The sequence below is a fragment of the Dasypus novemcinctus genome, chromosome X, assembly GCF_030445035.2.
Source record: "Dasypus novemcinctus isolate mDasNov1 chromosome X, mDasNov1.1.hap2, whole genome shotgun sequence".
In the NCBI taxonomy this organism is placed as follows: domain Eukaryota; kingdom Metazoa; phylum Chordata; class Mammalia; order Cingulata; family Dasypodidae; genus Dasypus; species Dasypus novemcinctus.
Genome location: NC_080704.1, coordinates 160,983,865 through 161,055,953, shown reverse-complemented (window position 1 = coordinate 161,055,953; position 72,089 = coordinate 160,983,865). Strand labels below are relative to the sequence as shown.

Genomic DNA, 72,089 nt, shown 5'->3' with positions numbered 1-72,089 from the left:
AGGAGCTTTATGGTTCTCCCTTTTATATTTAGGTCTTTCATCCATTTCAAGTTAAGTTTTGTATAAGGTGTGGGATAGGGGTCGTCTTTCTTTCTTTTGTCTATGGATATCCATTTCTCCCAGCACCATTTGTTCAATATACTGTTCGGCCTGAGCTGGGTGGGTTTAACAGACTTACCAAAAATCAGAAGTGAAGATCTCTTTCTGAACCATCAATTCAGTTCCGCTGGTCTATGTGTCTATCTTTATGCCAGTACCATGCTATTTTAACCACTGTAACTAGGTTGTATGATTTAAAGTCCAGAAATGAGAGTCCTCCAACTTCACTTTTCCTTTTTAAGATGTTTCTGACTATTCGGGGCCCAGTGCCCTTCCAAATAAATTTGCTAATTTAATTGTGTTTTCCATTTCTTTAAAAAATGCTGGTGGAATTTTTATTGGGTTTGCATTGAATCTGTATATCAGTTTGTGTAGACTTGATATCTTAATGATATTTAGTCTTCCAATCCATGAGCATGAATGTTCTTCAGATTACTGAGGACTTTTAAAATTTCTTTTAGCAATTTATTATAGTTTTCTGAATACAAGTACTTTACATCCTTGGTTAAGTTTATTCCTAAATAGTCGATTCTTTTAGTTGCTATTATAAATGGAATTTTTTCCTGACCTCTTCCTCAGATTGTGGGTTACGATTGTATAGAAACACCACTGATTTTTGCATATTGATCTTGTATCCTGAGTACTATAAATTGTTTATTAGCTCTTGCAGCTTTGTTGTGGATTTTTCAGGACTTTCTAGATATAGGATCATATCACCTGCAAATAGCAAAAAAATTACTTCTTCCTTTCCTATTTGGATGCCTTTTATTTCTTTTTTCTTGCCTGATTGCTCTCGCTAGAACCTGCAGTACTATATTGAACAATGGTGACAGTGGACATCCTTGTCTTGTTCCTGATCTCGACAGGAAAGCTTTCAGTTTTTCACCATTGAGTACAATGTTAGCTGTGGGTTTTTCATATATGGTCTTTTTTTTTTTTAAGATTTATTTATTTCTCTCCCCTCCCCCGCCCCCCCCCCCCCCAGTTGTCTGCTCTCTGTGTCCATTCGCTGTGTGTTCTTCTGTGTCTGCTTTAATTCTTCTCAGCAGCACCGGGAAACTGTGTTTCTTTTGTTGCATCATCTTGCTGCATCAGCTCTCCATGTGTGCGGCTCTACTTCTGGGCAGGCTGCACTTTTTTTTTTTTTTTTTTTGCATGAGGCACCTCTCCTTACAGGATGCACTCCTTGTGCGTGGGGCTCCCCTATGTGGGGGACACCCCTGCATGGCATGGCACTCCTTGCAAACATCAGCACTTTGTGTGGGCCAGCTCACCACATGGGTCAGGAGACTCTGGGTTTGAACCCTGGACCTCCCAAGTGGTAGGCGGATGCTCTATCAGTTGAGCCAAATCCACTTCCCTATATATGGCCTTTATCATGTTAAGAAAGTCCTTCAATTCCTAACTTTTATAATATTTTTATCAAGAATGGATGCTGTTATTTGTCGAATGCCTTTTTTGCATCCATCATAAGATCATGTGATTTTTCTCCTTTGATTTATTAATGTGATGTATTACACTGATTTTCTTGTACTGAACCACTCTTGCATGACTGCTATGAAACCCCCTGGATCATGATGAATGAATCTTTTAATATGTTGCTAGATTTGATTAGCAAGTATCTTATTGAGGATTTTTGCATCCATATTCATTAGAGAAATGGGTCTGTAATTTTATTTTTTCATAATATCTTTATCTGGCTTTGGTATTAGGGTGATACTGGCTTCATAGAATGAGTTGGTAGCATTCCTTCTTGGTCGAGTTTTTGACGCGTTCGAGTAAGATTTGTATTAAATCTTCTATGAATGCTTAATAGAACTCTCCTGTGAAACCATCTGGCCCTGGGCTTTTCATTTTGGAGAATTGTTTGATGACCATTTCAATCTCTTGTGACTGGTTTGTTGAGGTCTTCTATTTCTTCTAGGGTCAGCATAGGTTGTTTATACATGCCTAGGAATTTTTCCATTTCATCTACATTTTCTAGCTTTTTGGCTTTAGTTGTTCATAGTGTCCTCACATGATCTCTTTTAGTTCTGTGGGGTCAGTAGCAACATTCACATTTTCATTTTTTATTTCATTTATTTGCAATTTCTCTCTTTTTTCTTTGTCCTGTCTAGCTAAGGGGTTGATAATTTTGTTAATCTTTAAAGAACCAACTTTTGATTTTGTTAATCTATTATTTTTTGGTTCTCAATTTCATTTATTTCTGTTCTGATCTTTATTTTTTCATTCCTTCTACTTGGGTTGGGAATAGTTCCCTGTTCTTTTTCTAGTTCCTCCAGCTTTTTAGCAAGGTCATTGATTTTAGCTCTTTCTTCTTTTTTAACGTAAGCACTGAAGGTTATAAATTTCCCTCTTAGCATTGCCTTCCGTGCCTCCCATGGTTCTGATATGTTGTATTCTCATTTTCATTCATCTTGAGATATTTATTGATACCCTTTGAGATTTCTTTTTGACCCCCTGATTATTTAACAGTGTGTTGTTTAATTTCCATGTATTTGTGAATTTTCCTTTTTCCCAACTCTTACTGATTTCCAACTTTATTCCATTATGATCAGAGAAAGTGTTTTGTATAATTTCCATCTTGTTGAATTTATTGAGATCTGCTTTGTGACCCAACATGTGGTCTATCCTGGAGAAAGCATTTGAAAAGAATATATATCCTGCTGTTTGGTGGTGCAATGTTATGTATATGTCTATTCAGTTTAGTCCATTTATCGTATTATTCAAGCTCTCTGTTTCCTTATTGATCCTCTGCCAAATAATCTATCCAATCCTGAGAGTGGTGTATTGAAGTCTCCAACTATTATTGTAGATATATCTATTTCTCTCTTCAGTTCTGTCTCATATATCTTAGGGCATCCTGGTTAGGTGCATATACATCTATGATTGTTATTTCTTCCTGGTGAATTGCCCTTTTTATTAATATATAATGGCTGCCTTGTCTCTCATAATAGTTTTGTTTTTAAAGTCTATTTCATCCAATGGAAGTATAGCTACTCCAGCTTTTTTTTTTTTGGTTACTTCATGCGTGGAATATCTTTTTCCAACTTTCATTTTCAATCTAATTGGTATCCTTGGGTCTAACATTACTTTTTTGCAGACAGCATATAGATGTCTCATATTTTCTTACCCAGTCTACTAGTCTCTGTCTTTTGATTGGGGAGTTTAATCCATTAACATTCAATGCTATAACTATAAAGGCATTTCTTATTTCATCCAATTTGACCCTTTGGGTTTTATCTGTCATATTCTATTTTCACCACTCTTTTGACACTTTTAGTTACTGTTACTCATATAATCATCATTTCTAGACTCTCTTCCAAGCCTCTCTCTCCTGTATTTTCTCTTCAGGCTGTAACACACCCTTTAGTTCCTACAAAACCGGTTTCTTTGTTATAAACTCTCAGTTTCTGTTTATCTGTGAATATTCTAAACTCACTCCCATTTTTGAGAGACAATCTTGCTAGATATAAGATTCTTGGCTGGAAGTTCTTATTCTTGCAGTATCTTAAATATATCATACCACTGCCTTCTTGCCTCCATGGTTTCTGATGAGAAGTAGGCATTTAATCTTATTGTGTATCCCTTATATGTTATGCATCACTTTTTTTATTGCTGCACTCAGAATTCTCTATTCATCTTTGACATTTGACATTCTGATTTGTATGTGTCTTGGAGTTGGTCTGTTTGGATTTATTTGGATGGGAATATATTGTGCTTCTTGGACATGGATATCTATGTCCTTCAATAGGGTTGGGAAATTTTAAAACATTTTTTCAAATATTACTTCTGCCCCTTTTCCCTTCTCTTTTTCTTCTGAGACACCCATGATATATGTTTGCACATCTCTTGCTGTCATTTAGTTCCCTGAGACCCTGTTCAATTTTTTCCATTCTTTTCTTCATGTGTTCTTTGTATGTTTGCTTTAGGAGGCCATGTCTTCAAGCTCACCAATCATTTCTTCTGCCTCCTCAAATATGTTGCAATATGCCTCCACTGTATTTTAAATTTCATTTATTGTGTCTTTCAGTCCCATAATATCTACTACCTTTCTATGTATGCTTTCGAATTCTCTTTGGGCTCACCCAGGGTCTTCTTAATATCCTTAATCTCTTTAGCCATCTCATTGAATTTATTAAGGAGATTTGTTTTAACATCTATGATTAGTTGTCTCAACTCCTTTATGTCATCTGGAGGCTTATCTTGTTCCTTTAACTGGCACATTGCTTCCTGTTTCTTGGTATGGATTATAATTTTTTGTTGGTGTCTTGGCATCTGGCTTACTGGTCGTATTTATTTTGCATGCAGTTTCTTTCTTTAGTTTAGGGCTTCCTTGCCTTTTCTCCCTTGCTGGTGGTGTAGTCCGTGCTGAAGATGTAGTTGGTGCTGCAAGCTGTGGAAGCTGAAGCTGTCCGTGTTGCCCCAGGAATTAATGAAGCTTTTGCCAACTTTCTCATTTGGCAGGGGTAGGGACGGAGCGACAGCCATGTGTAATAATCCAAATTTGCAGGACAAGACTGTCTGTAGTTGTCCAGAGAGACTGATGAACCTTCACACCACTTCCTCCCTTACCTGGTGTGGGGATGGAGCTGTAGGTGTGGGCAGCAATCTATGCCTTGTGGGTCCAAAATGACATAGCACCAGCCCTTCCCCCCTCCCTGCCAGGGGTGTGGCTGGACCTTCTCTAGTGCCCCAAAATCTAATCTGTGTGGACCGAATATGCCTGCAGTTGTCCTGAGAGGCTGAGGGAGTACTGTCCCTTCTGCCAGTTAGGGGGTAGGAGCAAAACCACCGACGCCCAACAGTTCAATCTGTGTAGTCAGAAAGTGCCTGCTGTTGCCCGGAAAGGCTGAGGAGACCCAGCTCCCCTCCTATCCTACTTGGGGGATGGAGCTACAGGTGTCCAGCTATTCAGTCTGTGTGGACCCAAAGCAGGGGGAAACATGATCCCTTTCTTGTCTTATTAGGGGTGGGGGTGGGAGTCACATGTGCCCCACAGTGGAGTTTGTGCAGGCCAAAAGCACTGGCAGTTTCCTGGAGAGGCTGAGGAAACACAGCTCCTCTCCTATCCTATTGAGGTATGGGGATGCAGCCCCAGGTGTCCGACTATTCAGCCTGTGCCTGCTGAAAGCACCTGCAGTTTCCCAGAAGGGCTGGTGCACATACCCCCAGCTTCCTGCCTGCTGGAGCTTGGGCTGGAGCCTAGGCTGGGGCTGCAATCCGATCTTGATGAAAAGAAGCCAGTTCCTAACTTCATTGTGATTTTCAGTCACTTCCGTTTCCCCTCATGCCAGGGGCAGAGTTAAAATGGTGGCTACCAGTGGTTTCTTTCTGACTTGGAAAGGCTCAAACTTCAGCTGCTTTTAGGGTTATATGTTAGACAGCAGAATTTATTAATCAGTAACTGAAGTCGGTGCCCAATCGTCTCTTCCTCCCCTGTTTTTGGGAAACGGAGCTTCCAACCTCATTTCGAGGCAGTTTGCACTGCCAGTGGAGGAGAGGCACCAGCTTCCATGCCATGGAGTGCTCTACTCAAGAATCTTCTCTGCAGATGGACAGTCTCTTTCCATTCTTTCAAGGATGTTGCAGGATCCTCTTCTGGTCTCCTGGGGCCCCTAAGTACATGCTTTAGATAGCTCTGAAAGATTACTAACTGCCCTGTATCATTAGGTGACTCTAGGAGTGCCTTACTCTGCCATCATCTTGCCTCTCTTCTCTTAGAGTATATTTTTTGAAAGCGTAAGCGAGTGTGTAGAAGGAATACTTCCCTTGAAGAAAAGTTAGGCCAGTGATTATTTTGGATTTAGTCAGAAATCAATCCAGTGTCACTAAAAATGCTTATTATTCGTAGGTATTAAAACAGAAATCTTCTCACAGAGGCAGTAGACTCTCTACAGTGCATTATGAGTCAAGTCTCAAGCAACTCAATGTCAAAGAAGTCTTAATTTTTATTACATCTCAGTATATTTCCCTATATTGAATTAGAATGGTCATTATGTACGTGGTCTTACGGGGCCTGCCCAAGGACAGCAAAATGCTTAGAAGCAACAAGTGTTAAAAACAAAACCTAAACCCTTTATATTGCTCAAAAGGAAATTAAAAATGTCACAAAATTTTAAAAAATTAATTCTTCTTTTAACTCAAAATTATTTTCTCTATTAAAGTTTATGTCATATTCAAGTTCTTTATGCCCTTGGTAAGGTCCAAAATGCCAATATTTGTTGATGACCCCATTTCTGCATATAGGAATAAGTCCATGAAATTCTGAGGAGGTATTCTCAGCAGAAATGGTACCAATAATATGCACTGAGAACAGCCAACAAATTTGGACTTAGTGAGAATATATTTCTTAAGCTAAATGAAACTTTCCTTAAACTCAAACCAAAACAAAATGCTCATTTCAAAGATACATTTCATCTAAGGATTTGTGAGCTAGACTCACTGAGTTGATTATTACCCAAAGCAAAAGATAGGCTAAAGAACATGTTTAAAAATATAGTGGAGCAGAAGAGGAAGGCAGAAGAGAAAGTCAGAGAAATTCAAAGCGTGAGAACTTTATGTGCCTAGGGGCATCATAGTTAATAGTTTGCATAGCAGTTTAATAGCAAATGCACTGTTTTTTCATGGCAAGCAATGAGAAATCAGTTGGAAACAAAGACCACCTTTAAGTCACTAAATCAACTGTAAGTTTGCAACCACAGTATAAATGATTTAAAAGGGGAAAAAATCATAGTGGACATTTTGAAATCTAACATTAGAGGCTAAAACAATCTCTTTACTGACCCCAGTGAGAATATGGGGCTTTACATTTATAACTAGCTTCAAAATACTGGATTCAGTGCAAAGCTGTCATTTTACACATTTGCAGCTTAAAATGCTGCCTGTGTTTCTAAAAATACCAAGAGTTGGGAAGGACATGAAGGCACAAGAACTGTCATAAACTGCTGGTGGGAATGTAAATTGGTACAAGCCCTTTGGTGAGCAATTTGCTAAACCACGTAAAGTTGAGGTGAATATGTTGTGGCCTGGTACTCCTACTCCTAAGTCTATACCCCAGAGAAACACACACATGTGCACTCAAGGAGATATGTGCCAGAATGCTTACAGCAGCATTGTTTGGGAGATTTAAAAATTTGGAACCTGCATGAATGACCACAAAGGGAATAAATAAGTAGATTGTGGAATGTTACGAATAAAATACTAAGTAGAAGTTAAAATAAATGACCTAGAGCTACACATAACAACATCAATGAATTTCACACACACATACACACAAATTGCAGGATAGATACAACATGATAGCATTTATATCCAAGTTTTAAAACACACAACACACAATGTGTACTTTTAATGAGTAAGCTAGAGTAAGAGTATGTGGACAAGTAAGATAAGAATGAACACCAAATTCAGGATGGTAGCTACTTAAGAAGATGGAAAGGGAGCAAGAGATTGACAGAGAGAGGGAGGGAGGAGAATGATGAATGGATGGTTGGAACTTCAGAGCTCACAATATCATTCTCTATACACTTTTATATGTCAGAAACATTTCGCACTGTAAAAAATTCTGCTCCCTTTAATCTGTACTGGAAAAGTTGAAGTCTGCTTCTTGTCCCCTGAGTATTGAAATGTAGTGTAATCCTGCACCAAACTTACCTTCCATACATCCTTGTGGGAAATTGTTTTTTTCTTTTCTTTTTGTTATCTTACATGCTGACTGAAAAGAACTGTCCTGAAATCTTTTCTGCAGTTTTGATAAATACCTGTCAAATTACTGTGAACTAACATACAGGCAGAGAACTACCATATCATAAACCTTCACGGACTTACAATGTGTCAATTTGTTGTACAGAAGAAATATCTGCACTTATGAAATGTTAAGTTTCATTTCACAGCATAAGATTACTTATTTCCATCTGAAAACAACTTTTAAGGCCTGATTTTTCAATATTTACATGAGCATATTGCTTTCATAAACAACCATTGTGTTTAAATTTACAGCATACATCTAGTGCTCAGGCATAACAATAATTGAGTAGCTGAGCTGTGGAGAAAGATGAATTTTCAGTCACATAATTAGATTGTGTCCAATGGCATGTTGGTAAATGTTAAACAACTGGGTCTCTTAAAAACAAAATTAAATCTTTGATCTCTCCATGTGCCAACTGAGCCCAGAATTTCAGCAGAGTTGCAACATCTACTCTCCATTTCATTGGACTTAGCCAGGACAACTAACAAGCAGATGATGTTGGAATGCCCATCCCAAGGAACAGAAAGAGTCTGAAACTGCAAGCAAGATAGTACCATCCATTTTCCCCAAAGGACTTAAACCTGCTTTCAATTAGAAACAGTGGGTATTGCTATCCCCAAATCCTCAAGATTGGGGAATGAACAATGGACTAAAGTAGACTTATTATTATTCTAGCAATGGAAGAACTCTTTATTTATTTATTTATTTTATTTATTTCTCTCCCCTTCCACCCCGCCCCCCCAGTTGTCTGTTCTCTGTGTCTATTTGCTGTGTGTTCTTCTTTGTCCACTTCTGTTGTTGTCAGCGGCACGGGAATCTGTGTTTCTTTTCATTGCATCATCTTGTTGTGTCAGCTCTCCGTGTGTGCGGCACCAGTCCTGGGCAGGCTGCACTTTCTTTCGCACTGGGTGGCTGTCCTTACGGGGCGCACTCCTTGCGCGTGGGGCTCCCCTACGTGGAGGACACCCCTGCGTGGCACGGCACTCCTTTGTGCGCATCAGCACTGCGCACGAGCCAGCTCCACATGGGTCAAGGAGGCCCGGGGTTTGAACCGTGGACCTTCCATGTGGTAGGCAGACGCCCTAACCACTGGGCCAAGTCCACTTCCTGGAAGAACTCTTATCATTGATGTAAAGGCAGTGGCCACCAGAGGTGCTGAAGGATGAGAGAGGGAAGAATAGGTGTAGTATGGGGGCATTTTCAGGACATTAGAATTGTCCTGCATGACACTGTAGTGATGGATACAGGCCACTGTATATTTTGTCATAACCTACAAAAATGTGCAGGACAGAGGGTAAACTATAATGTAAACTATAGTCCACAGTTAGTAGCAATGCTTCAGTATGTGTTCATCAATTGTAGCAAATATACCACACGAATGAGGGATGTCGATATGGGAAAGTGTGTGAAGGGAAGGAAGTGGGGCATATGGGAATCCCTTATATTTTTTATATAACATTTATGTAATCTAAAGCTTCTTTCAAAATAAAAAAAAATTAATTTAAAAATCCTAATTTGGAACATTTGCAGATTTCTGGATATAAATAACCCTACCATGGCAGATTTTAGGGGACCATCAAAGTGACTGAACTTGGGAGCTGGAAAGAGATGTGTGAAATTGGCTTTCATGGTCCCAGCCAGTTGCAGCCTCCTGCTGATCATGTCTTATGAAAGAGATACAGTGCTAGACGCATTGTAAGTGTTGAGTACAATTCTTTGTTAGAGTGTGCTAAGAATTCTGAACCAGCCTTAGGTAACATGTAGTCATTTTAGCACACTTGGTACCCGAATGTACATTTCCAAACTAAGGAAGCAAGGATTCTGCTCTTAAGCCGGATCATCTACCTAGAACTAGAAACAGCATATGGACAACGAAAACTATGCGAGACCTATTGGGAGAAATTCCGTCCCTGTGGCCAAGAGCAACCGTTTGATTCAGAAGTAGAACTTCCTTACAAGGCCATCTGATTGAGCGTAAATCAAGGGAGAAAGAAATCTAAATGAAGGCTGACGCTCTGAAAAATAAGGCACAACAAAATGAGAAAGAAATCCCTGACGAGAGAGGTAAATATAAGCCTCGGGAGATCACAGGCACAAAAGCAATAAATGTTTACTGGATAGGTAAAGGCCAGGGTTATAAGTAGAATCAATATGAACAGCAGCCATTAGCGTGAAGGACTATCTGAACAAGGAATCTCAGTGGTGCAGGCTAATCTGGTTTTGTATTTCCAGGAAATCAGGGATAACCACTTCTTATGTTCTTGGAGGGAAATGAATGTAGGAGGCCCTTCTTTCTGTATTTGCCTGTCTCCCTTTCCAGGGCGCCTTCCCTTCTGAGTTCAGGATGAATATCTCACTCCTACCTTAGATGACTCTAAGTGTCGCAGATTGTTGTGGCTTTTTAGAGTGGTGGTTAGCTCGTTGCCTTCCGTTTCATTCATACATTGGCTCATTCATTCTATAAACATACACTGAGTTTCTCAGAGACTGGCTACATTCTTAATTGGGCCCCTTTTAGAGCTGAGTTTTAATATCATGATAAGGCATGCTTATTTTTGTAATGCAATCCACGAGGGAAATGGACTTTTATATATAGATCTTCACTGTGTCACGCAACATGCAAATCACGGGCCTTCCTGATCTTTGTGAGGTCGGCACTTAAACTACCTCGCGGCGATTCATTCGAAGAAGCTATATACTTAAGTATTTCTACAAATTTCAGAGTGACAGCATCAGGGAGATTTATTTTATCAGTAGGTCTTTGTAGATTAGGACCTCATATGTTAACATTGCAATGAATGAACCTTTTGAATAGAATTCTCTGGAATCAGGACTAGTCTCTTGTTTCTAACCCCAGCCTTCTCTTAACTAGGAGGCACCTCTCCTACCGGAGTAAAATGATCTGGTTTGAAATACTTCTGTGGTACTCTGTGAGGGTGTGGAGAAAATGTCGTGACCCTGTTTCAGAAGCATTTGCCTTTTTGCGCATCTGAGAAAGAGTCAGCCTAGCCTGTTGTTCTTCCTTCTCATACCTTTACCTATTCTGGAGGTTGAGATTAACTTTGGAAATCTCAAGGCAGTGCATAGCCCCAAGGACAAGCTCAAAAAGGTTTGCTTTGCAAGTGCTATTGGAGGAAATTGGGTAGCGCAGGGGTTCTCAACCTTGTTTGTTCTACGGACCCCTTTGTAGGTCAGCTGAAAACCACAGACCTCACTGTACTGTGTATTATTTAATAAATATATCACTCCTGCACCAACACGTTCCCACAAGAATAATGTTTTGTTTTGCTTTGTTTACATTTAAATTCAAGCTCATGGACTCTGGGTTAAGAACCCCTGGTGTAGAGGGGTCTGTGTGCCTGGCTTGCTTGAAAAGAGCAGGGGTCCCATAGTCAGTACTTTGCCTGCTGTGACTCCTTCATAGTCTCCACATGTTGATTTTTTTTAAAGATTTGTTTATTATTATTTTTTTATTTATTGCCCCCCCCCAGCCCTGCAGCCCCAGTTGTCTGCTCTCTGAGTCCATTCGCTGTGTGTACTTCTGTGTCCGCTTATATCCTTGTCAGTGGCACCGGAAATCTGTGTCTCTTTTTTGTTTTTGTTGTTGTGTCATCTTGCTGTGTCAGCTCTCCGTGTGTGTGGTGCCATTCCTGGGCAGGCTGCACTTTCTTTAGCGCTGGGCAGCTCTCCTTATGGGGTGCACCCCTTGCGCGTGGGGCTCCCCTATGCGGGAGACACCCTGCGTGGCACGGCACTCCTGCGTGCATCAGCACTGCACGTGCGCCAGCTCCACACGGGTCAAGGAGGCCTGGGGTTTGAACCACGGACATCCCATGTGGTAGGCAGACACTCTATCTGTTGAGCCAAGTCCGCTTCCCCTCTGCATGTTGATTTTGATGGCTTTAACCCTGAGGCTTGTAGATTTAAAAAGAGGCCTGTAATATGGGGGCGTTTTGGGGACACTGGAATTGTCCTGCATGACATTGCAATGGCAGATACATTTTGTTATAACCTATAAAATTGTGTGGTGCACAGTGTAAAGTACCATGTAAACTATGGACCATGGTTAGTAGCAGTGCTTCCGTATGTGTTCATCAATTGTAACAAATGTACCACACTCATGAAAGATGTGGTTGACGGGGTAAAGTTGGGGAGGGGGAAGTGTGGTGTATATGGGAATCCTCTATATTTTTTATGTAACATTTATGTCATCTAAAGCTTCTTTAAAAATTTAAAAAAAAATTTTTTTTTTTAAAGAGCCCTGATTCCTAAAGTCCCGCAGGCCTGTTGGCCGCTGTAGTCTGGTTCCCTGTCCTCCACAGCTGCACCACATTGTTAGAATCCCAGCTTTAGCAGGGCCTTGGAAACCTTCCTTCAACCCTCAAACAGCAGCTGCTGAAGTAGCCGTGCCGCCTTCCACGTGCTGCGCATGTCCTACCCAGCAGGGCTGTGTAAGGAAGAGGTGACATGCTGCTGTAGTGGCTGTGTGCCAGACGACACAGAGGAGCACGCTCCCGAAGTCAAATGTCACATCTGGAAGGTGCCGTGCTCACAGCTGGGCCAGAAGCCAGCCACCCGCCCCCCTAGACTCATTCCACATGTATCTGCTGAGTGCCTGCTGTGAGTCAGGGGCTGCTGCTTCATGTTTGTTCTTTGACAGCCACCCAGACTTCTAGGTTACAATTAGAGCATCACTCGTCAGAATTCCAGGCAGTTTGCTGAAAGGATTGCTATCAGTCTGAATGCTCCAGCTGCCCTAAAAATTTAGACAGCAGAGTTAACGTGCTTACTTTGGAAGCACTATGGACTGGGGGTGCGGGGGCGGTATGTGGGAGAGACCCAAGTTCAAGTCCTGGTAATGCCATTGTGTCACCTGGCTGTGGCCTCATCTTGGCCTCCATTTCCTCATCCATTGAATGCGAAGTGTGAATTGTTTAATGTCTAAGGACCTTTGCAGCTCTGACAGTCTTAGATTGGACTGGAAGCATTTAGAAGTTGTGTAGAAAGTGTAATTAAGCTATTTTGTGCCCTGGTCTGTCATGGTTCAGGAGAGTAGGGGAGAAATCCCCTTCTTTTTCCCTTGGCAGAAAACACTGTATAGTACTTTGTTCCTGTCACGATAAAGCACGACACATATTCAAAAGAACCGTCCCCCCCAAAATTATAATTAAATAGCAAGTTAAAATGACTGCATTAACACACTTTTTTTTCTCCACTCAGCAAGAGAGCAATTTTAATCTGTCACTTCCAATATTACAGCCGCCTGTTTCAGCCCATTTAGGTTAAGTAGCTACAGCGATTTTGAAAGCACTAATAATTCTTCTATGGAGACTGAAAATGCCCCAGGCAAAATCCAGCAAGGGTCTGGCTCTGAGGTCGCTGGCTCTTAGGCAGGCTTAGGGGCCCCACACATTTAGTGGGTGTATCATAGGTGGCTCTTCTTTTTTTTTTTAAAGATTTTTAAAAAATTTCTCTTCCCGTCCCCCCCCCACGTTGTCTGCTCTCTGTGTCCATTCGCTGTGTGTTCTTCTGTGTCTCCTTGTATTCTTGTCAGCAGCACCCAGTACCCGTGTCTCTTTTTGTTGTGTCATCTTGCTGTGTCAGCTCTCGGTGTGTGCGGAGCCATTCCTGGGCAGGATGCACTTTTTTTGCGCTGGGCAGCTCTACTTACGGGGCTCACTTCTTGCTCGTTGGGCTCCCCTACGTGGGGGACACCCCTGCGTGGCACAGAACTGCTTGCGCGCGTTAGCACTGTGCGTGGGCCAACTTATCATATGGGTCAGGAGGCCCTGGGGTTGAACCTTGGTCCTCCCATGTGGTAGGCAGATGCCCTATCCGTTGGGCCAAATCCGCTTCCCGGCAGGTGGCTCTTGATGAGCGCAGTTATTTTAAGCTCCAGGAAAAATCGATTACTGTGGCTGGGAGATCTACGGACCTAGGAGTTCCCCCCTCTGCCACAGGGAAGGGGGTGGTCACCATGGCAACAAGACAGGAGCATCTCACTTTTACCAAAAGCTGAGCTCTGGGGCTACTGATCTTCAGTCCTTCAAATTTTAGCATCCTCCTTAAACCTAAGGCTAATGATTGTAGGGTCTCCTCTTGCTTTCCCTCTTGTTGCCAACAAAAGAAGAACTGATTTCTTTTGTTTGTTCATGAAAACTGAATCGCAGGCATTATTTTTATTTAAGGACGGTTTCCCTTTATGATACTCAATACGAGACTAGTTGCAACTCTGGTAAAAACATGCATTTGGATTCAGCTAACATTTATTGAGCAACTACTGTGGAGTCAGCACTTAGAAGGCAATTTATATATAACATTTTATTTAAGTTCACAAGATACATGAATGTAGATTCAGATGTAATGACCAGGTATTGCTGCTTGGTGCCCAGTCATCACTCTGTGAATATCTATTGAATGAAAGAATGAAAGAACATGAAATTCCTGACTATCAAGGTTACAAGGGCCTTTGAAGAGAATCTAGTCAAACTCCCTCTTTATACAAACGGAGAAACCAAAGCCCAAAAGGGAGAGTGATTTTATCCAAGTTGATACTCACAGCTGGTTAGACCTAGTTCTGTGCCACGTGGATCTAGACCACTTTCTTCCCCAGGAGAGGGCCCATACAACCTCAGGTAAAGGCTCGGCAATAGAGCAGCAAATCTCTGCTGTATTTATTGCACTTGGACACACTTTTCTGAGTGTAATATTTAGAATCTTTCTCTGCAAATGACTCAACAGGAAACAATTGGAGAAATTTAAAAAACATGTTTATTGATTACTTATGTTTTCAAAGGCTAAATTGCAAATGTATTAACTTGGAGAGATCAGCAAGGGTGAAGCCTGGTTGGGGGTGGGGTGGAGGCAGGGATAAGCATTAACTTGGTGGGGTCAAATTGGCCCATAACATGATTTTGTTGGTAGTCCCACATAGATTCAAATACAAGGTAGACTGATGACCCACAGAAACCAAATTCACAAAAGCCTGAGGTATGGAACCAGAGCACCAATTTACTCATCCAAAAGGGAAATATTACCCCCTAATGGATTGAAGTGCGTATGTTGATTGGTCTACAGATTCTCTCCCTCTAGAAATTTCAATTTAAAAGACCTACATATAATCAAAAATTTGGTTGGTGAGCAGGAAACCAGGAAAGAGGAAGTCAGTTAGTTGATGATAATGGCTCATGCCATTGAGCCCAGTGTACCTATCTCCACTATCGAATTATACTTGTCAAGGAGACATGATGATCAAATTCTCTGGTCTGGGCAATGTTTTCCCTGACCCTGGACAATGCTGGGCACACACTGCTGAATCCTTCCTTGAAGATTCCACTTGCTCTAGGCTGCAGCCTGACTGTTCTTTCTGTTAGCATACATTTTTTTTTCAGATAGAGAACAATACACCTTGGTAGCTGTCAGCTTTCTTAGTTACAACTGTATTCCAGTCTTGCTGTCACAGAAACATCCCGAGACCTCCACGAACCACACAATTACAAGGTCTCAGGGAACATGGCTTCCATTATGTATATGTTTTAATAATTTAACTTTCTGTGAGGAAAAATTTCCCCCAAGACTTCGAGGCCTCTTCCTTCATCTCGATGTTCTGAAAAGCAAGTCTGAGGCCAACCTGAAAGCAAGCCTGGATTTGATGGACAAGCATAACCTTGTACCTCCATAAAACAGTGGACTACTCCCTCTCCCTCCTTTAATGCCTGGGAAAGGGGAAGAGGGAGAGAGAAAGAGAAAGAATGAAGTGGGGATTGGGAGTCAGAAAAGATAAAGGATTCAGAAATAGGGTAAAGATGAGTTTTAATCTGTCAGCGCCTCCTGCTTTCAGGAGATGGGGTTCCTCGTAGGATACCTACAATTCATCCCTCACAATTGTGCTGCCAGCCTTGTGATGGACTAGGCCAAGATGCCTGGATACGGACCTAATAAATACTGATGTTTTGGTGGGAAAGGCAAGAAAGATCTGGAACATGGAAGGCCGTTAAGGAGGGAGACTCAGGAGAACAGTCATAGTGAAGAATCATAATGCCTAATGGATGGGGTGGGGAACTTCACAATTTAGTCAAGGGTTGGACCTGTAGGATTGGTCTTGATTTCCTACCATAGTCTATTTCGCTAGTGATTGCATTTTCTAGTCTATTTATTCTAGTGAAATACAAATTCTAGACAGTATTTTGCCCCTGTATAGAGAAAAAGCAGCAGTATTCTTAGAAGGTAGCTATTCAAATCTAACAGGAGATGGAAAGGTGATTAGTCAGTCAGGGACCCAGTCCAGTTTCAATTCCAAATGATAAGGCAACCTTGGAAATAAATTTTTGCTTAAGTGAGCTTTGTGTTTTCCTTAATCCAGTTGACATACCGGGATACCTTGGTATATATTCCATATTTGCCTTTTATTGCACATTCTTCACCCCAGCTAATAATTCCAGTTAAGAAATTGGTCCCTTCCACTTCAGTGACATGGGGTCCTCCGCTATCTCCTTGACATGAATCTTTACCTCCCTCACTGAAGCCAGCACAGAACATGTTATTATAGATGGTGAACCTTGTGGACCGAAGGCATGTGGCTCGGTCAACAAGTGGAACTCTGAGGTACTGAAGAACTGTGGCCGATCTCCCTCTGTTGAAGATTTTCCCCCAGCCACTCACATATCCAGTTCCAAATCTGAGATAGAGGTTTGTGTATTCTTTGTTGGCAATGCAAATAGGTGTCACGTAGCTGTTCAGCGTTAACGGTTTGTCCAGTTTCAGAAGGGCGATGTCATGGTTGTATTTGTTAATAGTTGCATTGTAGTTGTGGTGAAGAATAGCTTGAACGACATTTCGCGTTTGCTCTGTTTGTTCTTCCTTCTCCGTGTTATGTTCACCTATTGAAAATAAACTTCCTTTTCAGTCACAGTCTGTCCCATAAAGAAATTTTCCAAGTGTCCACTTGGCATCACTTACTTAATGGGCAGCCAAGGGCGAAAGATCTGAATCTTCTATTGTGATGACTTTAGTAAAATGTAATGAGGGCCAAAACACACTTTTCAGACCAAAAAGCCATTGAGACCCAAACAGAGCCCATCCATTCACAGAGATGGTTCCATTCATTCATGCTATGATGTCAACATTGGCCACAGGTGATACTGAATCTATTTGTCATGAATTCTCCTAGACTTTCCCAATTTCAAGTATTCTGACCCCTTTTTGGAACATATCTAATATAGTCATTTGGTCAGACTTTCCATTGCTGGCTGAAGATCAGCTACAGGCTGTGTCGGCTACCCAGAGATACAAAGGTCAGTATCCTCAGGGAGGGCTCAGTGGCTGGGAAAACTGATAAATCAGTAAATAATTGTCCCTCACTGAGATGACGGCTAATAAAGGCACAGAAAAACAAACAAAGAACTATGGGGGCTTGGAGGATGGAGCGAGTTGGGTTTTGAAAATATCTTTAGCACCAGCCCAACTTATTCAGCAATGATCCTGGTAGATCTTACTAAAATACGATATATATAGGAGGTCCAGTGGTGCTACAAATCATTTTTTGTTGTTGTTTACTTACCTGCAACAACAGTAATGCTATCCCCAGGTTCGATACAGTGGGCTGCAGTGACCACCCATCTTTCATTAACAATGGTCCCTCCACAGAATGCATTGATTTTACCATTCAAAAGGACCTGGGGAAACACAATGAAGACTCTTACTACATAATATGGTCAATCAAGAGCAAAATATACACATGCACTATTTAAAAGAGTGGGCAAAAGTTTGGCTTCTAGGTGCTGGCAGAAATGGAGTGTTTTCTGGAAAGTGTCAGCTTTGCAAATGAATTAGTGTTTCTGGAGCGCAGTCAAAAAAGCCATTTCTGTTACTGCCTTGAATAAAACACACTCAGTGAGGGCCAGGGGGAGTTCTAGCTGAGGCAAATCTGAGAGCCCGGCTTCTTTTGATGATCTGAGGCCCTCAAATTCCCTTTCCAGGTGAGTCAGATCCTCTCATGATTGGAATTGCTTCATGGGGATTTGGTAGGTGATTTAAGAAACACACTGACTTGATCCTTGAGATCAATAATTATTATTGGTTCCTGTCTCTGCAGGAGGACATGTTGCTACAGATCACTTAAAAGAGAAAAGTGACTTCCTTATCCAGGACCGTCAAGCTCTTTCCAAACTGGAATATTATGAAATGGGACCAAAGACCTTTTCAAGGGCTGTGCTCACAACCGTCCCGGCAGTGAGGGACACCAGGACTCAAGCGCTCCTTCCATTCTCTCTTAACCATGCTCGACCTTGCCTGGCTGGATATGTCAGCCTGACTTTGTCCTTAGTGAGCTATTTTGGTTGTACTTAGTTCTTGGGCAAACTGGACAAAGGCTGTGGGCACCGCTTTGAGTCTGGATGTTACTAGATGAGAAGCCAATCCATTCTCTCATCTGTATATTCGACCGCATAATCCCAGTGGAATATTTTCACCGCCTTAGTGTCTAGATCAACTTGGAGAATTTCACTTCCAGTGCAGGCAAGGGCCTTGGTCCACCTGCTTAGTAAGAAAACTGAGAAGTGTGAACGCTAGAGGGCACACTCAACATTCGGTAAACCCTTTGCGGGCATCCATTAGCTCTTGGTGAATAGACGCCCTCTAACAGTAGCACCTATAGCTCTAGGCACAAATCCATGCCTAAGCAAGGGAATGGGGCAGTCAATCCCTTAGGTGTGGGTCAGAGAAGGTCCTTGGGGCATGTTTTTTTTGAAGGTTCTTTTTGTCCTGAGTTCAATTTACTTAACATGTACTATGTCCCAAACACTGAACCACTAGTCTCCTAACTGAGTATCTTTGGGGCTGGCTAATTTCAAACCTCTGACTTTCAAACCTCTCCATCCTCCAGCTCTCTCTCATGCTAGCTGTTGCTTTTTATTTTAAAAAAAATTTTAAAGTAAAACCCCTAGAATAATATAATAAATACCTGCATACCCACCACCCACAATTAATCCACAACACAATCATTGTGTTGTTTTATCTACATTTGAGACTCACAACACTTTATGGAGTGGTTTAATATATCCATTTCACAGATGAACAAACTTCTCTTAAAGTTAATTAGTGGTGATGTTAGCATGCAAACCCAAGTTAGCAAACCCATGCCTAACCACCTGGTACTTTTCCCAGTGTGGTCTATGGACCAATTGCAGTAGAATCATCTGGAGTGGACGTAAAATGCAGATCCTAAGACTTACCAGGACACACTCAGAATATTTGGTGAGTAGGGCTGGGGAAAATGAGGATCTCCAAAGTATTCTTATGCATAATTAAGTTTGAGGACTGTTATATACTTACGATTCAGAATTTCCAGGGCTTGGTAATATTTGTTTTTAAACAAAGGCAGGACCCGCTCCATACTTTGGGGGGTTCAGTGCAGAATAAAAAAGTGTGACCCCTTCTTCAAAAGGCATGAAAAAAAATGTTGGTAAATGTACTAAAATTCAAAACATTTGCCTTTCTTCTATGGTCTCCCCTTAACCTATCATGGTGTTTTTGTGGGTTTTTAAAAAATTTTTCTATAATGTCACATTCCCTCCTATGTGGGGGTGTTTGCTGGGAGAGTGAAGACCCTTACAGGCACCCAGTGGCTGCACCCCACGATTTAGTATGCACATGCCTAACCCTCATCAGCTGCAAGGACCTTGTCCTGTCAGCCACTGGACTGGCACACCATACTCCAGTGGGGGGGGGGGCGTAAGTAAATTTTCCCTCCCTCCTGGCTCACCACGGCAACCAATGGTGAAGGGCTGATTCCAAAGGGATTGCCACGTCCATGTCAAGACATGTTCAGGACCCTCAGAATGTGCTATGGCACATTCCCTGTCCCTAGGTACCATGTGGCCATGTCCCATCCCAAGATGCCACAGGGCTATGCACCCGAACTCCACTTTCCCTGTGCCTGTGCCTAAGGCCCTGCCAGGGAGGTGGCAGCAATGGCTGGTGGGTAGAGGTAAGGAGGCGGACTATGAGTAGGGCCTGGGGCACCAGTGGTTGGGGGTGGTGGTGGTTGCTTGCAAGTATAGAGGGGGAAAGGCAGGGTGGAGGCCAAGACATGGGCTGGGGAGTGTGTATGGAGTAGGTGGTTGAGAGACCATCCTAGGGAGATGGTGAGAGGTAGGATGGCATGTGATCCTAGAGTCCAATTCCCCAGCGCATACTCCATTGTCCTACCGGATTTCACTTACAAAGCACAAATTCAAAGATAACATTATTAAGAATCTTAAGATGGCAGCTACAGAGCACTGAACCCCAAATGTGGGATCCCTCTGAACACAGGGCTGTGTCAGAAGTCCATGAAACCAGCCCTGGCCCCAGAAGATTCTCATCACCAAATAAATTTGGGCAACACTGGTTTATACTGGTCCTGAGAGTTAAAACTGATCACATCTGTTCAAGCAATTGGAGTGAAGAATTCACGTGCAATGATATTCTGGTGTTTCTCCTCTGGCCACTGCATAGGGAGGATTTGGGCATCTCTCAGGTTAGTGGGTTAGTTAGGCCAGACTCAATGATCCACAGCTGCTGGACCCAGAGACTGTGATATAGTCAGTTTTGCTCCTGTCAAAGACTTCCTGCCTGGGGTACTTCTACTGCTTTCTGATTGAAGGCTGAAAGATATGGTTGTATTCTGTTAAGCCTGAACAGGAATTGCTGGCAATTCTTGCTCGATATTAGAAATTTTAGCAAACACCTTTGCCAAGAAAAGGCCCTAAAATATATTGGCATTTAAAGATATTACAAATGACTTGGTTTTGGAATGTTTGCCTCACTATGTCAGGATCACAGCTCTTTAAATATTAGCTGTTTGGGGGATGAGTTGTTTGCTGAGCCAAGGACAAGTTCTTGTAAGACATCACTTTGGAGAATGATGGGGAAAATGAGAAAGCATATGTTCCGAGGAAGGCTGTTGAATTCTGATCTGTTTGGAATATTCATGCTTGTCATATCTTAACAAGAGCCTGTTTTTCTCTCTCTCTCTGACACACACATATAAACACATAAAACTCACTCACAAAACACATATTCACACGTCTGCTTGGATGCTCTTCACTGAAAATGCCAGCCCAAGGTAATAGCTATTGCCCTGTTATTCTCTTCCTAACCTTTTAACTTAAACCTGGCCTTTTCCAGGAGATTTTAATAATTCTCATTCTCTCTACCCACCCACTCTTGCCCCACACTCTCTCTATGCTTGCCTATTCTCTCTCTCTTATATACCAAGCAAACCCATTTCTGCATGATAGGTTTATGTGCAGCTTGCTTTGTGCCTCCAGGTGTGATTCCACAATCCTGGGCGCTAGGCCATTTTGCTGGGCCCTGACAGGAGGCTCATTTCTGTTTTTTAATGATTAACTAGACTGGTCACCAAAATATATTTCATCAAGCAAACGTCAAACAAAAAATAGTCTACTTCCTCTATCCAAATTAGCTGTGAGGGGTCAGGGGAGATAGTTCCTGCCATTTATTTCTCCAAATTGGTACTTTGTCATCTTAGCTAGGAATAATAGAGGGTTACCTGTTTCATGTGAAGATATTTCTATTGTCACAGACACTTCAAGTAACACTCCTCCCAACCCTCACAAAAGAAAAAGAAAGTTCTGGTTCACACACATGGTAACTTTGCATGCTGTCTCCTATTAGTGTCTCCTAATTGAATGGAATGGATTGGAGCTGTGGAGGCCAAAACCACAGGCCCAAACCGAGGGAAGGCCAAGACTGGAGAAGCGCTAAGACATTTTCAACATTATTTAGGGCAAGAATGGGATAAAGAATAGACACACTGCTTCTCTGGACACTTTCCACAGGTTGAAAACGACCAAATATTTGCAGCTGCATATGATACAACCTAATATAAAGGAGAAAGAAAGCTTAACCACGCTTCCGTTGGCTTGCTTTTGTTTTTTAATCTAGTAGAATGATCTTCAGATTATTAAATGTGGAATGAATATGGGTGATACAGAACTGGGGCCCATGATGAGGGAAAGTAGAAAGACAAGGTACTTGGCACAGACTATCAAAGACAGAACCCAAAACGGAAAGGTGAATTGGGCGCGAGGGGCTAGCATGCGCATGCTCAGACTTGTTGGGCTAGCACGCGCATGCTCAGACTTGTTGGACTGCGGGACCAGAGCCAGGGGGTCAAAACCCGTGGTAAGTTTAGAAAGCCTGAAACACCGGGCTGCTTCCGCATCTCTATCAAGCCTGGGCGGGTTGCCTCGAGGCGCCAGAGCTGGCAGGGGGCCTTTGGGAAGCAGCCTGGGCACGGTGAGTGCGCCTGCGCGGGCCCTAGCCTCAGGCCCCGGATGCTGAGGTGACAGGCCTTAGTAGGAGGTGAGAGATCGGCGCTGCGGCGGCCTGGCTTTGCGGAAGGGGAACTTCAGCCCCCGGGGGTCTTAAAACTGCATGGGTCCTCCTAGCCTGCTCTGATCCCCCCGTCTTTCCTCTCTTCCCTCCTTCCTTCCCCTCATATCCCCGGATGAGGATTTCCAGTCGCGGCTTAAACGTGGCCAGCGACCAAACCGCTCTCTCAACAACTCAACGAACGTGTGTTCAACTAACGTCTCTTCCCCCAACTACCTAGTCCACGTAGTAGCCGGCGCAGGAGTTGGAAAGGGCTGTAGTAAGCCAGGCCAGAATCTGCCTGCCTGTAACTTTTCACCTGTAAGTGCACAGAGAAAAAGCCGTCTCCCCCAGCCCCCCGTGGACTTTGAGGCCTTGCCCAAAACAGCTCGTCTGAGCCTTTTCTTTAACAGAGGAAACCTTTCCGCGTCGCTGAAACTTTCCTCGCGGAAACTTTCCTTTGCTCCACATGAAAAGGAACTCCCTATGTTCTTCGTGGGTTTTCCTCTCCCAAGGAATTGCTTTGTCTGCCCCTGCCCCCAGTTTGAAAGAGGGGGAAAATCTATTCTGAGTTAGAAAGGCTTTCATGAAACATCCGCACCAGCATTTTGAATCACCTTTCTAGGTGGCATTGCTAAACAGTATCTCATAGCTACAGATAAAATGTTTTGGCCACTGAAACCCCAGCTGTTGCCTGCTTTCTCTTTGGCTACCCAGCCCTGTCTGCAGTCAGATCTATTTCCACTCGGCTGCTTAACAGTGAGGCGGTGAAAGCCAGCCCATTGGCCAAGGAGGAGTGATTCTGATAGGTTTCATTTCCTGTTTTGTCTGTGTCTAAAAGTGACTTTTGTTCACTTAATTGGTTTCATATTTTCAAAAACCAGGAAAACACAGCAGGGGCAGTAACTTAAAGTGTGCCCTGATGAGGACATGGAAAGACTTGACATGATAGGCATCCTTTATATTTTCTTCCTCACAGTATCACTGCAACCCCACCTAATAGTCTCTTACGCTTGGAAAGTCAAAACAAAATGAAACAAACCTGCTAACATTTCTTTTGGAAAGTGCGTGCATTGTTAAAAGATTGGCAGGCATCTGTCTTAAAGAGGGTGGGTAGGGAAGCAGAGAGAGTATGTGACTACATTGAGACTCTATACCTCCTTTTTAAAGTTCTCATTTAAGCGGGTTTGCCATTTAATTTCTGGGATAACAAGAGGACAATGCTAAGCCCACAGGGCATGCATCCGCGATTTTGTTTTTAATCATCGGGTTTTTATTTAGCTAATAAAATACCCCTGGATTTCTGAGTTCTCCACCCTTAAGCACAGCTCTATGTCCCACAAGCCCAAGGAAGATAATTGTCATAAAGTAGAGTCTTTTGTTCTAACCACCTTAACCATGGCATTTGGATACATAATGAATGAAAATGCATGAGAACACAACACAATTAGGTAGCGAGAATCAGGTGTGTGGATGTTAAACAGAATGAAAGAATAATCAGAGTATCCGAACCCAAGAGGGATTGTTCAAGGAACAGTCTGTGAAGAAGGTGAGTCTTAAAAGAGTTGTGAAAAAGAGTAAAGATGTGGATGAGTGGAGGAAGGGGTCATGCTGGGTGAGGGAAGCAGCCCTCGTAGGGTGCTTAGGTAGGGGAAAGAGGGTGTAGAGGAACTTCCAGGGTATTTTTTGGGCATTAAGAACAGGTTCGATAAACATTGTTAAAGGAATAGCAAAAGTAAAAGAAAAGAAAAGAAAATATAAAGTCTTGGTTGTGATGGCCTGCTCCCTTTCAGTCCTATTTTCTACAACATCTGTGCCGCCCCCCACCCCACCTCTTGATATATGTCTAATACCTCATACCCATTATATTGGAGAATGGCAGATAATCTGAAGATAGACAAACAGGAAATTCCAGTGATGTTAAACCTGGGGATGTTTACCTGATCCTGGCTTAAATTGTTACCCGTTTGATGGTTGAAAAGTTTTTAAAGGCCACTGGTCTTTAATGACAGAAGTTCATACCTCAGTAGAGAAAGTATTTTAGAATGAGGAGGACCTTTAAGTAGCTCTCAAGTCACTACCAAATCCTATAATTGTACCCACTAGGGAGTTTTATGTAAAACTAAATGTTTTTTTTTATCACTGATGTCCAAAAGAACTTTCCACCTGTGCTGTCCAATATGGTAGCCATTAGCCACATGTGGCTATTGTGCACTTGCCATGTGGTTTGGGTGACTGAAGAACTGAATTTTTAATTTTGTTTAATTGTGTTAAATAGTCACTTGTGTGGAGCTAGTGGTTACCTGTTGGATAGCCCAACTCTATATATGGACCAACCTGGCTCCTTACCTGTGGGGCTCACTCCTTCTCACAAATAGAACCACTCAGGCTTTTCCTGTAGGCTCAGTTACAATCCAGTCTTTGCTACAAACCTAGCTCTTGGCGCAGTGGTTGTTAGAGAAGCCAGAGTCCAGGCCACCAAATAGTGGACTCATGGTACCTAACCCCACATTTCTCCAAGTGTGGTATATAGACAACCTACATCAGAACCATTTGGAGAAATGTGGGGCTAGGTACCATGAGCCCAGTATTTGTGACTTGGATCCCAGCTTCTATAACAACTTTGTTTTCTTTGGACTGGTGATTTCAAACTAGTGTGCATCAGAAACACCCAGAGGGCTTGTTAGAACACAGATTGCTGGACCCCACCCCCATGGATTCTGGGAAAAGCCCCAAGATTTTGCATTCCCAACAAGTTCCCAAGTGATGTTGATGCTACCACACTTTGAGGACCCCAACTTGGACTTCTATCTCATACCCTGGTTCTAGTACCCACTTTTTGCCTTAATCCTTCATACTTGGATCCTTTTCTTTACTCCCTTCAAAATAATCTGGTTTCTCTGGGCCTAGAGACATTGTTATTCTCACAAGTTCTCCCAGAGGTTAAAGCTGAGGTAATACCCTGAACCCAAGTACCTGTGGCCTCATGTAAAGATTTCCCTATGGTTGGGAAGGAGATTTGGCCCAACAGATAGAGCATCCACCTACTACGTGGGAGGTCCAGGGTTCAAACCCAGGGCTTCCTGATCCCTGTGGTGAGCTGGCCTACGTGCAGTGCTGATGCACGCAAGGAGTGCCATGCCACGCAGGGGTGTCCCCCATGTAGGGGAGCCCCATGTGTAAGGAGTGTGCCCTATAAGGAGAGCCGCCCAGCATGAGAAAAGTGCAGCCTGCCCAGGAGTGGCACCACACACACACGGAGAGCTGATGCAGCAAGATGACGCAACAAAAAGAGACACAGATTCCTGGTACTGCTGACAAGAATATAAGTGGACACAGAAGAACACACAGCGAATGGACACAGAGCAGATAACTGGGAGGGGGTAGGGGAAGGGCGGGGAAAGGAAGAGAAATAAATAAATCTAAAAAAAAAAAAGATTTCCCTATTGTTGACCAGTTGCTTGTCTGGAATCTTGCTGTGCTATTATTTCCATGATGCCATACTCACCTTGACCTTGCATGATACCTCTCCCTGGACTTCTATTTCACCAGCTGCCCACCTCTGGGGGTTTCCTCACATTACTTAGTGCTGAAACTTGCCTAAACACTTCTCTCACCCACATAGGTCTCCCACCTGGGATGTCTCTTGCCAGCTGAGCTCCAGTTTTGACACACCATCTTTATAGAGTACCTGCCAAGGGAATTGACCTGCTTTGGCGTTTTCTCCACCAACAACCCGAGTGAAGTACTCAGATGATTGGGTGCTTTGCGTGAAGTTATCCCAAACTGTGTCAGCTTCAGTAAGATTGTCATAGTCCATATAGGAAAAAATAGTCTCAGCACGGGTGAGTGTCTGAGTAATATGTGGGGCAGAAACTCTTCCACATGGAAATGGAACTAGAAAAATAGAAAGTAAATTAGTATTATGACATTTCTCATTGGCAAACAGAACATGCATTACAAAAATCGAGAATGAGGCCCATCTTTGTCATTTCCAAGAAGCAGGTCCATCAACTAAAACATCTAATCAATAAATACAGTCTCAAACTAAAAGGTTGATTGCATTATGTCCATGGAAAGTTTTCAAACCCTTCATAAAAAGAACATTTGGCTCAGGAATCCATCATCTTTACAGAAATAGACTAGGTGTTCCAGAACCAAATATGGTTTAAGACTTTTATAAAATCCAGGGACTTTCTGTTCAGTTTCTTTACTAAAAAGTCTCACTCCCAAGTGTTGTTTCTGAATGGGGGTCTGATAACTGGTGCTATGTAACTTCAACTTTAGGATTAGTTAACTGGCACTTCTGCTGTTTATTGTTAACAGGATTACTTTTATAGACTATAATGCCTTCTAGATTCCAAGGTGGATTTTTAGGTATAAAATGGGAAGAGAGCCTTGTGATTTGGTTGCATGGGTGTCAAATGGGAATGAAATAGATTACTAATACGAGTATCACAGCCACATCCACCCAGGACATGGTTCTCTTTTTACCAGGAACTGGTTTATTTCCTGAAAAAAAAAAAAAAAAAGGATTGATCTGATACATTGGGGACTACTGGAATGGAAATTTGTGGCCAACCAAAGTCACCTTACGTTTCATTTTCATTTCTCACTTTCCATATTCCTTATAACTAACATTTCTGTAGCAACCAGCTGTGGCAAAGTATCATGAAAACAGCATGTCGTTGGGAAAACAGGAAATGAGTTCCAAGTACATATGTATAAATATGTCATCAACAAGGTCTAGAGAAAAGGGACTCTTGAAAGGCAGATAAGCTTATTTAGAATTTGGCTTCCTTATTCTGGTATACCATGAAGTTATATTCAAACATCACACTTAATAGTTGGAAGGTGAGTCTCATTTTTTTCTGTCATATAATGTAGAAAGGTTTGTAAGGGATTAGCCACTATGCCATTCTATCTGCACTGGCAGTTAGATTTTTGAGGTTAGAACCCATATATCTATATAGCTCTGTCTGTCTGTTTATCTGTCTATCTATGTATCTATGTAGCTATAGATATTTTTTCTCCATTCGAGGTAGACAAGTTTTCAGGCAGTGTTTATGAAGAACCAGGCAAGAAGGGCAGGCAGACCCTGAAGCATGAGAAACTTTTCATTTTGGTTGCTGCGTGTATAATCCTGACTCCTGGACCTTTCTTTAATTTCCTTGTCTGGTGCATTGCTGAGATAGGTATCGAGCCCAGTTACAGAGGAATGGTACATGATTTAATGTAGCAATTTAATAAGATATTAGGCTTGGAAATGCAAAAGGAATTACAGCTGGTTTGCTTCAAAAAGGCTTCTCATTTATCAAATATAATTGATCCTGCAGTCTACTTTTTAAAAAAATCAAAGTTCCTATGATTGATTTTCAGAGAAGAGCAATATGAGTGTGGGGAGTAGAGGTTCTGAATATGCTAGTCAGTTGTTGCCATGGTGGCATGGTTGACATCACTGGGAAGCATTGCTTTGCTCATTTCTGTATAGATTGACCAGCTGAGCAGAACTTAAAACAGGAAGTTGTCAGAACCATTCTGACAACAAGTGTGCCAACTCAACCTGAGACCCAAGGATATTCAATAACTTTCTCAGTGTAAACCAGACAGACCCTCCTAGAATCATGCTCAAAATTCACTATCCTTGAACTAGAAGCTTATTACCCTATCACTTTATGGTATCATTTTACTACATCAGTTTAACTTGATGAATCACAAATATTAATACAGAACTCACACAAATTAATGGCTTTGTGACATCAAAGTCAGAGAAAAAAAATTGGCCAGGCTTAAAAGAATTCAGACTGTGGACAGAGAAATTATATGGAAAATGAGGCTGCAGTTTAGAGAATTAACTTGTCCAATTCAAGTGACTGACTTTTCCTGTTGGTTTCAAAGGGAAGTAGATATGAATAGGGGTCAAAAATCATGTAGGCTAGTTATAATGTTGAAGGTTCAAATATGGATTTGGAAGAGTGTATCTGCAAAACTTTAAATAACTTATGTAGATTTTGACCTGTAGGTTCACAGGACTTCTGGTCTTCTGCAAGACGGTATCCCGTAGTACAGGAACATACCACCTCTCTGTCATTGCCTGTTTTACAAAAGTGCTTGCATCTGCCATTCTTTATGCTGCATGTTGCATCTGAAAGTAAGCAAAATGACAGAAGTAGCATCATATAACACGCATTTCTAAAACATACATGGAACTACTGACTTATGTATGGGTCTTTATAAGCTGGGGGTATTCCTGGATAGAAACTTGGGTGGCTTGAGCTAAGAGTAGAAAAAGGTAAAACAAGATTATCAATAAGGCATATCAATGATGGCAGTAATATATTTGATGTGGGTTCAAATAGAATGCTTGGGTATTGTAGTTTCACTAAATCATGGACTAAAAATTTAAAAACTAGTTATTTAAGTATTGCATATATTCAGAAAAGTACACAGATCCTAAGTTGAATGAATTTTCACAAAGCGAATGTACCTGTTTAAACAATGTGACAGTTGAAACTGGGTGAATCCCAGAAGACCATGTTCTTAGAGCAGATCCATTCCTGTGCATGTAAACCTATTGTAGGTGGGACTTCTTGATTAAATCACTTCAATTAAGGGCCTTTGGTTAGATTGCATGACCCAGGGTGGGTCTTAATTTCTCACTGGAGTTCTTCATAAATGGGAGAAACATGCAGAGACACATAGAGGAAAAATGTCTAGAAGCTGAGAGAGGAGGCCCCCCAGGAGCCAGAAGCTGAAATCAATGGAACACAGAAGCTGAGAGGAGGCCACTGAAGCCAGAAGCTGAAAGTAGTGAGGTCCAGAGGAGAGGGAGAGATGAGTGGATGCTGCCATGTGCCTGATTGCCCACAGCTGCAGCTCAGGGAGAAAGCATCTTCTGATGATGCCTTGATTTGGACACTTCTCATGGCATTGGAACTGTAAGCTTGTAAGTTAATAAATTCCCATTGTAAAAGCCAACCCGCTTCTGGTATATTGCCTTGGCAGCCTTTAGCAAACTAAAACAAACACCAGGCAGATCAGAGGGTCGCCTAATGTACCCTCCCAATCACTATACCCTTCCTCTTTTCCAGACATGACCATTTTCCTCAGTTCTAACACTGAATTCATTTTACCTGTTTTTGAACTTTATATAAGTAGAAGCAGAGGCTATGTACTCTTCTGTGTCTTTCATTTAAAATTATGTCTGTGAGATTCATTCATGTTGTTTTGTGTAGAAAAAGTTCATTTGCATTTGCATTGCTGTGTGTGAGTATTACTATCTTTATTCTGCTCTTGATGGATATTTAGGTTTCCAGTTTTTGGCTTTTATACATAATGCTGCAATGAATGTTCTCATACATATCTTTTGGTAACATATGTATGCATTTTTACTGGGTATATTCTTCTGAGTAGAATTATTGGATCATATGTTTAGGTTCTATAGATATTGCCAAGTAGTTTTCCAAAATAGTTGTACAAATTTCTCTTACCACCATCAGTATATGAGAGTTCCAGTTGTTGGATACATGTATTATAGATATCTTCCCTCACTCTGTGACTTGCCTTTTCACTTTAAGTAGTGTCTTTTGCTGAACAGAAGTCCTTAGTTTTAATATTGTCCAGTTTATCAAATCTTTTTTTTTTATGGTGAGAATTTTTTTGTATCCTGTTTGAGAAATCTTTTCTTACCCCAAGTTCCTGAGTATACTCTCCTGCGCTATCTTTTAAAAGCTTTATGTTTTTATATTTCATATTTTAGACCTTTAATCCACCTAGAAGTGATTATGGTGTATGGTATGAGGTGGGGATCCAGATGCATTTTTTCCTATATGACTAATTGACCTATCACTATTTTTTGAAAATACCAACCATTCCCTATTGCACTGCAGTGTCACCTCTGCCATCAAGCTTCTCTATGTGTGCAGTCTGTTTCTGGATTCTTTATTTTGTTCCATTGAGCTAATTGTCTTTGTGTCAAGACTAAACCGTGTTTTTACTGTAACTCTATATTAAGTCTTGATATTTGATAGTATTAGTTCTCTAATTTTATTCTTCAAAATTGCTTTGGCTGTATCCTTGGCCCTTTGCATTGGTTTATCAATCCTACCCCCTTCCTTTCAAAAAAATGCTTGCTGGGGTGTTGATTAGAATTCCATTGACTCAATTAGGAGAAAATTGATATATTTTCTATATTGTGCCCTCTGACCTATGAATATGGTATATCCATTCATTTATTTAGATGTTTCTTAATTTCTCTCCTTAAAGTTTCATAATTTTCTGTGTAGAGGTCTTACACAAATTTCTAAGTTTTATTTGTAGGCATTTAATCTTTATGCTGTTGTAAATTTTGTTATTAAAGTAATTTTATAATTGTTGCTGGTGTACAGAAATGTAATTTATATCTGTATGTTGACTCTGTGTCCAGTAACCTTTCTAAATTTATTAATTCTAATTGTTTATTTCTAGATGCTTTTGGGTTTTCTATATGCACAATTTTCTGAAAATGACAGTTTTACTTATTTATTTCAATTACTTATTTCAAAAGCAACAGGAAGCCCCTTAATGTCATGTAGAGAGCTGCCTCTCTGGCCTCTCTGCATTAAAATATACTCTCTGTTGCTTAGTTATTCTAGAAGTTGCTTGGCTTCCAGAGCAAGACAGATTAACATATTGCATCCTAAAGTAGGATCCTAGATCCCTACATGTTGCTGTAGAGAGAAGTCCAAAAAGCAAATCTGAAACTGGCTGGGGTAGGAATTTATCACATTGAAGAGAATGAAATAGGGTCCTTATAAGGTAAATAAATGCCAAAAACATTATGTCTTGATGGTGCTAAGAATTCCAGTGGCCATATTTTCTTTACTCTCCTATGCAGTCTCTCTTATTAATGTGAAATATCTTTCTTGGTCTCTTATAATGCTTTCCATCTTGAGTTTTATTTTGTCCAATAGGAAGATTGCTTCACTAGCTTTCTTTTTGATAGCATTTGCCTGATAATTATTTTAACATCCCTTCATTTTAGCCTTATGGTGATATTTCATTTTAGTTATTTCTCCTACTATCGGTATGCAATTAGATTTTTAACTCTAACTTAACTGAAAATTGGTCTATTAATAGATTAGCTTAACCCCAATTCACAGTAATTGTGATTCTTAATATATTTGCCTTAGTCCTATCATCATATTTTGTATTTTCTAATTACTGTGCTTCCTCTTTGTTTCTCCTATATGACCTCAATAACAGGAAATGGCATAGTTCAGGACTCACTAGCTGAGACCTCTTGGATTATGAGAAAGAGGCCTTGGCCTTTTCTATTTCTAGAGGGGCACAGGAATGCAATGTGTAAATGACATCTTCCTCCTTACCTACTTGCTCAACATACATGTGCAGCAACAGTACAATATTCAATGGACATGATCAATTGTCAGTAGTATTATCACATGGGAAATTTGAAAATGTGCGACTGTATTGGATACCTCTTATGCACCATCTTAAGTCATCTCAGCCTTATCCGTGTCTTTTTTCAGCAATGTGGTGATCAGCTTTGCATGAACAACTGACCTCACACAGATGCATTGTTGCATTGCCTTGCCTCGTATCTGTAGTCTGTGCCTCTCACCTCTTGGCTTAGGGTGTCAGCCTGTTGATGTTGAGGCACAGGATGCTATACAACCTCTCTGCGCACTCATACATGTGCAACCTGGAAATGGGGAGTTATCATCTCATAGGCTGAACCTCTGACCAATGGGAGACAGATGCTAGTGGAAGAATTCTTTTCCCTCTCCCATCTCCCCACTGCCAGGTGGAATGTCCTGAGATGAAGTTCATGTGGTGTGGTAGATTGATTTATTTACCCCAATTTATACATATTCTTCATCTTAATTCCCATTCCGGTGTGGGGATGTGGAACTCATTGTAAATAGGATCTCTTGAAGATGATATTTTATGTTAAAGATGTAGCCCAATGAATGAAGTTGGGTCTTAGTCTGGATTATTGGAGGCTTTATATAGAGAAAGAGACCTGAAGCCAGAGCGAGAGAAATCCAAGGGGAGGATCCAGAAGCCAGATGTCAACAGAACCCAGAATAGAAGGGAGAGGATCTCGCCATGGGAAAGGAGTCGGGGATACAAACTAAGAAACCCCAAGGATTGCTGGCAGCCAATACCAGAATGTTAAAGACTTTGGGGAGAAAGCATCACCTTGCTGACACTTCAATTTTGGACTTCCCCTAGCCTCAAAACCATGAGCCAGTAAATTCCTGTTATTTCAACTAACTTATGGTATGATATTTGTCATGACAGCCTGGCAAACTAAGACATGTGGCTTCTTAGAGGACAGTCCCAGGAGATGAAGCAGTCAGGTGCAGTTATAGGGGAGTAATTTGAGAACTCATACTCTTATTAGGTCTTCTTTCCTTATTACCTCTCTCTCCTGTCCCTTACTGTTGTCCTCTAGGCAAAATCAGTAAGCTTTTTTGACAGTCTCTTTTTTCTGGGGTGCCTAGGCTGAGAGTGACTATTGGCTTTGGAGTCTATCAGGACCTTTTAAGTAACAAATCTAAACTTTCTAATGATATTTTACATATGCTAGTCTAGGCTAATGTAGTAATTAGCTCATGTTCCTTATACTGACACTTCAGGAAATAGGGAAAAGCAAATGAACTGTTGCCAGGTGGTCAAAGGAACCAGGCTGAGCTTTGACCTTTGCTACTAATATTCTCCACTAAATGTGTGATCCATGAAGATGTCACTTGGTCCCATCTGTTTATCTACCACCTACCTAAAATATCTACTTATTTATTTGAGGACCTTTCTCCTCATAATGATGATAACATACCTGGTTTTTTTCCCCTTGTTACTAGCTATCGTTTTGTTGCTATAGAGCAACACTAAAGTGTTCAGCCAAATCAAATACCATCTGTATGTGATGTTCAGTCAATACGAGATGGTGATAAGCTAACTAACAGAGGTAGGTGGTAGGTGCAGCCTGGCTTTGTCCAGGATGTGTTTAGTGGGAATTAGCAAGCTCAGTATGGTTTTCTGTGTCCTTGGCTCAATAACCAGACTCCTCTATCATTTTCCAGATTTGTCCTTGCCCTTCATGGCCCAGTGTGTTGCTGCTGATGTTGATCTCCAGCTTGGTTTGTGGATGTAGTGGAAAGTATTACTGCCCAGTCAGCAGTCCTTTGCCATCAGGCTTGAGACTCCAGAAATAGAATAATACAACAAGGAATTCCAGGGTAGATATTTGTAGACCAGGACCTGAGGAAGAGTTGGCATGGAACTCACTGATCAGTAATTTATGGAACACTTGATGTCAGGCTCTGCATTGGGAATGGGTTCTTCCCTGGTCTGAAGGTTGGTCTCACAACCTAGAATATCTTTTGAAGAACATCTCAAAGCGTCTGTTCTTCTCCCTCCAGGTTAGCATAAACACCTATTTCTCATTCCCTTCATGCCTAGTACAAAAGTTATCCTATTCTGCTTTATTTTACTCTGCTGTCATCTCCCCTGATGTATTCACTGATGTGAAAACCAAAGCTTGGCCAAAAGATGTCCTGTTTAATGAGGTTACCATGAAATATACCATTACTCAGCTTAACTCAGCATATTTCCTTTTCTCTCCCTTACATAGGCATAAATAAGACAGTAGTGGAGTCTTTGATACGCTGGCAAAATGAAAACAAAACAAAACCAAACCAAAGTGCTTATATGCTTGTTATGTTTTTTTCTTCTCACCCTGTGGAAAAATGCCTCTTGTATTCTTTAGAAGGGGTGGGAAGACTGAGTTCTTACCGAACTTGATCTGTCTGAAAGTGACTCGATGATGTGCAGTTGTGGACCTTCAGTGGTCTCTAATCTAGCCAAAGGGACCCAGTAGGCAATATAATTGTTATTCTTCTAATTAGAAAGCCTGCCCTGAAAATGTGTACCTCTCTTCCCTTGGGAGGAGCCTGATAAAGAAGGCGACCAGGAAACCAAAGAGTCTTAACAGTGGAAATCTCCATTTGTTTACCAAGATGGGAGAGACTCCGGGGTCTAGATGCTCTATAAACTGTTATCTATCTGCTTTTGAGATTAGTCTTTCATTCCCTTTGAAACAACAAGCTTAACTGAGAGTTTCTATATGCTTTTGCTGTTGTTTTCCTTAGCTTCAAAGGGCTCTTTGAGTGAATTCCCACTTTATTTCTGAAGGAAGCTGAAAGGATTTTTCTAAACTTTGGTCTGGAGGGCTACAGGAGATGAATACTCCCTAGAGGCCAGAGATGGTGGCAGTGAAGTGTAGAACTCTCATCAAACCAGAAAGCAGGAACTCAAGAGTAACCAAAATGGTGCCAGTCATAGACTTTGCATTCTTGCTGTGCACGTGGACCATCACCTTCCACTTACAGTAAAACCTGCTATAGACATGCTGTGCTTAAGTTCACATTCTTCAGTGGCTATTTTCCTCCACCTTCAAAATGTTTTTATTTTTAAACTAGAAAATGGGGTTTAAGAATATATATTGCTAAATCCTGATTTCATTTTTAGTTTTATTACAATGTGCCCCTCAGTCTTAACTGAGACTAATTAGGTTAGTCTTTCCTTCAGTTCCAATACTTATATATTATTTGAACTGATAATGCCTGACAAGATTTCTGTTGGTTTCCATAATAGCAAGATCAAATTCATCTAGGTAAATCAGAATCTGAAATTATAGCCTTTCAAATGAAAGTAACACTTGAGAGGCGTCAAATGGATTAGCACAGCTACAGGACAGGTGACCCAGGCATTGGTATATCTCCACTGGCCGGTCATGGGTAGCTCTGCACTGGGAAACCTGAAGGAATGGGGAATCTAAGGCAGGCATACTGGCTCATCTACCTGCATTACCTTGCTTCTTTCTTTGGGAACACTTTTGCCATATCACCTTTTCCTTTCCTTATCTTTGATTCTTTTTTATCTTTTAGATCCTCAAAGGAAGATGATCAATGGAATTCTCTTTTGTGCAGAGAGGATTTCTGACCATCTTTACAGGTAACTTTTTTTTTTCCTTTCTCAGACAAGTGTGGCTGCTACATTTCATTTTGTCTTATGCTCTTTTCATCTGTTTATTAGGTGAATTGCTATGATGCCTTCATAGAGTCTGCTAATTGTATGTTCTTTGCTCTTAGATGTGCATCTTGTTGGGTTAAATCCTTTTCCTGGGATGCATATCTGTTCTTCTGGAGTTTCAGAATAGAAAGAGAATCTTTCATTGGCAGTGTGTGCTTTCCACAATTGCAATACCAGTTATACTGCATCAGGAGATAATAAAAATTAACCAAAGGACTTTGGAGATTACTGATCCAATTACCAAAATCTCAGAAAAGAATATTCCAGGCTATGAGATGAACAGGTACACTATAATCTTAGATTTGCTATATAACGCTTTCGGTGCAATCAACATATTCAAATTGAGGCATGAGCGCCAAGGTTTTCCAACAACTTTAACATGGCAAGTGGTTTGTATGTGCAAAAATTTCCTATTACTTGGGCGAATTGGCCTTGTCATAACCCAGATGTATATCTAATTGACTCCCACTGCCTGTTTTGACAGCAATTTAGTCATGAGTTCAATTTTATGGGTTCAGTTTTCTGAGTTTTGAGGTAGTGATTATAGTAGTTAGAAGCATGTGTTTTGGAGTCAGACAAATTCAAGATCAAGTTCTGGCTCTACCATTTACTGCCTCTGATTTCAAGCTGTTCGAGTTGCAGTTTTCTAATCTGAATGGAACAGGGATAATAATGTACCAACTGCATATAGTTGTACTGAGTATTAAATGAGATACTGCACTTAGTAGAGTGATTGGAACATCATTATCACTTAATATTAACACTATTTACTATTATTGCTCATAGTATAGTTTCTTGAGTTTGTTCCCTGAAAACTATGACAACAGATGGAATGGAGGTTTATAAACTGTGAAAGTATATGCTTTCGAGAGAAAATGATGATAGGTGAATATTGAGTTTTCCAGTTTCCTCTGGTTTAGAATGGGAACTTTGAACCATTTATCATCAAAAACATAGTTACTTACCTAACTCACAGTTCTTTCCTTCGAATCCAACTTGACACCAGCATTCATAGGAATTAATGTCATCTTTGCACATGCCGCCATTTAAACATGGATTGGATTCACACTGATCTCCATCTTTGAGGCAGATTAGGTTAAAAAGTGGAATTAGCAGATCAATTGCTTACGATGCCCAGTCTTCCCCTGCACAGACCCATAGGGAGGGGAGCCTACCCTGATTTTAGGGTTGGAGCAGAAGTACTGACCTAGAAGCCAGCTGCCTACAAGCATGCGATGCCCCTATCTTCCTGAGTTTCCAAAGCCATCCAAGCAAAGGTTCTTAGGCTAACATTGTCTCAGGAAATTGCCCTGAGGAAGACATGTGCTTAGTTTATGCCACTCAAGGCAAGAGGGAGCAGAAGAAGAACATCTGGATATAGAAATGTACTGTATCAACATAGGGTGAGAAGGATTTTCAGTCCTTCCATAATGGAGGAGTTAATTCTCAGTCAAATCCAATCACTTCGAAAATAACTCTGTCAAACAAGGTCTGCTCTATGGCAGATGCTGCAGAGCAAGCTGAGCTAATTAATTCAAGGTGCTTCCCCTTAAGGAATTTGTGGCCTGGGCACAGAAAAACAGCATCTACTTCCTTAAATTGCCATTTAATTTTGTAAAGTATAGTATATAGAAATGGTTCAAGACAAAAGATTCCAGAAGCATCTGTTGCGCAAAGGTAGTCTGCTTTCTACATGTTAGGTTCCAAATAGTCTCTGTAAAGTAAAAAACATTTCTCAATATTTCACAGAGCATAAAAAAATAAGATTCTGCAAATGTGATTTATTTACATATAGATTGTCCATGTTCTCATTCTGCCTTTCCTGAAGTTTTTACATTTATCAAGTTCTTCAGAGCCTTTGAAGACACTGGTGGTAAGAAAACAGCAGGAAGAAATAGGTGAAAGGGGAGAGGTCTGGATGAGAGGAAACCTTTAAAGTCTTGTTCCTTAGCGCTCTGCCTCATTTGGTACATCTAAGGAAGCTTCTGGAGAAAAGGATGAATAGAACCAGAAAGGAGACTAGTATGCATGTGGAGCTAAGAGAAATAACCCTGAAGAAAAAAATGGAGCTACATTAGGAAGGCTCAATATTTGGAAAAGAAAAGAATGAGAGAGAAAGAAGACAGTAAGAATAAAATGGTGAGAGAAAATGGGAAATCAAAGAGAAATTACTACTTCCTAGCCACATTGGAACAAAACTGCCCAGCATCTAGTGTGTAGATCCCTGCCTACTTGCTCTGCACCATGTCAGAGCATGTATCCATGTTCCATGGACTAAGTTACTAATACCCCCTTTTCAGAAATTGGCCCTCTCTGGAAAATCTGCTTGTTGTAAAAATTAGAACTTCTCTCTTCTGCTCCTTGATCCAGTGTGCTTTTGCACAAATAATTCAATTTGTTCCAATTTTATGAAAACAAAACACGTTATCTCTGGCTTATTATTATTGATGTTCAGAATGGGTCTAAAAAATGAGCTACATTTACACTTTAGATTATAGACCAACGAATCTCAATTATTTAGGATATTTTCCTGAGAGGGTCTGGGCTTGCATCCAACTTCACAGCAACTCGTTTCCTGAGACATATCTTTAAAATGAGTGTCATTTTATCAGGCATTTAGTCCTCTTTTGGGTGCTTGCCTCTGTGTACTTTGGGCTAATGCAAAGCCATAGATAGTAGGGGTCAAAGACAATAACGAACAAGACTGCCAAGTGAGAGATTCCTATTTAAGGATACTAGGTTGCTTTGTTATAGAGACCTGCACCTAGATTTGAAGGTTGTAAGAATTATAGTGAAAGCAAGGGGTTGGGGGATTAGAGAGCACGGGTTCTGATCTGGGATCCATGACTTCCCAAGTGGGTAACCTTTGGTAAGTCTCTTAACCTTACTCAGCCTCAGTTTCCTCCTCTGTAACAAGCTTAATAATGCTTTGTTCACAGGATTGGCATGAAAGTTCAATGTAAAAGGCACTTTGCAAACTGTGAAGTGCTAGACAGATGTTAGTTCGTATGGCTAGACCTTAAAGTTTGTTTAGTAAGACTCTACATCATAAGCTGATGGCAGAGAATAGGGCAGCAGTGTGAAGTGCTAGACAGATGTTAGTTCGTGTGGCTAGACCTTAAAGTTTGTTTAGTAAGACTCTTTACATCATAAGCTGATGGCAGAGAATAGGGCAGCAGTGAGTCGGGGTCCCCTAAGCAGTAAAAAATGGCTTAAGGATGATTTGGCATCTCAGCTGCAAGTGAAAAGAGACTTGGAGTCCTTTTCTGTCTCTCTCTCTCTTCTTTTTTTTTAAAAAATATTTTGGTAGAAAAAGAGCAGTAGTGACCGAATCATGCTCTTGATGTTTCCCAGGAATCTATACCCAAGGTACAGCAAACAAATAGTGTATATGACCTAGAAGGCAGAGGCCCAAATACAAAACATGATGTTGAAAAGGTAGCAACCTGCGGTGGAGGGGCAGGGAGAAGGATCATTGAGAGTTTAAACATAGCCAGGTATATTTTTCTTGGAAAAGTAGCTATTTGTTTGCTTTGAAAGATACATCTCAAGGATTCAGAGTTTTAAATTCAATTGGAATAGAGAGTAAAAGACGCATTTGGACTAACTGTAGAGTAAATACCAGAAGAGAATTGGCTTGGCGGGTCATTCCTGAGAACAAGGAAAGGCAGATAAAGTATGGTAACAGAGCAGATCTTTTCTTCTCTCATGATTTGAAAAAAAAGGGGAGGAATTGTGAGTTTTAAGAGTCTGACAAGACCCAATAGTGTTTCCAGTACAGGAACCAGAGAAAATAAAACTAGGTCTCAAGAGAGGTGAAACTCAGTGAATTTGGTGTCCAGTTCATTGGTTTCTGGCCATGCAGATAGTCTCAAGGTAAGTCAACCTGAGAGACTTACATTCCATGAGAATCCTGCTTCTGGGTTTTAAATTAGTTGTAATTAAAGTTTTGACTATTCCTTCTTTTGGTGAATTCACTTAACTCCAATTTACTGCATGTCTGTGTACCAGATATTCTGGCTGCTAGGAACATGTCAATAAACAAAACAATGGGATATCTCTACTTACATGAAACTTGCCTTCTAATGAGATGAGATGCAGTCAATAATAAATACTAGATGGGAAACGGACTTTGACCCAGTGGTTAGGGCGTCCGTCTACCATATGGGAGGTCCGCGGTTCAAACCCCGGGCCTCCTTGACCCGTGTGGAGCTGGCCATGCGCAGTGCTGATGCGCGCAAGGAGTGCCGTGCCACGCAGGGGTGTCCCCCGCGTGGGGGACCATGCGCAAGGAGTGCGCCCGTGAGGAGAGCTGCCCAGCGTGAAAAGAAAGTGCAGCCTGCCCAGGAATGGCGCCGCCCACACTTCCCGTGCCGCTGACGACAACAGAAGCAGACAAAGAAACAAGACGCAGCAAATAGACACCAAGAACAGACAACCAGGGGAGGGGGGGAAATTAAATAAATAAATAAATCTTTAAAAAAAAAAATAAATACTAGAAATGAAATTATATGATACATTAGATGTTGAAAAGTGCTAGGGAAAAATAGAGCTGGAGGGCGGTGTCTAGAGTGGTGGGACTACTTGGAGGTAGGTTGAACTCTAAAATGTGATGTTCAGAGTCAACCTCATTAAGATGGTGACATTTGGGCAAAGACCTGAAGGAGGTGAGGGAGCGAGTCTATGGGACATCTGGAAGAAGAACATTCTAGGTTGAAGTGAACAGCCAGGAAAAAGACTCTAAAGTAGAAGCATTCCTAGAGCATTCAAGAAGCAGCAGGAAGGCCAAAGTAGTTGGAGCCTAGTGTGTAAGGAGAGCAGTGGAAGAGGAAATTGGAGGGGCAACAGGAAAGAAGGGTGAGAGCAAGCATGGAGGGTCTTGGAGGTTATTGTAAGGATGGAGGCTTTCAAGTAATACACGTTTAAGATCAACTGCATGCCCTGATTTTATACTGAGGATTGCTAACTCTCATTCACACCCAAGATGCAATCATTTCTGTTCTTTCTGTCCAGCTTCCTAAAGTGGAATGATATTCTTTTTGAAGCCCTAGAGAGCAGTAAACTTATCTGCCAGCTGATGTCTCCCACACTAGCATGAAACCGTGGTATATCAGCATTCAGTCTTGGGTTAAATAGTTAGACTGATTTTTCTGAGTCCTTTTTACTGAGTTTAATATATTGTCTGTTTACAGAGAGAAAACACACACATAATTCTCAAATGTTTTGCATATCAGCTAGAGGATGAAATGAATTGCTTACCAACATACTGCTTCCAAAATTCGGTCTAAAAGGAAAAAAAAGAAAAAGACAAATTAATAGAATTGAAAGTGTTTTGGTGCCAGTTGCTTCTCTTTTATAACATCCATACTATACATATATGCATGTATATTTGAAAATTCCAAAAAGAAGTGTCTTTTCTCTTTAGATGTTCTATTCTTTGCTCTGCCTCTGAGGAATGTTATATGAAAATACTCACAGTTTTTTCAGTGTTTTCAAAGACTTCTCGTGCTTCTTCAAAACTGCACCTTTCTTCTAAGCATTCTCTCTCAAGGTTCCCTTGAACAACCTCTTCCAGTTTGCCTGAATTATACCTCTTTGGCCGATTCAGAATTTTGGCAGCATTTTCATGATCAAGAAAAACTGAAATTTAAAAGAACTTTTATTTAGCTTTAGAAGAAAGAACACATCATGAAAATTAAATACATCCCTAAAGAAAGGCTTTGTTTTTAATCCAAGTAATCCCAAAGCCAATTTCTCTTTGGGGCACAGAGCCAAAGTCTGTGATGTTTCTATGGTACTGTATACATGTGGAGATTTAGGAATAAAAATTCAATTTTACTTTTTGTCAGGAGAGTTCTAGTAATAAAAGGTCAGATTTTCAATCGTATCTGAATTTACTTTGGATGAGAAAGCAAGTTCTCAAATAAGCAGTTAACTTCACACTTTGTCATCACTGGAAAATAGCTGAATGCATATCCTTACAAGGTGATCCATCACCCTTGCTGGGCTGTGTTTTCAGGACGAAGTTGCCCAAGTTACTCTGCAACAAATTTCTCCTGGAAGAACGGAAACCTAATTGTGATCCAACTGCAAATTTGACCTCAGTATCTCTCACTAGATGTTAAAAAAACCCTACTGAATTCATTTTTTCCTCTTTGGACTCACAACACCTTCAGTTGGCATGTGTTACAGGAATTCCAGTGACTTACGCATTCTTCTTGGATTCGGGACCTGGTTTATTTTGGCTACCATTGCCTAACCTGTAAGGATACTCCTGAACTCTGGAGAATTGAAGTCTCTGCCCTAATTCATTCTCATCCTCTCCCTCGCTCCATCTCCCTTTCCCAGCCCTTCCTATCTCTCTCAACTTGCCTGGAGTAGTTCCTTTCTTCAAGGGACTTCCAGTATATCAGATACCATCTCAACAGGACCGCGTACTTAAAATATGAATTTTCCAGGGCATTTTGGGAGGACCCTCTCATTCTCTCCAAAAATGAAAAACAGACAAACTTTATTCCGTTATTTTCAGTCGAGCCTTCTAGTCCCTTGAAAACCTTCCTTTTACTCTTATCCCACATCTTCTTCGGGCTTCCCCTTTTTTCCCCCTGAATTCAGTTTAGACTTTTTCTCTTCAACTTTTCCCTTGTGAACTCCCTCAGTTCCCTTAACCCCTTCTTCAGTGGTGTGCCTACCCTGCAATTCCAGACCCTAGAGCATTGCAGCCATCTGCCTTCTCTCTTCTCTCCCTAGGCTGTTACAGATAGGTGCCATCACCCAGGCCCTTCTCTCTGCGCGGCAATCCATTTACTTGCTCCTGGGCATGCCTACCAATATATCAATATCTGCCTCCCTTAACAGTATGGTGGAGTGAAAAAAAAGAAAACACCCCCAAAACAGAGGTGTGGAGTCAGGCCAGAGTGAACTGGATTTGCATCACATCTCTGCCACATATTGGCAGAGTGACCTTGGGCAAGTCACCTGCTCTTTGAACCTTAACTTTGTCAAAGGTAACATGGATATCACATGGTATAATAAGAATGCCTACCTCACAGAGTTGTTGACAGGGTTAGTGAGATAATATGTGTAAGCTGGAATATGTTGAACATGATGTCTTCAAGGTTCATCCATTACCTATCTTTGAAGACCCAAAATGTTGTCTCTCTACCAAGTCTTCTCCCATTTAAGGTACTCTTTGCTCTGTGCTCCCTTAGCACCTGGTTTACATCTTGCCACATTATTTTGAAATCTCTCACCTTGACCTCAAGGTGCATTTAGGTCACAGGGGGAGTCTGGTGGATCCCAATGCCCCTAGTCCTTTGCCACAGTGACTGGCACCATAGTCATCCCTCAGTAATGAGAATGAATGAAAGCCAGCTTTGGACCATACACTTTACAAAACTGAATTGGTTTCCCTGAAATTGATGCAGTAGTACCTAAGGGCAGAAGCCATGAAAAAAATGCATTTCAGTAAATCAATCTTAGCAGCTCCTGTTAGACGCCAGTGGCAGTGCAGCAGGAGAAGAGCGTGCTGCATCAATACTCAAGGACCTGAAATCTCCTACGACAGTGGCTCTGGAATTGCATTGCCTTTTTCCTCAGTGTTGCCTAGGGGTCATGCTTAACCTCCCAAGCTGCACACTTCAGGTTATCTCTCGTGATGATTTGCCCAGCTCTGAATTCCTCCCCCCTCTTTCTTTCTCCATCTCTATCCATTTTCTAACATCTGAGATCATCTGGACGGCAGCAGCCCTCTAACAAGTGCTATCATCTAGGTACTTATCTTGAAGGAAAGGCTTAGATCCTTTGTCCTCCAGATTTCACACTGATGAGATGTCTTTTGACCTGGTTTTATATCCTGCTTTGTGAGTTTTCCAGCAAATTTTATTTATCCCTTGCCTCTTCCCACTTTGCTAGTTTTGATTTAACCTTTGCGTCCTCACACCATTATTTCTGTATTTCCCTTTGGAGTGGGAACCACAGTGCCAGGCTGCTTTTTGGGGACACTCAGGGTTGGCACCCCTGATCCTGGACTGTCAGCTCATAAGTTTGATTCTAGTAGGTTGACAAGTAAGTGCGATAAATGCTTCCTGTGAGAACATGCTGTTTGTCCAAATGGGATAATTTTTCCCCGTGTGCCTTCCCCTGGGGAGTGCACGAAGTCACTGAAGCTATGAAAAAACAAAGTGATCTACATCATATTAACTATGTTCCCACTCTTTATATTGATCCCTAGACTTGCCTTGCTCCCTTAGGGAGCTCAGCTGAGTACTGAAATTTCCCAAGTATCAACCCTGAGCTATTTGGATTCAGAGACAAAATGCTTTCTTTCTAATTCGTGAAAAAGTTTGGTGAGAAAAAACAACTTTCTAAGAAAAAGGTTATCTGTGTTTGAACTTTAAATTGAAGATATATTATAAATTAGAGACCTGCCTCATTATATAGTTCTAAAATCTTGAAATACGTATCTTGAAGTCAGAGATTTTAGGCAATTAAAAGTATTGTTTGTGGCCTTAATGTTTTCCGATTTCAAAGTGGTGAATTAAAAAAATGAAAACATAGTTAATTTTTTCTCCATTTTTGCTGTTTCTTTGTTAAAACACTTTCCCACTTTTATTATTATTTAAATTAAGGAGATGACTGTTTCCTAAGAGAAAGTACATTGTCACATCATAAGCTCAACAGTGTTCATTAAAGAAAAAGCACCTAAGCATTGTCGATCTATATAGTTATGAAAAAGAAGACGACACAACCATCAGAGAGTCAGGACTCACCAACCCACATGATGGCTACTTGAAACTTAAATACTGCTGTCTGATCATGTAGTAATTACTTAGTGACAAAGAAAGCACTAGACACTTCTAGATCCAAAAGACAAGCATATTCAATGGTATTTTAGAAAGGAAACAAACCTGTACATTCAGCACTGAGTAGATATCCTAAAAGGAAGATGGTGATGAGGCCTGGTGGTTCTGCCATGATCATGTTCAGGCACTGTATAACCTTTGCTAGAAGATTGTGCAAGTGACAAGGTTGACCATTTGTTCCAAAGTACAAGCCAGGCTGTATTTACTCCGGGTAAATAATGTCTATCTCCCTCAGTGGGTCTTTGGGCTATTGCCCGTGGCCTCTCGGGTCTAGTGAAGGGAACCCGCAGTGGCCATCCTTCAACTTCACCTCTGATTCTATGAGCTTCTGCCACTCTGGCTGCTCTGAGGCTAAGCAGGAGGTAATATCTTTAGAATGGGGGTAGGTGGTAGTGCGACAGTCACTGCAGTAGTAGAATTACGCAGTGAGGCCCATCTTAGCCTTGTCAAGGAGCACTGATTTCATATAGTTTAAAGGTGAAGAGATGGAAAGATCAAAGTCATTTTTTGCCACTCACCTAACCCCCAATGGCTTTAATAATTTTGGCAGTGTAGGTCTTCTCATAATGAGTTGTCTCAACTTTTATTTCAAAATGTCTGTATTTCACCTTTATTTAAAAAAAAATTAATGTGGCGGAATATAGAATTCTAGGTTTACAGTGTTCTTTTGTTTTTTTTCTATTAGCATATTAAAGATGTATTCTGGTTTGTGTTGTTTCTTTTGTTTTTTGTCTGAATCAAATATTTTTATTAATTCTTATGCCAAACATAACACTGATTTACATCAATTATTTAAGATGAGAAATAGTAAGTCAATTGAAAAAAAAATTGTGGCCTTGAGATATGAAACATTACTTTAACACACTGATTGAAAAATCTAGAGCATCACTGTAAAGAAGTTAATCACGTTAGCCTTCAACAATGAATGGCTGCAGCTTTACTGTGACTTCTCCAAAAATGCTTTGCAGTGCCCCACACACTGCTGGGTACACAGTCTCAAAGTCAGTCATTCCCATACTAGGGATTTTCAATAATGAGTTGTTTTTGTGGATCATAGCTTCTGAGTAGTTCAGTTTTAGCTTTGCAGTTTTTAACTTGATTACCTTTTTTATTCAGATCTCTCAGATTGTTTTCATCTATACATAGTATGTTATCAAATGTGGCAAAGCTGTCTGTGGTAACTTGTCGGGCACCATGACTCATAAGAACCTCACGCTTTTTCATGCAATTTTGTCCTCGATAATCAGGAGGGTTTCCTGTCTCATATGTGGATATTATAGCACTGTCCGTCCTCCAGTTATCTGAAATATTTTGATCAGCTACAGGTTTTCTGAAAACTGCTTTGACAAATGTTACCCAGACATACAAACAGCACTGACTTGGATGCCTTCTTTGCCATCTTCTCAGGTTCAGTGAACTGCACAGAGTACTGCATTGTTTCTTATGAGAAGACAGTGAATATTCTCTCATTGTTATTTGGTATGTAATGTGTCTTTTTTCCTTCTAGTTGCTTTAAGAATTTCTCTCTATTACTGAATTTCAGCAGTTTTACTACAATGAGCCAAGATATGCGTGGGGTTCATTGAGCCTCTTTAATCTGTGGTTTGATATTTTTAATAAACATTTGGAAAAAGTTTTACCTTATTTTTAAATATATTTTATTTATTTTTATGGGCTTTGGAATTCATTTCTTTAGATTCTTTTCATTTTACAAGTGAGAGTCGCGAAGTGCAGAGACATTAATAACTTGCTCAAGATCACCAATTAACAGGCTACGGGGTAATAGTACAGGTGAGGTCCTCTGACTCCCAGGGCCATTTCCTTCAAATGCCAACACACCATTTCTCTTGGATGCAGCAACAAGAATATGGATCCTCTACAATCCCGGACTATGGTGCTACATCCACAAAGTGACATTTAATAAAATAAATAAATACAGATTTTGAGGTCTGACCTTCATTCATATATATATGTGTGCATATGTATATACATATATGTATATGTTTCCATATATAAATCATTTTAAATTTTAAATAGTTTTTCAAAAATTAAAAATTTTTATTTTGAAATACTTCCAAACTTAAAGGACAATTAGAAAAAATATACACCACTTACAGTTAACTCCAACATATCACTATCCTCCAGATACCCAGATCCACAATTTTAACATTTTGCCACATTTGCTGTATTGTTCTGTCTATTCATCAATCTAGCAATCCCTCTATCTTTTCTTCCTATCTGTCTGTCTTTCTATTTATGTATCAATTCATTTACTGAACACTTGAGTGTGGGTTATCTCCATCATGCTCCTTGAACCTCTTACACTGCCATGTACATTTCCTAAGATCAAGGATATTCGCTTACATAACCACCTGAAGTGCAGTTATCAAGTTCAAGAAACTTAACTTTGTTATAAAACTTACACTCTATATTCCAGTTTTTTCATAGGTCCCAAAAATTTCCTTTTGGATCTTTTCTCCTCCATTATTAGATGCCATCCAGGAACATGTATTGTATTTAATTGTCATTGTGTCTTTAGTTGTAACTCTTTTTTTTCAATTGTGGGAACATATATGCAACACAAACTTTCCCATATTGCGCACTGGCAAGCAACCATTCAATGGATTGATCACATTCACAATATCGTGGTACCCTCACCACATTCCATTACTAAACTTTTCCATCTCCCCAAACAGAATTCCTACACCCATTATGCATTAACTCCCCATCCTCCCTCCTCCCCACCCCTGGCAACTTGTACTTTAATTTCTTTACTATCAACTTGCATATTCCCTTTTATTTTCTTTATAGTTACCATGGGGCTTAAATTTAACATCCTAATCTATAACAATCTCATTTGCTTTGATATCAACTTAACTTCAATAGTATACACTATGTTCGTATAACTCACCAACCCCCCCACCTTTATATAGTTCTCTTCACAAACTACATATGTGTGCATTATGAGTCTAAAACCACTAATTTCTCAATATATTTTGTGCATTTGCCTTATAGATCCTTGTAGGAAGTAAAAGTGGAATTTCAAACTGAAAATATTATTGGCATTTATATTTGCTCATGCCATTACTCTCACCAGAGATCTTTATTTCTGCTGTTCTTTCCTTTCAACCTGCAGAACTCCCTTTAGCATTTATTGTAGGGTCATCCTAATGGTGACTATATTTTACTTTTCCCATCTTTGCAGACTTACCTGTGTGGGTGCTTTCCTTCAGTTTGGCCATACAGTGAGTTTAGAGAATAGCTCCAGGACCAAAGTGTAGTGGCCTCCCTGACCCTGTCTGTGCATGCGTCTTGGGCATGTGTGTTTGGCCCATTTATGCAGATACAAATGTCGCCTCTTGCCTAGATAAGTTTCCTCACAGTCGTAGGCACTGTAAATCCCATAGCAAGCAATCCCTTGCCCCAAGCTGCCACTTTACTGTTCTCCCACATCACTCTGTAGTAGAGCTCTGTGAGCCACCTTCTACACACAGGGCAAATTCTGGGACAGTGAGTCCCTCCAGCCACCACCAGACAGATTGGGCCAGACATATATGCTCCCAGTGTGTGCAAGACGGTTACTGTCTTCCCTCTGCAATCAGGATCAGGCACCTATACTGGGAGCATGGGTTGGTTCTTTGCCAAACCAGTGAGGGGCAAGGGAGGGACCAGACGGCACCACAAGGTCCTACTGCTTTTTCTTGATTTGGCCCTTGCCTTGTTACTGCAATCCTTTATTTTCTGGAGGTTTGAGAAAGGTGTTTCTTCCAGGTTTTGTTCATTGTTCAAATTTTCTGGGGGGGAGGGGCGCAGAGCCCTGAAGCTTCTTTACAATTTACAATTGAATTTTGTAAAATGATCTTGTATCCTGCAAAACTCTTTTAATAGTGTGTATTAGCCAAAGGGGTGCTGATGCAAAATACCAGAAATTGGTTGTTTTTTATAAAGGGTATTTATTTGGGGTAGAAGCTTACAGTTACCAGGCTATAAAGTGTAAGTTACTCCCTTACCAAAGTCTGTTGCCACGTGTTGAAGCAAGATGGCTACGATGTCTGCCAAGGGTTAAGGCTTCCTGAGTTCCTCTCTTCTCTCAATTCTCTTCAGGCTCAGCTGCTCTGCTCCTCTGTGGGCTTACTTCCTGGGCTCCATCTCAAAACTTCAATCTCCTTTCTCTCTGGTGTGGTTTCTCTGTGAGTCCCTGCACACCAGGGGGGCAGGGATGCAACATCCTACTGACATGGCCCAATCAAAGCCTTAATCATTATTTAATCAAGTAAAAGTGAAACCTCTGAATCCAATATAATCTAATATGCCCAGAGGGACAGACCAGTTTCCAAATATAATCCAATATCTATTTTTGGAATTCATAAACAATATCAAACTGCTACACTCCACCCTCTGAAATCCAAAAAGACATTGCAATATTAAAACAAACCCTTAAATCAGTACAATGCTAAATGCAGAATCATAATACAATCAGTTTAAAGACATAGTTTGTCTTGAGGCAAAGTCCTGTCTGCTGTAGAATTCTGGAACTTGCAAAACCATTTGTCTGCTTCTAATACACAACAGACAAAGGATAAACATTTTCATTATCATAAAGAGAAATTAGGAGGGAAACATGAGTCAGGTGTCCTCTACTTCAGAAACCTGCAGGACATACTTCATTTGATGTCAAAGTCTAAGAGTCATAATGGTTTCTTCTCCTTGGGGCCACATGGGGACCCACCCTTCCCACATGCTTGCCCAACGGCCCTTTTCTTGGTTCCATCCTCATCAAGCATCTGGATGTCGACCAAGCTCCAGACCTCACCCTCTAGGACCATTGGGGTGATTTCCATACTTCACCCAATCTCTGGGTTAGAGTCTTAACCCCCCTAGTACAGTGAAGTGAAGATAACATCCTCCCTAACCTTTGGCATACAGGCTCAACCCTTTCAGAGCAAGAGCTGACCACCTGGCCTTCCCTAATCCATGGGAGACAGGCCCACCCCTCTCAGACCTATGGTGTGACCTCAACCTCCCTAATCCTTGAGGAATGTTTGTACACTGGGGTGGCAAAACTCTCTCGGAACATTGTAACATTGGGTGGGAACATACCCCTCTTCAACTGCCAGGGCAAACTCACCCTCTCTGTACACATGGGTGGGGTTCCTCTCTTGGCCCAAGGTGATGTCTTAATACCATTTCTCAGCTTCCATGGTTTTCCTCTTAAAGCTCTTTCTCCTTCAGTCTCTCTCTTCCATATCCCCAAGCTGACAATGGTTTTGTTTATACAGCTCTCTCAAAAAGCTTGTTGGTTTAGCATGCAAGTGTTAATAGTTTTTGGTGGAATTCTTTAGGATTTCCTATATATGAGGAATCTGTGAATAGAGATAATTTTAGTTATTCCTTCTAACTTCCTGCCTTATTTTTTTTTCATTTTCTTGCCTAATTGCCCTGGGTAGAACCTTCAGTACAATACTGAATAGAAGTGGTGAGAGTGAACATCCTTGTCTTGTTATTGATCTTAGGAGGAAAGAATTCAGTTTTTCACTATTGAGTATGATGTTTGCTGTGGATTTTTCTTAGATGTCCCTTGTCAGGTTGAGGAATTCCCTTCTATTTCTAGTGTCCTGAGCGTTTTTATCATGAAATGGTGTTAGGTTTTGTCAAATGCTTTTTCTGTATCTATTGAAATGCTCATGTGATTTTTGTCCCTTATTCTATTAATTAGGTGTTTTATATTCATTATCACATTTTTTGTCTTTATTTTTATAGTGTTACATTAAAAAAATATGAGGTTCCCATATACCCCCTACCCCCCCTCACCCCACTCCTCCCATATCAACAACCTCTTTCATCATCATGGGACATTCATTGCATTTGGTGAATACATTTTTGAGCACTGCTGCACCACATGGATAATGGTTTACATTATAGTTTACACTTTCCCCCGTCCACCCAGTGGGCCATGGTAGGACATACAGTGTCCAGCAACTGTCCCTGCAGTACCACCCAAGACAACTCCAAGTCCTGAAAATGCCCCCATATCATATCTCTTCTTCCCTCTCCCTACCCTTAGCAGCTACCGTGGCCACTTTCTCATATCAATGCTACATTTTCTTCCATTACTAATCATATTAGTTCCAGAATAGAATATCAGTAAGTCCACTCTAATCCATACTCTATTCCTCCATCCTGTGGACCCTGGGATGGTTATGACCACTCCACTTAAACACAATCTGGAATTGAGATAAATTTCCATTGGTCATGGTGTATAATCCTTTTTTTTTTCCCTTAAAGATTTATTTTTTAAGTTATTTCTCTCCCCTTCCTCCCACCCGCCTGTTGTCTGCTCTCTATGTCTGTTCACTTTGTGTTATTCTGTGTCTGCTTGGATTCTTTTCAACGGCACTGGGAATCTGTGTCTCTTTTTGTTGCTTCATCTTGCTATGTCAGCTCTCCGTGTGTGTGGCACCACTCCTGGGCAGGCTGCGCTTTTTTCGCATGGGGCGGCTCTCCTTGCAGGGCGCACTCCTTGTGTGTGGGGTTCCCCTATGCAGGAGACACCCCTGCATGGCACAGGATTCCTTGTGCTCATCAGCATTGTGTGTGGGCCAGCTCACCACAGGGGTCAAGATGACCTGAGTTTGAACCCTGGACCTCCTATGTTGTAGGCTGATGCTCTATCAGTTGAGCCAAATCTGCTTCCCTATAATCCTTTTTATACATTGCTCAGTTTTCTCTATTAATATTTTGTTAAGGTATTTTGCATCTGTATATTCATGAGTCATATTGGTCTGTAGTTTTTCTTGGTTCTGATAGATATCTTTGTTTTTTGTATCACTGTATTATAGATATGCTTTGTTTTTGTTTTTTTTCATCTTTTGTTATAATCTTGGTCTTTTACTTGAAATAGTTCATTTACTTTTATTGTAATTGTGGCCTTATATCTATCATCTTACCATTCATTTCCTTATTGACCCATTTGTTTTGTATTTCTTTTATCATCCTTTCTTACTTTCCTTTGGATTAATTAAAAATGCATTATTCTGGGTTTTTAAATTCTGATAATTTGTTAGTTATACATTCTTTGACTATTAATAGTTTAAAGATTATAACATGCACTCATGAATTATTTCAGTGTAATTCAAATTATTATTTTTGTTGTGTCCCCACAGCCACTAGATCCTTAGAACCTCTAAACTCCATTGACCTCTATATTTGATTTTTTGTTATTGTTGTCACTTAATGTAAATTATACAGGGCATTGCTACTGTTATTTTGTGATTTCAATATTTATTTATATTTACCCATATATTTGTCTGTTCTTGTTCCCCCCTTCCTCCCAGATGGCTCCCTTGTCTGTTTGCTCATTGTTTTTGCTTGTTGTCTGCTTGCTGTCTGTTTTTCTTTTAGGATGTGCTGGGAACCGATCCCAGGCTCTGCCATGTGGAAGGTGGATGCTCAACTGCCTGAACCACACCTGTTCCCTCCTGGTTTGTTTTTACTTGTTGCCTGTCATTGTCTTGCTCAGTGTTTTTTCCTCTTATTGTCTGCTTGTTGTTTTTTTCTCTTTGTCTGCTCATTGTTTTTGCTCATTTCTCATTGTTTGTGCTTGTTGTCTGTTTGTCTTCTTTAGGAGGCACCAGGAATGGAACCTGGGACCTCCAGTGTGGAAGGCAGGTTCTCAACTACTTGAGCCACATCTGCTCTCCTGTTCTTGTTTTTTTCATTCCTACCTGCATGCATTTTCCATGTTTTGTCTGGTTTCCTTTTCCTTTGCCTCAAGTACTCCCTTTATTCTTTCTTCCATTGCAGGGATTAGAATGGTTCTCTACTCACTGGAATTTTATGTCGCCTAGTCATAATTGTTACCAGTGCTCTCACAGGCATTTAAAAGTATGATTTTTTTTTGGTAATTTATTCACCTTAAGTAGTTGTTACAGCAGGGGCTTTATCTGCTGTGATTTACTATATTCTACCTGGAAGTAGAAATCATGTGATTCCCTCCCCCTCCTGTTGTTTTGCTTTCTGTGTCCATTTGCTGTGTGATCTTCTGTGTCTGTTGTTTTTTGTTTTTGTTTTTTGTCTTCTCTTCTTGTTTTCTCCTCTAGGCTTTACCAGGATTCGATCCCAGGGACCTTTATTGTGGGAGAGAGGTTCCCTGTCACTTGTGCCACCTCAGGCCCTGGTTTCTGTCACCTTTCGCCTTGACTTTCCCCTGTGTCTCTTTCATTGCATCATCATCTTGCTGCATCGCTCCCCACACAGGCCTGGCTTGCCTACACCAGGTGGCCCTGGGGATCAAACTTGCCCAGGTCCTCCCATATGGTAGATGGAAGCCCAGTCTCCTGAGCCACATCTCCTTCCCTGATTATTTTTGAAATGTCTGTCTCTTATGCTAGACTGTAGGCTATATAACGGTAGAGGCATTGTTTGCTTTGCTTATTTGTGCTGCATGGCTTTTAATAGGTTATTTATGAATAAATTAATGAACACTTGATTAAGTGAAACTATGTCTATAAAGTACTTGGCACTTAGTAGGTATTGAATAAAATAAATGTTACTTTCCTTTCTTAACTCTTTAAGGCTTTGATCCCTGTTATTTATCTATCACAGTAGGGTGTGGACTAAAGTTTGTCCCTGTTATTAGTCATTTTTGCCTTCCTCTGGACAGAGGGAACAAGAGAAGTCATCAGAGAAGGCTCGAGACCTGGGAGGTTGAGGTCCAGCTGGCTGACCTACTTAGGTTTTCTGAAGCTCAGGCTTATCGCTGACAGCATGAGGACTGAACTCTTTTCATTTTGTGGTTTTGATATTTGGGTTATACCAGCAGATGATTTGTAAAGTCCCCACTTGTATGTTTCAGCTGTAAAATTGTGATAAGTTGTACTTAATCTATTTGTGAATTCCAACATGTAAGATGCAGTGATCATCTCTCAGCATCATTTTGGTGTAAGAATTTGCAAATGAGCAAAGGAGCTGAGGGAGGAAAATGTGCAGTTGCACAGCACAGTGGGCAAACGGGAGCATGGAGGACATCCTTCTATTCAAGTTAAATAATAAGGTATTTGTCACCTATGAAAAGAGTGCTTTATGTAGCTTGTTTTCAATATGCATATCAGGATCTTGTAAAAGTAGTTGCTGCATCTCTGCATTCTTGAACCATCTGCTGTGTGACATATATTGGTAGGGCCTAGCCAATTATAGGTCAGCCAGCCACTCTGGTTATCGATTGTTATGATACAAAAGAAGGGTAAAGGATTTATATTTGGTCATTTCTCAAAAGGAAACTTCTATGAGAAATTCATTGGCTTGTCTAAAATTCTTACATTATTATCCTTGAAGCTTTGACAGTTTTAGAAGAGAAGCATCATATTGCCTCTAAAGATAATACCTCAGAGCAGATCAAACATAAAAGGAATTTTTGAGTAATTCAACGTGATAGTGTTCTTTGGTTTGTGAGACATTTCATTTTCTAGGGGAGCCAAAACTTTCTATAATTTAACAATTAGTGGAAGCAAGTTCTCCCAGTAGTTTGGCTTATAAGTGGACAGTATTTTACCACTTGTAGAGCCCACTATCATTCATGATCATATTTGGGTCTCACAGTAATCCTTTGACATAAGCAGGAAAAAGAAACATTATCTATCTTATAGGTAGGGAAAGCAATACTCTGAGACCTGGCCAGTGCTCTTCCCATGATGCCTTCTTGCCATAAGCTGCTGAATGTGTGTTTAGGATAGATTGGTTAGCATCATTTGTTCAGCTATCTTCAACTTCTACCTTTCAACCTTTAGCGTGTTCGAAAGGAAATGAATAAATAATTTTTTTCTGAATTCTTGCTCAAAAGTTATTTTCTCAAAATTTTAATTAGATTTGTGTGTGGTAACCTACCTTGAAATTTGCTTTCATCTGAGAAATCTTGCCACAGTAAAATATGTCTGGGAAGAAAAATATTGAAAGGTGAAAAAAAATAAGTTGAAATGAAGTGCTTGACTTAAAAAAAATTCTTGCAGAGATAGCTTTTCTACTCAAATGACAGAAAGAAGTAGTGAGAAAGGCAAGGCTTTACAGTAGAAAGGATAAACATGATTATTAATTCATTGGTAAACCACATTTTCCTCCTGAAGCATTTATCATTTTCTTTCTATTGAAGATAGTCTGTTTTTCTATTGATGATGAACTATCAGATGAAAAAATAATCGGACTTGGTAATTCCATTTTTATCTATAACTGATTATAACAGTTTTATGCTGTAAGATGAAAACTTTTTAGCCAGGGGTTGTATGAATCTACTATCTTTTACGGCTAATTAAACTGTCAATAATACTTCATCATAAACTTTGCAAGTTGTTTGCAGAAAGCATCAGGTCTGCAAAATCGGCCTTGACCTTGGTGGTGCCCCAGGGGCTGGGAGCTGCTCTGCTCGGTAACCTCTCCTCTATTACCTCCCCCTCTACTTCAATGAAAATCAACTGGCTCAGGATATATATATTCTGTGGTCCTCAAATATGACTGAGGGGAGTGAACATTTTCTTCAGTATTGAGCTACTTTAATAGAGCTGCCTAAGTTTTGTTCTGAATTGACTAGTTGCCATGAGATTTTAATTCATTTTTTCAAATAATATTCATTGAGCACCCACTATGTGCTAGGAAATATACTGGGTGCAACGGAGGGAGCAGAGAACTAGACAGGCATAACTCCCTGCCCTCATAGAATATATGTTCAGGTGTCAGGGGAGACAGAAACAGTAAGTTAAATGCATAGTATGTTGGTGATATGTATTATAAAGTAAAATAAAGGAACGTAGGGAGATATGGAGGGCACAGGTGGTCTGTGGATGAAGTTGCCCTTTTGAATTGGGTGGTATAGGAAGGCTTCATTGAGAAGGTGCCAGTTAAGTAAAGACCAGAAGGATTTGAGGGAATAATCCCTGTAGGTATCTGGGAGAATAAGCATTCCAGGCAGAAGGAAAACAGCAGGTGCAAGGACCCTGAGATGGGTCCTCTGAGTAGTTGGTTGGTGACAAGCCAGGTGGCTGGGGCTAAGTACAGGAGGTAGATGCCAGGGAGCACGTGGAGGTCCAGATCCCATAGGCCATTGGAGGCCAGCGCAAAGGCCTTGGGCTTTGACTCTGGGAGAAATGGGGAGCCAGTATAAGGGTTCATGCGGAGAAGTACTATGAGCTGATTCATGTTCACAGGCTCACTCTGGCTGCTGGGTAGAAATCAGATTGAATGGGGCAAGGGCAGAAGCAGGCAAGTGAAGAAGCCGTTGCAGCAATCAAGAGAAGAGGTGATGGTGGCTGGATGGTGGGAAGGGGTGTGAAGTGATGAGACTCATGATGCATTTTAAGGTAGAACTGATAGAATTTCCTTACTGATGGAGTGTGGGGTATGAGAGAAGGAGAGGCATTCCAGATGACTCTAAGGATTTGACTTGAACAACTTGAAGCATAGGATGTCCATGAACTTAGAGCGGGAGTATTGAGGAGGAGCAGGTTTGGGGCGGCGGGAGGTAGGGGGCAGTCAGGGTTTTAGTTTGCGATATGTTCAGTCTGAGATGCCTGTTAGATATTCAAGTGATGTGATGGAGGAGGCAGCTGGATACACACGACTGGGTCTCAGAAGATATAAATTTGGGGGTTATCTGCTGCAAGATGAAATTTAAGGCCATGATCCATGATAAGATCACCAAAGAAGTGAATGGAGGGAAGGGAAGGTGTCCAAAGCCTGGGCCTTGGGGTTCTCTAACATTTAAAGGGCAGGAAAGTAATGCAGAACTGGCAATGGAGACTGAAAATAAGGGGCTAATGAGGTATTCTCAGGGCCCCTGAGAGTGAGAGTAAATGCAGAAAAAAATTTTTTTCCAGGGACTCCATCATCTGGCTTGTTGTCTCTTCTCTCTTCAGTTGAAGGGGCCTCAGAATCAACTGCATGTTAGAGGACTCCTTACTTATTTTAAAGCTTGGTGGGAGATCATCACCTCACAGTTTCTTTGATTACAAGATGGCAAAGCGATATTGGGCATTGACACTTGCACCAAAGCAAATGTTCTCATGGAACCACCTTGTGTTCTGGCCAATGCAGTATGTTATAATTAAGACATTGCTGCACTCCATCCTGATAACAGATCGATTTATTTTTAAAATTTTTTTCTTCTTAATTTTCTTTTAAATGTTACATTAAAAAAATATGAGTTCCCCATATACCCCCACCCCACCCACGCTGCCCCTCCCACATCAACAAACTCTAACAGATCAGTTTAGTAGTTTGACAGTTTCTTTTCCTTTGGAGGGAGGATATAGGGTGTGGTGAATAGAGATGGAAAGGTCAGCATGGGGCAAGAGAGACTCACCATTGGAACGTTTGACATCATTTATTCTGACCAGCAACAGGTCAAAGTAGAGGACCCAAGAGTTGTTTTTCACCTCTGCCACCCCTAAATGGCATGCCACCGGTGACAACTTGGAGGCTGATTCCATATCCCTGCTTCTTTGAAGAGCTGACCCTGGTATACAAATCTCTTCTGAAGGAGAAGGTTAAGGCCGTGTATATTGTGAACTGAAGATTCAGCCCAACTTTCCGTTCTTTGCTCTTTGAATTTTACCTTCCCTGAACTTAGCTGCCAGCATCTGTCATTTGTAAGAATCAATTTAGAAAATCGGTGAACTAGTACAAATTCTGAGCATAGCTTCAAGTCCCAGGTGAGCTTTCCTAAAGCACGGTGGCACTGCGGTATCCTTGCTTGTACCTAGGAATAGTGCTAATTAATTTTCAGTGCCTTTCCCCTTCTGAGGATTTTGGTCGGAAAGGCTCATTTCTAAAAGATGGCCTGGAGCGGATTTAAGCACAGAGCCCTTTAATTGGCGTGAGCAAGCAACAGTTGGATTTTCTGAATTGAGTTCTTCCATAGTTAACCAGAGAGCAAAGAGACAGCAGTAATTGCCTCTTAGCTCCCAAAAGGGGGCGGGGGATGGTTGTGCAAAAAGGAAGCAAAGCCATGAATGGGCTGATGGAATGAGTCCATGGGCATTGTTTCTGGGTTTGTTTCTCCTGTGAACCCTGCTTTGAAAATAAAATGTTTGAATTGCAAACAGGCACTACAGCAGTTGGACTACATAATCGTTTATATAATTTGATATAAAATTTCACAAGTCTGTTTCTAAAAGGGAAAGGGCTTAATGGTGGAACCTGTCAGGTTTTCCATAGCCTTTATTTTCTCTTTGTGACAGGCTTATCAAATTTAGGCCCCCTTTGCTTTAAATACTGTGATAGTCTCGTGGTTACTATATATATATATATGCACACATATATATGTGTATGTGGGGAACTGGTTTATGAGAGCTTTTCATTTCAAAAGAAAACTGTCAAATTAGTGAGAGAATAAAGGGTGTGGAGTATGGGCTCAATTATAAGATGTCACATTTTATATGGAATGAATCATGCTCTTAGGCAGGTGAGCTATATATAAATTCTTTCCATAAATACATGCTTCATGTATGAGCCCAAGAGAAATTGTGATGTAGAGAGAAAGGGTGATAACTCTGTCACACCTGTTTCCACGTTGTACCATTTCTTGAGGCCCCTGTCGTTCAAAGTTAGGAGACAAGCTGAGCACTCACCTGGTTTTGGGATCACGCGTTGAGCCCTCACTCTGCATTGCCAAAAGGTCCCGGGGAAGGCATTTCTACTTTCTCTGTTGGGCTTTTTTACTTTGTCAAAATGAGCGGGTTGAGGTGGCAAGAGCCACACTTTACCACATCCCCAGGCCCGCAGCACCAGAGCCTGACTGGCCTGACTCCACGTCGCATTTCCCAAAATGCTGGTAGCTGGTTGTCTGTGTGGCCCAAGGTACCCATTTCCCACCTGCGTTTAGGATTCACCTCCTGTCTCATGGCTTTGGATTTTAAAAACTGGGTTGGAGCACCAATGTTCCAGGTGATAAGGCGTCCTATTCATTCAAGCTGCTCATTCTATGATAAAGGTCTACAGGTCCACACTTGACTTGCAGCAGGACAGTGAGGATGGAGGGATTTTGCAGTTATTTTGCAGATGAGGAAACTGAGGATCAGACAGGTTAAGTAACTTGCCCAAGGTCACACAGCTAGTGAATTGGTGGTGCTAGGCTTTGAACCAAAGCCTGGGCCCACCTCCCATCCTTACCTCCCCCAAAGACTGCATCTTTTTGCAGGATTCCCCTGTCACTGGAGTGTGAACGATGGTGAATGGAGGGCTCTTCTTCACGTCTCCTGGCGCGTGTGCTCATTTGTCATCCTTGCCCCCAGGCCTTTTCCTCCATTCGTAACCTTGACTGCATAGACCTGTGTGCTAAAAGTTCAAGTTTAGTGTCAAGACCCGATTATTTTGTATGACATTGTATCCTTCTCGTTCTAGTTACCCATTCATTCATTTATTCATGCATTCAAACATTTTTCTACCAACAAATATGGGTGGGATTCTGTGATACTTTGTATCAAGTGGCAGTCAGTACCTGAGAGTTACAAAACTGTAAATACAGCTATCCTAAAGTTGTAAAGCGTTTACAGGCCTCTGAAGAATCCGAGATGAGTTGGGGTGATGAAGTTGTCTCCAAAATTCCATGCAGGTCTCCGCTGTTTAAAGCTTCTCTCCTTTGTCCTCCTTCCTTCTAATGATTCATATCTCCTCCCATTTTTTTTCAGCACTCTGCTCCATCAGTTCTCCTCTCTCCATAGCAGTTTAAGTTCTCCTTTTTCCTGGTGCCTTTTTCTTGCCAAGAAAACATTCTCACCCCTCCTCTAGTGCCTCAGTCAATTCCCACGATGTTATCCTATCCCAGAACAATCATGGAATGCCTGCTTTTTTCATTGCTGCACTTTTTAAAAAATAGTTTATTCCCCATTGTTTCTTTATTAGAGAAATTGTGGGTTTACAGAACAATCAAGCATAAAATTCAGGATTCCCATACACCACCCCACCACCAACCCCTTGCATTGATGTGGAACATTTCTTACAATTGATGATAGCACATTTTTTATAATTGTGGCATTAACTAAAGCCCATGGTTTAACTTAAAGTTCACTGTGTAAAGCAGTTCCATGTTTTTTTTTTAAAATTTAAATTCTGTTACCATATATGCAATCTAAAATTTCCCCTTTTCATCATATTCAGATATTTAATACAGTGCTGTTAATTGTGTTCACAGTGTGCCACCATCACCACCATCCATCACCAAAATATTTCCTTCTTTCCAAATAGGAACCTTGTGCATTTTAAGCCTTAACTTCTTATCCCCTATCCCCATCCCATCCCCTGATAACTTATATTCTAGATTCTGACTCTCTGCATTTGCTTCTTCTAATTGTTTCGAATCTGTGAGTTCAAACACTATTTGTTCTTTTGTGTGTCTAGCTTATTTCACTCCACATGATACCTTCCAGGTTCATCCATGTTGTCACATGCATCAGGATTTCATTTCTTTTTACAGCTGAATAATCTTCCATTGTATGTATATGCCACATTTAACTTATCCTTCATCCATTGATGGGCCCTTGGGTTGCTTCCATATTTTGGCAATTGTGAATAATGCTTCTGGGAACATTGGTGTGCAAATATCTGTGGGTACAAAACTGATTTCCTAATGATCAGATCCAAAGGCCTCTTCTTACTCTCTCTGGTTAATCCCTCTGTACTCTTTAACCCTGTAAGTGACCCCCCCTCTTCAAATTCATGAGTCAGCAGGGTGAGGTCGAATAAACCAGAGCTCTGGAGTTAGGCCAAACTGCACTCAAATTCTTGGCTAATTTTATTCATCTTTTCTGAGCCTGTGACATAGAATTTTTATTTACCTTATATGGTGGGGTGGTTGTGAGGGCAACGTGTGATAATCAATGTAAAATAGGTGGCATAGAGCAAGCACAATATAAATTTTAAAAATGTTAGCTCTGCGGCCAGCCTGGGAAGAATCTAGAAGTTGAGTGGTCAGTTGAGATGCTAAGTCAAAAGGAAAGAATCTTGGAAGCAAGACCTGATGGTGCTTCAGCCCTGGGAGGTGTCCCCTCCTCTTCTGTGCCCTTAACGTTTCTCACTACACTTAGCATGCTGTATATTTTCATCTGGGTAAGTGGTCCCTCCCCTTTTAGATTTCAAGTCATCAATGGCAGTGAGGGTAAATATTTAATGAATGAACAAATGACTGAATGGGACAGATCTAAGAAAACATTCTTGGCCAATCCAAGGCCCAAGTGTGCATGCTGTGTATCAAGGCTCAGTCTGGGGGAGTGAGCTAAATGGGTCTGCAAGATGACAAGCTGCTATTTTTTTTTAAAGATTTATTTTTAAAATTTATTTCTCTCTCCTTCCCCCGCCCCCTGTTGTCTACTCTCTGTGTCCATTCGCTGTGTGTTCTTCTGTGTCTGCTTGTATTCTTGTCAGCGGCACCCAGAATCTGTGTCTCTTTTTGTTGCATCATCTTGCTGTGTCAGCTCTCCTTGTGTGTGGCACCATTCCTGGGCAGGCTGCACTTTTTTTGTACTAGGCAGCTCTCCTTACAGGGTGCACTCCTTGCGCGTGGGGTTCCCCTACACGGGGGACACCCCTGTGTGGCACGGCTCTCCATGCACGCATCAGCACTGCACATGGACCAGCTCATCACATGGGTCAGGAGGCCCGGGGTTTGAACCGTGGACCTCCCATGTGGTAGGCGATGCCCTGTCCGTTGGGCCAAATCCGCTTCCTGACAAGCTGCTATTAATAATGACTCTGTTGTTTTGACTAAAATGTTTCTTTCTGAAGTCCTCAAAACCCTCCCTTGCCAGAACTAGATCAAAAAGTTCTTTTTTTTTTTTTTTTGTTAAATCATTACTGGTTAACCTGAGTGACTGATGAAAATGCACTTTCAGCATATTTTTGGAAACTATAAAATTGTGTATTGCTATCACTTCTTGGGAGTTCTATACCAGAATTATCTACTTCTGCCACTCAGATGCAGAAATAACAAGATTGATTTTTTTAAAAAAGCAGTTGCTCACTTTAAGAATGCAGGCTGCCATACCTGAAAGAGCATTCACTTTGTAGGCCTAGAAATCACAAACTGAAGTAGACCAGAACTTGCTAGTTCTGATACTATTTTAAAAAGTAAGCTGAATGTGCACAAGAATGGGCTTCCTCAGCAAATACTAATTTTCTTTAATGAACCGTCTGGAGGCTCTTTGTGTTCCTTTTTAAACAAGAGTCTCAGATGTGTTTGCACTGATTTTGTTGTAGTTCAAACATAAGCTTTCCTTTCACATCATTCTGGGGACTAGCTTTTCTAGTTATTCAGGGATCTAAATAGCTTTGATCAAACAACTCAGCGTTTACTCAGTTTACCCATGGCCCCTCTCCTACCCTCTGTTTATTCTAGTCCAGCTATATAAATATTTCTCAGTGTAAATGAAAAAAGAAAGGAAAAAAAAAACCCCACATCATGGTAGATTTTTTCTGGGATCATTCATTTCAGGTTTAATCATGTGGCTTAAAATAAAAAGCTGTATCTATACCTTACTGAGTAAGAAGGTTTGCTTGGTTAGATCAGATGATAAGTGTTAATAAAATAGTAATGAGATTTAAAAAGGAAAAAAGACACGTAACCCCTACTGTTGAAAATAAAAAGCATACGGCAGGCAATGGTGAGAGATGAAGCTGAAGAAACCAGGCATTTTTCTGAGAAAGGAAAGAGTAGTAAAGTGATTCTCAGCTCCAGACCAAATGCTTTGTCCAATTCTGCCTCAATCCAGTACAATCCACACACCTTACTATAAAACTCAGAGAATTCAGGGCACATGCATTCATTGTTCTTTTGTATGATACAACCCAAGTATCCTTTTAAATATCCTGTCAAGCATGTTCTCATTTCAGTGGTATTTCTAACACTGAAAAATCAGGAATGGCTTAAATGTCAAACAATACAGGACTGGTTAATTAAGCCGTAATCCAGACACGTGATGGCATATTATGCATCAGACAAAAATTTTGTTGTAGAAGGCATGGGATGATGTCCGCAATATATAAAGAATTGGGAAAAAAACAAATTATACAATAGTAAGTACAGTATGATCCCAATAAAATATGTATATATATTCATGCAAGTCTGGAGTATAATTCCTCAAATTTGTTAACTGTGGCTATCTATGGGTTGTGGAATTAAGGATGGATTTTCTTTTTCTTTGTCCTTTTCTATAGTTTCCATGTTTTCAATAATGAACACATATTAGTTTTACAGTCAGGAAACGATTGAGAAAAGATGCCTCTCCCCTTCGTAAACACTGTAGTGGATTGAATGGTGGCCCCAAAAAGGTCTATCCACGTCCTAACCCCTGGACCTGGGAATATGACCTTATTTGGGAAAAGGGCTCTTTGCAGATGTGATTAGTTTATGGATCTTGAGGCGAGATCATTCTAGATTATCTGAATGGATCCTACATCAAATGACAGGGTTCTTATGAGATGGAAGAGAAGACAGACAGAGAGGAGATGGTCAGGTAAAGACAGAGGCCATCAGAGTTGTGCTGCCACAAGCCAAGGAACGCCTAAGCCACCTCCAGCTGAAAGAGGCAAGGAAGGATTCCTCCCTAGAGCCTGTGGAAGGGGTGTGGCCCTGCCCACAGCTTGACTTTGGACTTCTGGCCTCCAGGACTGTGAGGCAATGAATTTCTGATGTTTTAAGCCACCCAGTTTATGGTAGTTTTAAAAGGCAGCCCTGGAAAATGAAGATAGGCTGCAGTGGCCACCCCACTCTTTGGTTAATCATTCCACATGGGCATCTGACTGGGTTCTTCTCTTTGGCTCTCCTTTTCCCTGGATCACCGTGTTCACCCTCTTCTAAAAGCTGTGCTGAGTTCTTTTGCCAGTGCACTGTCATTTCAAATTGGTGTGCCTTCTCCTTCCTGCCCCCCTTCACTTTGGTCTCATTTGTGGGACCTTCCTTTTGCTTGCTACAATCTGCACCAGATCTTTGAATGAGGCTGAGAACTTGCCCTCCAGTTTTCTTTGGCAAGAGAACTTTTGTTACTTGTCACATTCACAAAAGGGCCTTAGTGGCTGCCTAGGTGCCCTGTGACCTTCATTCCCTTTAATGTACCTACAGTGACTTAAAGAGGCTCCCAAATGACACTGGCACTCAAGATACTTTAGATAGATTATTAGCCGGTTAAGGAAGAAAGGGAGATTTCTTTATAGCAACTTTGGGAAAAGTCATTCCCAAAGTCACTGAAGAGGTTTTCCAAAAACCAGAGATAGAGAGAATTCATAGATATCTTTTTTATTCCTATTTGCCTGACTCTGTCTACCCTGCCTACCTTGTCTCCCACCTCTTGAGTCCAGCAATTTCTCGGTGCTGCATATCACTAACCAATGTCGCAGTTTGTTAGGTCTGCCATATCACAGACTGGGTAGCTTAAAACAACCGAAATGCATTCTCTCACGGATCTGATGGCTAGAAGTCTATAATTAAGGTGTTGGCAGGGCCATACTTCCTCTGAAGTCTGCAGGAAAGAGTCCGTTCCATTTCTTTCTCCTGGCTTCTGGCAGTAGCTTGCCATCAATCCATGGTGTTCTTTGCCTCCTCCATCTTCATCTGGCATTCTCTCCCTTGTATCTGTCTGCATTTCTTCTCTCCTTCTAAGGATACCAGTCATATTGGATTAAGGGTCCACCCTAGTCCAGTATGACTCTATTTGACCTTGCTGAATTCCATCTGTAACGACTCTGTTTCCATGTAAGGTCACATTCTGAGGCACTGGGGAGTAGGACTTCATCAAAAATGTTACTGGCTGCTCCTCACCCACATGGAGATTGCTCCTGCTCTCTTCTCTGCCTGTAAGGAGGCTCTCCTCTCCCATAGCCCTCTTTGCTTTGACTCACTTCTCTCCTGTTCCCTCAGTCTTTCAGATTTGGCTCAAGCATCGCCTCTGAGACACCTTTCCTGATCCCCTCCTCCCAGGCTGGGACCGGTGCAGGGCCTGGCCTCAGGTGTTTCTACAGAAGCATGGCCTCACCTCTGTTCCCCTTCTCCTCACAGTGTATGGACACCATCTCTTCATTGGGGTGGGATATTTTAAAATTCATGTTAACCTGATGACAGGGTTTCCCGCAAGACAGAGGAAAGAGAAAATGCAAGAACCTCTCCTGTGAATGGAATATTGCCTGTGGCTGAATAATCTCTGCAAAGAGAAGACTATAAACAAACCACTGCCATGGAAATCTTTTATCTTCTGTCCCACTGGATCTATATGCAAAATTCCATGAGCAAAACTCATTTTCTTTTGAAAAAAAAGGCAGCAGAAGCTGATGAGAGGAAGGTGAACAGGGGCCTCTCAAGTGTGAGAAAGACACTTGCTTTGAATGACCATAATAAAAAGAAAGGAAATGATCCTTTCAGCTCTGTCTTACTATGGTGTGAGCTATTTGAGGGGGCAACCTCTGGATTCCCTGCACTTTACACAGAGTTGGTGCATCCTTGATGTTCGTGGAATGAATATATAAATATTTTCCTCATGACTTTCTGCTTTTTGTTCTTAAATTGAAGAGAGAAGCAGAGCCAGCACTTAGACACCAGATCTGCCATCTGTCTGGACTAGTTTCCTGAGGCCCTCTACATGAGGCCATCCTATCGCCCATCTCAGAAGCATAAAAGCATGACAGGCTTTTCAGCAGGTGAGAATAGGGAAAAGCAGATAATGGTTTCTCTTTTCAGTCCAGAAAAAGTACCGACAAGCAGCTGGATGCGGGGAGGCGATAAGGGCGCCACATACAATGGAGGAAATCAATGCACACTCCCTGTGTGGTCAATAAACACTCTGGCACCAAAGGAGATTTTGCTAAGAGACCAATCAACTTAGGTCCCGGCGTTCCTTTAAAGTAGGACCATGGGTTTCAGGAATAATTGAATGGAAGATGTTGCACCCTGGCATTTGCAAGCTATAATACTCATGCTAAAACAAGATGGGAGGTGTTTTTCAGATACTGTTACCAGAATTGAGCACAAAATTTGAAAGCAGCCCCATAGTTGTATGATTCCTCTTAGAATAGGATGGAACTATGCTCTTCCTAGCCACAAGGTCCTGGGACCAAGCCAAAATGGTGTCTTGGAACTGAATCTTCAGAAGTTCTGAGTCTGGACGTAGAATGCAATTTACAGTTGGGAAGGAAAGCAGGAGAACCAAGAGCCACAAGACTGATCAAACAGGTTAGCACACTGGAAGGGCAGTGCTAGCAGGAAGCCAGATCAGCATAAGGGAGCAGAAAAAGAGCAAGATGCAGGGGTTTGAAGCTGGTACAAAGTAATTTCATAAACACAGACTTCCTCTGCATGGCCTGGCTTGCTTCGCTGGGCAAGGAGCATACTTGTGAAGCATCAGAGCAGTTGTCTCTTCCCATTTCTTGGCCTAATCCAGAGAGCCCAGTGCTGACAATTGTGGAAAAATGTGTGTTTTGGGGTAGCAGTGGGATTAGTAGCCCCATGCCAAGTGTAGTACCTATGTCAAAAGGTTCATCTGAGGATTAATGTGATATCCTTTGTGAACCATAGAGCACCACACACTTCAACATGTACTTATTGAGCTTGTTTTGTACAAGGCTCTCTAATTAGAGTGAGCAGGGCATAGAGGTGAGTACTACTTTTCATGTTTTATCTTAGATAATAAAGGCACAGAAAAAGATAGGAAAGTGTGGGTCATGTTTCAGGTACAGTGCCAGGTCAAGTAGGGGAGTGACAGAAAAAGAGTCTGGCAAGAGATGTTGGGGGTAGACTCCAATGCCTCCAGAGCAGCTCTTCTTTGGAAAGCTAGTTAAGTAGTGTAGTGTACAATAGCTTGGACGAGTGGAGAGGTGTTAGGCCACCGCAGTGATCTAGATGGAGATGAAATAGGTCTGGCTTACAGCCATGGCAGTTGAAAGAGAATGAAAGGGACAGGACTGACTGACACATTGCAGAGGTAAATTGGGTCTGACTTGGTGACCCGTTGAATGTTGGGAATACGGTGGGGAGGATAGAAAAATGACAGCAAGTTTGCAACCCTGGGTAGCCAGATGAATAGGGTCAATTACCGAAATAGAGGAATCAGCTGGAGGCATTGATTTGAAAGAGGAGATGTGCTTGGTTTGGAATGTGTTGGGTTTGAGGTGCTGGTGGGACATCTGAATGTAGATACCCAGGAGGCAGTTTGAAATGTGGAACAAGACTATAGGGTGGACTCCACTGGAATAGTTTCTCATAGATCCCCATATTCTCCCTACCCCAACACTCCTCACCTTCCCTTGTGGCTACTTTGTCTAATGAGTTTCTGTTAGCTCGGTGTGGAGAGGGACTGTGCTTATTCATTGTATCACTGGGAAATCATAGGTCTACAATAGTATTAGTTTTATCAGTGAACTCGTGCTTGGGAGAGGTCAAGGCCAAGATTGATGGGTCGTATTCACATAAATAATCATTAAAACCAGTGAGTAGATGAAACCATGGAAGGGGGCAGTATATAATAGAGAAAACAGCAGAGGACTAAAATTAAAAGCATATGGTCACTTCTACTGAGGGTGAAAGCAGACAGGAACAGAGAAACAGCAAAAATGTTTTGGTCGTAGAGGCGAAAGGAGAATAACAGTAGTGTAAGGTCATGAAAACTGAGGAAAGAGAGAATTTCAAGTAAGGGAGTGGCAGATAATAGTGCCAAATGCTACAGGGAATTTGAGTAGGACAGAGACCGAGTGGTTTTGCAATTTGAATGTCCTGGAAGTCTTACATGGCCTATGAGAAAGCACTTTTAGTAGTGGTAAGTGTTACGGAGATGGAGAAGCCAGCTTACAGAATGTTGATGAGTAAATGAAAGTGAAGGAAGGGGAAGCTATGGGTGTCCCTTAGAACTCAATGTCTAAGGAGTGGTACAAGTTCACTGTCTCAGTGTCACCTGGGGAGCCCATAAAAATATGTGTTCCCAGGCCTTGGCCCGAGAATCGTATCATGATTCATTTTGCCTGGCATGGGGCCTCAGCATCTCTCTTCTTAAAAAGCACTTGAGGTGTTTCTTATGCACTATGAATGGCTGGACTGTTATTTGAAGAAATTTGGTGATAAAGTAGAAGAGAGGGAAAGAGGACTGTATTAGTCAAGATAGGATAAGCAATATAGCAGTGACATAAAGCCCTCAAATCTCAGTGATAACAGCACAACAGAAGGTGATTTCTCAATTGTACTCTACGGTCATCATAGGTCATGGGGGAGCTCTTTCTTTGACCCAGGCTTTATGTAGCTGCACCAACTGGAATGTGTTGCCATTTTGGGGGAAAGGAGTGCATAGACCTTTCACACTGGCTCTTCTAAGTTTCTGCCCCGAAGTGACTTGTTACTTTCACTCACAGTTCATTGGCAAGAATTAGTCATCTGGTGCACCAACTACTTGCAAGGAAGCTGAGAAGTCCACACTTTGATGTACCTGCAGGAGAGGAGAACTGGGTAGTGGTGAAAAGGAGCAGAGGAGCAGGAAAGTGAACTGAGCACATGTGTAGGCTGAAAGAACGGATGCCAGAGGAAGAGGAATTGGAAGGGGAAAGGAGAAGGGTGAAAGAAGGGTGAATTAACAGGGTGAAGTCCTAGATGAGGAATGGGCACAGGTAGGGTGGGCTTACCTTTGGACAGGAGGGGATGTGTTTCTTCCTTTAAAGTGAAATGGGGAAAAGAGAGGGAGGGTGAAGCCTCTGTGAGATTTTTGTTGTACAAAAACAAAACAAAACATCATCGCTCTTAGCAATATTATTCTGAGACTTGACCTGTCCTTCCTCTCTCCTTTCCAGATTTCTATTTACAATTCTTTTCATATGAGAGCTCAGATGGTCCCAGCACTTCCAAAATTAACCCAAATGATTAGTCAACAGGACAGAATTAGCAGGGCATTCAAGAGTCAATTGCGTCTCTCCCGCCTTAAAGGAAAAGTTCAGAGTTGAAGTAAATACTGCAGGGCCAACCTGCTGGTTTAAGGAAAGTGGCAATTGTTCTTGCACCCATTGTACTCCCAATTCAGAGTCCTGAGGAAACAGATTCTAGATCTGCAAGACACCCTGAGGTAGGACCAGACTAAACCAACTAAAGTGAATTAATTTTTTTCTATTTTTAAAAACCCACATCAGAGGCTGATTTCCCTCTACTCCCTGAAACTTAGCTTCTGTTCTTCCTTATGGATAGTCTGATTTCCTCATCCTGCAGTTTAGATGTCTTTCCCTTTGTGGACAAAGAAAACAAATGCATAAGCTCTTACGTGATGAACATTATTATATTGCTCCCAGTCTTAATTTCAATCTTAATATCTTTTTGCTTTCCCACAAATGTAGCAAGTGGATAATATGTGCCAATCACTGGGGCTGTAGAATTCATATTTTAATAAATCAGTTCTTGCTTTCAGATAATTCAGACTAATTGTGTGTTTGTATGGTGGGGAGAACTAGAGAGAGAGCACAATATTTGAGGCATATAATTAGAATACAAGAAGCTCAGTTCAGTTTGATCTGGCAACCCTAACCCATGGGGGTATTCTCCAGTCTTCTTTTTTAAGATTTATCTATTTTTCTCCCCTCCCCCCCCACCCCGGTTGTCTGTTCTCTGTGTCTATTTGCTGCATCTTCTTTGTCCCCTTCTGTTATTGTCAGTGGCATGGGAATCTGTGTTTCTTTTCATCTTGTGTCAGCTCTCTGTGTGTGCGGCACCATTCCTGGGCAGGCTGCACTTTGTTTCGCGCTGGGCGACTCTCCTTATGGGGCGCACTCCTTGCACGTGGGGCTCCCCTACACGGTGGACACTCCTTCGTGGCACGGCACTCCTTGCGCACATCAGCATTGTGCATGGGCCAGCTCCACACGGGTCACGGAGGCCCGGGGTTTGAACTGCGGACCTCCCATGTGGTAGACGGACGCCCTAACCACTGGGCCAAGAACGCTGCCCTCCAGTCTTCTTTATACCTGTGGTTCAGCTGTCCACAAGACCCATACATAGCCTCCTTCTCGCCTTCTCTTTTCTGCTCCAGCTCATTCCGCCCCCCCCCCCCACTTCTTTTCATTTCTTATAGAGAGCAGTTTAGCTGTTAGACCAGTTTCAGCCCAGACCATTTAGGCTTTTCTCCAGCGGGCTCATCTTTAAAACCAAACATAATCTTTGTCCTAAACAAAAAAAATCTTGCCCAGAGAGGAATTCTGCAGTCAGTTAATATAACAAGTGTTTCTATTTCTCTATACAGTTATGTAGCCCGAAACTGAGCAAAATTCTTGAGGGAAGACTGACCTATTATAATGACAAGAATTCACCCCAAATTCCTATGGCAAGTAAATGATCATGAAAACCTTTAATTGGGAAGATAATGCTACTCATGCATTATCAATCTGGCAATTTAATCAAGGAGCCCAGAATACTAGGATTGGGAGAGGTTATTTTAGAGAGTCTCCAATCTATACTTCTCCTTCGTCAATTTGCAGATGGATGAACTTAAGCAAAGAGAGTGATTGTGACTTGTTCAAGGTCATATAACGAGTTTGGGATAGATGTGGGCTTCCCCTCTGCATGTCTGTCTTCTGGGAGATGCAGATGATTTGGCAGAATTCTTAGCAAGCATGCCTGCCTCCCCTTTTGGTTGTGATTCTGTCCGGTGGTTACTGTACATTGTGCCAAGGTATAAGCTAAACTTCCCAGCTCGTTCCTTCTTGAGCCTCCATGGGAGTATCCCAAGTGGCGGGGAAGAGGCATTTTTATCGGAACTCGGTGGTGGAGGCAGCAGGCAGCGCCAGCCTCCCTCTGCTCAGCACCCTGTTCCTGCCAAGAAGTTCCATTTACCCATCATGAAAACAAAAAAACCAAAGGCCTTTCTGATATCAGTTCCATTGCATTGCAGAGAAAGCACTCAGCTCTCTCTGAGCTAAAGTGTAGAGATGTTTTCATAGTGCCATAGTATGATTTCATGGCAAAAATGAATTCTCATTGATGTGGAATGATGCAGACATTGCTAAGCTTCTCCTTCAGCCCCCTTCCGTGGGGCCAGTGCTCAAGAGCCAGTCCTGTGATGAGCGTTTCCTTTTTGCTGCTTTTGTTATCTCTTGGTTTGTTTTCTCCATAAATGTTAAATATTTTCCTGACCTTTGTAAATTAGACCCTGCTGTTAAAGAGAGCCCATCACTCACACTGCAAAAAGTCTCGTCTGTCTGGTGAAGACTTGGAAGTTTTCAGGACTCCCTTGTTTTAACCTCTGCCTGCTGGTGAAAAAAATAAAATCCCTAGATATTCTGTTCAGAAACCGAAAGATTTGAGGGGAGGGAATTCAAGTCTCGCAGTTAACAAAATGCCTCCTTCACTTGCGCAAAGTTATTGATTTTACCTTGTAAACACAGAAGAGGAAATGAATATTTCTTTCATCAGACATTGCTGTCTGATCATTACCTGGCTGCTGCATAGAAGGAATCCAAGTTCTCTTGCACAATTTATTTATATATAACATGTTTCATAAATGTGAAATAAAATAATCCATAGACTGGCATGACCTTGAGTTCATTTTTTATATTTAGGACAATATGCCTTTGAGTGTTGGAATTACAATGAACTGGGAACATGGCATGGAATAGTCCATTTCTGGCCTACCTTTTCTCCCTTTTGTTTGCTGCCTTTTGTTAGCTGTGGGATATGATAATTAGATATGTATGCTTGTTACACCTATGTCCAAAATAAGGGTTAAGATTCTCAGAGTGAGTTCTGTCACAGAGTAAGCATAAACTCTTAGTATCTGTGGCATGAACAAACATGAAAGAATTAAAGCAAATAATTTTCTTCAGAGCCTCTACTTTGTGAAATACATTTTGACTGCCCAGAGGAATTTTCTTCTTCCAGTTGTATTTTAGGCAACTTCTTCATAGTTGATGGTGATAGGTATGTAGCCTCCAGATAAGTTAGGTATTTATATGGTATTTGTAATTCCTGGGAATTGGATTAAGGAGGAAAACAATGAAAAAGTAAAGGCTATTATAGAAAACAATATTTCCTATTTTCCAGATGTGTCATCCTTTCTAGGAGGAAGTATACAGCCATAATTTATGAAAGCTCTTTTGCTGAGGAATGACATGGAGGAATTCTTAGAAATTGTAACAAACTTTATGAATGTTTACTCTCTAGCTTGTTTGCATAATTGGGACCTAAGAGTGTAGGATAATCCATCTTTCTGTTATTCCACCCATTTTTTTTGAATGCCTGTGCTAATGCTGAGGGTTATCCCGAGAGGATTAAAACACAATACTGCCTTTAAGTTGCTGACAGCCTAGTAGGCAAAATAAGCCATGGACACAAGAAATGCTGTTGGAAAACTGTGGATGAAGGCCTCTAGTCTGGGCTCTGTGTATAATGCATGGCCCTGAACTTCATGTGTACCAGTTTTTTTTTCATCTGTAAAATAAGTGCTGGGGAAGTCATGGACACACCTAGTGGCCACCCTCCAGTCCTAGCCTACCTCCACCTCCTTTTCTCTTACGTACAGATATATCAGTCTGTTTCCAGTACACTGCCTGGGGGGGATGCTAGCTCTAAGGAAAAAGCCTAACCCTGCCTTAACCTCAGACTGGGAACCATGCTTATTAGGACAAGAACTCTCAGCGGCAGGGCCCCTTCTACCTGAGTTGTATAAATACTAGTACTGGTGTCTGTCCCTTCTGATGGGAAGTGGCAACCCACTCACCCTGACCTGAGCAATAACGAAACAGTTTGGCCTCCCCAGGAGTGGGCCTTGATGGGCTCTCTTCACCCTGCTCTTTTGGACCATTTGTGCTGTGTAGGTAATGAAATGGTAATTTGTGGAAAGTTTCTGTTGTGCCTGTTCCTATAATGCACCATGGAGCAACTTGCTCCACAATAAGGGCCTTAGGTGACATGAAATTTTAAAATT

At 41.3% G+C, this 72,089-nt stretch overlaps 1 protein-coding gene across 1 annotated transcript; it reads right to left on the bottom strand.

The window, feature by feature from the left end:
* Window positions 1–14,602: 14,602 nt before the first annotated feature.
* On the bottom strand, window positions 14,603–44,353 carry F9 (coagulation factor IX). Its single transcript, XM_004449702.4, has 8 exons — window positions 44,230–44,353; window positions 40,797–40,960; window positions 40,580–40,604; window positions 36,286–36,399; window positions 28,242–28,370; window positions 25,917–26,122; window positions 17,409–17,523; window positions 14,603–16,728 (listed from the first exon to the last, which is right to left on the bottom strand). The coding sequence occupies exons 1-8, from the start codon at window positions 44,300–44,302 to the stop codon at window positions 16,181–16,183; spliced, it is 1,374 nt and encodes a 457-aa protein (XP_004449759.1). The 5' UTR covers window positions 44,303–44,353; the 3' UTR covers window positions 14,603–16,180.
* Between the last annotated feature and the right edge of the window lie 27,736 nt (window positions 44,354–72,089).

Bases quoted from the DNA above. Each gene is read 5' to 3' on its own strand.
- F9 (XM_004449702.4), bottom strand. From the start codon at position 44,302: ATGATCATGGCAGAACCACCAGGCCTCATCACCATCTTCCTTTTAGGA. The intron at 40,961-44,229 runs GTTTGTTTCCTT...TTTAAATTTCAG, and splicing joins ACTCAGTGCTGAATGTACAG to TTTTTCTTGATCATGAAAAT. The intron at 26,123-28,241 runs GTCAAAATCTAC...CTATTTTTCTAG, and splicing joins GAAGTCCTGTGAACCTACAG to TTCCATTTCCATGTGGAAGA.